At 41.8% G+C, this 51,325-nt stretch overlaps 1 protein-coding gene and 1 pseudogene across 4 annotated transcripts; both read right to left on the reverse strand.

The window, feature by feature from the left end:
* Positions 1-14,749: 14,749 nt before the first annotated feature.
* Positions 14,750-30,856, reverse strand: CCNL1 (cyclin L1). 4 transcript variants are annotated; one of them, XM_019023914.4, is made up of 11 exons: positions 28,025-30,856; positions 27,638-27,712; positions 27,099-27,208; positions 21,260-21,380; positions 20,401-20,465; positions 18,502-18,601; positions 18,285-18,389; positions 18,055-18,196; positions 17,706-17,817; positions 17,508-17,606; positions 14,750-14,855 (listed from the first exon to the last, which is right to left on the reverse strand). In XM_019023914.4, exons 1-11 carry the CDS (start codon positions 28,325-28,327, stop codon positions 14,801-14,803), a joined length of 1,287 nt encoding a protein of 428 aa, XP_018879459.1. In that variant the 5' UTR covers positions 28,328-30,856; the 3' UTR covers positions 14,750-14,800. The 4 variants fall into 4 exon arrangements, with proteins under 4 accessions (XP_018879459.1, XP_004037947.1, XP_055237869.1 ...); XM_004037899.5 differs by lacking the exon at positions 14,750-14,855 and adding an exon at positions 16,037-16,829; XM_055381894.2 differs by lacking the exons at positions 14,750-14,855; positions 17,508-17,606 and adding an exon at positions 16,037-16,829.
* Positions 30,857-30,907: 51 nt separating this feature from the next.
* Positions 30,908-31,560, reverse strand: LOC101141721 (keratin, type I cytoskeletal 18-like; annotated as a pseudogene).
* Positions 31,561-51,325: the final 19,765 nt, after the last annotated feature.

The following is a 51,325-nucleotide window of genomic DNA, read 5'->3' on the forward strand; positions in this document are numbered from 1 at the left end:
GAGATGGGGTTTCACCATGTTGCCCAGGTTGGGGTCGAACTCCTGAGCTCAATGAATCTGCCTGCTTTGCCCTCCCAAAGTGCTGGGATTACAGGTGTAAGCCACCATGCCTGGCTCCCCTTACTTCTTTTACTATGTGAAGGGCTTGGAGTTGAATACTGGGTGAACCCCAGCCCTGCAGAATGAGAACAGTCTATATGGAGAGGAGGAAATGCTGCAAAAAATGTACCAAGACTTTTCCTTCCATACCTGTGGAATAAATCTAGTCAACAGTCATCCTCTAGTCATGATGAATAATCTCCTGGAAACTCATGCCTTTGACCTGGATAAGTGCTTTCCTTTTCCCTTCTCCTCTGGCAGAGATTCCTTCAGAATATTCACCTTTCCAGATGTCTTCTTTACTTTCCTGATAGCCTATGCCCAGGTTTCTGAGGAGTTTCCTTTCAGACGTGGCTTCCTGGTGTTGTAACTGGCATGTAGTCTTGCCCTCTGTGTCCCTCCAGCCGCATGTCCTCCCTCTTTTCCTGAGAAGGCAGGGTCATGGACATCTAGAGACCCACTGCAGAAGTGAGAATTTTGTCGACTTAGTGCCAAGTATTGTCCTGCTTTGATGAAACCAATGAGCACGACACTGAAGAGCTTGTGAGGGTCTGACAGTGGAGGAAGGCGCAGGTGGACAGGCACAGAAGCCTAGAGCACCCCAGAAGACAGTTGGACACCCCCTCTAAAATGCTGCTGGTTGCAGTACCAGGCATCCACAGAAGGGTTTCCAACACTCACAGTGCAGTGAAGTGACACACAGGCTCACTTTCTTACCAATGAGGACCTGAGCCAGAGTGCAGAAAGCCTTCTTGCAGATCTTCCATGTCTGGGGTACACTAAGTGAGATCGTATTTGGGTTCTTACACTGTCTAGGAAAGCTCATAGTTCATAAACATCTCTTGTGTACCAGTCTCTGGCATTTTTTAATACATCATCTCATAAACATCAGGAAAACCCTCTGAGGTAAGGATTATTTGCCCTGTTTTGCATATTAGTAAATTGAGGTTCAGAGAGGATAATAGACTTGCCCAAGATCACAAAGCTAATTAGGAGATTCAGGGCATGATGTGAGCTCCAGAAAATGTTACACCCTTGAAACTATGGTTTGCCTGACCAAGGACACCTCTGGCCACTTTTCTGCTTTGGGGTGGGAGTCCCTTGCATCACATTAGATGAGTGCATATGATCTTTCCATTGATTGCATTTATACATTGAGTGATCAGGTAACTTGGTTACACATGGATATGCCTGCACCCAGAATTGGCCATTGTGCCGGTTTCCTGCTCCCTTCTTCCACCACACACAAAGGCCAAGTCATGATTGTGTCAGTCCCTGTGGCCTCATTCGTCTGTCTGCCACAGATGTCTGAGCAGCTGTAGGGCAACTGACCAAGAACAGAGAGAATGTGGGCTTTGGAGCCAGGCAGGCTTGGATTTAAATTCTAACTCTGCCATATTTTCAGGAAAAACTACCCAGAGTCTAAGATGGGGATGGGGACAAGGAAAGGTGGAGAGGAAGTTAGGGTCAGAATCATGGGACCTCATCCTAGTTCTGAGAAGAGGAGGGGGCAGGTGCCAGGGCCACTGCCCTATGCCACCAGCCCTCTCCAGAACAGTTGGGGCCCACTGCTGGTCACTGGCAACCCTCTGCTCAGAGGACACAATTTCAGGGGTCCAAAGAAGACTCCGGTGGTCTCCCAAATTCTCTCTTACACACTGATTTAAAACTCTTTTAAGGCCCTGGCCATAAGCTAAATGTAAACATCCCTGGAAAGTTTACAATGTGAGAGAAGCAGCATGGAGTTTGGGGGAGCACTTGCTGTGGAGCATGGTGGAATCCAATCTTTATACATGAGCAATAAGCCTCTGTCTTCTCATCTCTGACATATAATAGCTAATACTACAATAAGAATGGTTAACATTTCCCTCTAGCTATTCTAAATGCTTTTTATACATAAGTTAACTTCTTTAATGCTCACAATAGCCCAATTCCCATTTTGCTGGTGCAGTGGGCACATAGGTCCAATCCTCTGCCCAGGGTCACACAGCTGGACTTTGAAGTGAGGCAGTCAGGCAGCAGTGTCCCTGCGTGTCACCTCCACACCATTCTGGTACTTAGGAGAATAATGAGGCCTTCCTCTTAGGTATGAAGGCAGGATTAAGTGAGACATGAATCTAAAGCTTCTGGCACAAAGCAAGGACTCAATTAATGCTCCTTTCTTTCCCTGGCTTTTTTCATTTGTGAGGAGACAGCTCCAGCCCACCTCTCTCAGCAAAGGTCTGCCTTTCATATATAAGTGCTCAGTCAATGTCTGAAGAATGGACGAAAGGGCAAACTTTGATAAGGTGAGTGGCAGGAGGTGAGGGGAGCATGAGAATAAGAGGTGTTGATAGGAGGCTGTCGGAGGGCTGTGGCTAAGTGCGGTGGTTTTCCTGGTGCCATTGTGCTGCCTGGGGGCTTTCGGTCCATTATATGGGCTTTGGTGCCTTCCTGCCCCTTATAACATGGTGTAAACCTCAGAGCTCACCCAAAGGCCTGGAGTCCCAGGTGAAGACCAGCGCCAAACTCAGCAGAGTGGTTCATGGCATGTGTGTGTGTGTGTGTGTGTATTTGTGTGTCATGAGAAACAGCACGGAGGTGACAGAAGCATTACCCTGACAGCCCCCTCTAGTGCAGAGAAAGGTTTGAGGCTACTCCTTGGTGGCAGTGGTGTGGGGGTGGAGGGTGGGATGTAGGGGCTTAGTGTGGGGAAATAGGGCTGTTCTGTTCCGGGCCTAAGATAGCCCAGAGCCACAACCAAGTAGTGGCTGTCCCACCCCTACGCTGGCCTGTGTCAACCACTGGCAAATGGAAAGTGTCTCTTAGAATCCAGAAAGAGGTCTCTGTAGGGCCGGATATAGCCCAGGCCTCTGACGGAAGGTCTCCAAGCCATACTGGCCCAATTCAGCCATAATCTGGCTTCACCAACACAGGCTGTACAGGCAACGATTACTGAGGTGCATTCGTTTCTGTTTATCAAGACTCCATGGGCCAAGGCCAGGTGTACCCGGGCCAAAACAAGCAGACCTTGACCGGGCAACAAAGCAGTGCATTGGTTTCACCATGTTCTCTCTGAATGTCCCTCAGCTCAACTGATGCAGCATGATAGGGATGGTCTAGGGTGACAAACACGGACTGCCACACCCTGCTTATGCTTTAACTATTTCTGTTTATATGCACAGCCTTCATATCCAATGCAAAGTGAAACAAGGTGGTTTTTGCCCACAGAGTGGAGTTGCTGAATGTCAGTTGCTTGTATGTCTGGGGAGTGGTTATTTAAAAATCCTACCCACTGCTTCAGTTTGCTCTGCTCTTTGTAAGTACAGTCACAACCCAAGACTCCAGGAGAGATTAATCTGGTGTCCTTGTTCTGTTTCATTCCATGTGAACAGCTGAACTGGGCCTTTCTTGTTCGAGATTTGCAAAGGATAGTCAAGATCCTACTTCAATCACTGGCATTTCAAAAGGGTTCTTGAAATGACAAAATGGTTCCTTTGCACTGTCGACATTTTCATCATCAATGAATATTTATGAAGTGCCCACATGGAGGTTGCTTGCCAGTTCCGAACCCAGATAAGAGGGAAGGTTCTTTATTCTGTTGCAGAGGGGCGTTTAGTCAGTAAACTGCACTTCTTTTAACTTCTGAAAGCCTTCCTTTTTTCTGGGGAAAAAAAAATGTCATTTTGCTTTTGCAATTGAGAGAGTAAAGCTTTTGGCTATTGCGTAGTATTTCTTCAATTATTATTTGGGTTTCCAGACAGCACTTGTTTTCTGAAACCCTCAAATCGCCTTATATCTTTGTGCTAAAAATACTTGTCAGTCAAACATTGGTTGAACTCATGACGTGTGGCACTCATGAATTCAAAAGATGGTTTCATTTTTTCCAACCCATTCTCTCCTTTTCATCCACTCCATCCCAGAACAAATCATTCCGATAATGTATTGCTAGAATGACTCACAAGGGGAATCCATCACTGACCGGGTTTGTCCAAGGTCTTGCACTGACCTCTCATGGTGAGGAGAACAGCAAGCTGTCCCCCACACTTGCAGGCTGTTATCTTGATGGGAATGAGAGCTGTTGGGCTGCTCTTCAGGAGCAGGAGGTAAGAACAGCCTGTGGGGTCCTGAATGGCCCCAGCGTCCTTGGGTACTAAATGCAATGCTACGTACTCCCCAGTGTAAAAAGCTTCCTGGTTGCATACTTGGCTTTTGCCTTCTGTTTGAGACACAGTGAGCCAGATTACTTCAACAAAGTCATTCCCTGGGAATTAGATGCTCAGAAAAGTACATTAACTTTTCATGTCTTGGCAAAGCTTTTAGCCACAGCAGGAGCTCCCTGAGTGAGGGGCTGGGTTTCTTTTACCTCAGTATTCTTGGAATCTGGCCCACTGCCTGACACATAGTAAACACTCCATAAATACTTGTTAACTGACTTCAGTTAATAATTGTCATCGACAGTCATTGAGAGCACCTACCGTTTTGGGTCCCTGATTAAGACTAAGGATACAATGAAGTATAACAAACAGTTCTGGCTCTGACTGGAGTCTAGTTGGCAAATCAGGCCAAACACGATAAATGACACTTGCCAGCATAGAGTGATGTGTTTTAATTGCTCAAGGAATAACACAGGCCATAAGGGGCACTAATGTTTAGGAAAAAGGAGAGATCCACCTAGGACAAGATACCAGGGTCAGCCTTTCTGCTTGCTAGGAATTGGGCTATGCCTTTAAGGAAGAGATAATAGCAAGATGTATCAAGTACCTCCTACTCTGTGCTAATGTCTCTTTATATACATCACTGAATCTCACAACAATCACACAAGGGAAATGTTTATCATTGTCAACCCACAGATGAAGAAACTCAGGCTCAGAGAGGTTAAGCAATTCTGTCCAAGGCCACATGGCGACTGAGTAGGAGGACTAGACTTCTAATGCAGGCCAGTTGAACTCCAGAACCCATGCCTCTTTCACCACCTTGGCCAAGGAGGAAAGACTTCAAACTTTATCAGCTACCTTGGGGCTTAATTTGAAGCAGCTTCCAGAGCAAGCTGACACTGCTTCTAGGAAACAATAGCAAAGCAAGAAAAAGCTGACACCCTCAGGTTCTCTCACCACCACACTGAATGGGGTGGCAGGTGGAGCCACAGGGTTACTGGAGTTGATCTCTGGACCTGGACAGCTTGCAACCACAGGGAATGGGCTGGGTGCAGGTGTGGGTATGTGCATGACTCTGCTGGACAATTTCCCAGTAGCACACACCTGGCAAGCAGCATCTACTGCTGAGCTCTAAAAGACTTTTGATGAGTTCAAACCTCATTATGTGGATGCTTTGTAATGAGACCAGTCAGCCCGGGCTTGGTAGAGTGGTTAAGTATACAGACTCTGCAACAAACTAAATCCTGGCTCAACCACTTACTAGCTGGGTGAAATCACCAACTCGTGGGTTCCTCTCCCACCACACGGTTTTAGAAAGAGGTCAAATGAGTTAATATATGTGAAGCAGAATGGCATCTGGCACATAGTGCTTATATAAATAAGGGTTGCTATCTATTCTTCTGCCAGCAGAATCTAGCAAAGGTATGTACCTTTAGAGTTATTACCAAAGGTTCAAGTCTGGATTAAAGGCCTAAATGAGGCTTAAATGGATGTAGCTAAAGACATTAGTGTTCCTTTGTAAACAGACAAGCCTTTATTGTGTTCAGAATAAGGCTTGCCAGTCAGCTGAAGTAAAACTTAGAGCAAGATCTTGTATCACAGACAGCCAAAGAGTGACCTCTAGTGGCATAGGTTCTTAAAACTGACTATGCAAACTGAAAGGCGTTGAAGGAACCACAGATTGTAGGACTATGGAAACCGATCGTGCATGGGTGTCTTTGTCCGTTTGTGTAACTATAAAGGAATACATGAAGCTGGGTAATTTTTATTTTGTTTTATTTTTGAGACCGAGTCTTGCTCTGTCACCCAAGCTGGAGTGCAGTGGCGCGATCTCAGCTCACTGCAAGCTCCGCCTCCTGGGTTCACACCATTCTCCTGCCTCAGCCTCTCGACTAGCTGAGACTACAGGCGCCTGCCACCACGCCCAGCTAATTTTTTTGTATTTTTAGTAGAGACGGGGTTTCCCTGTGTTAGCCAGGATGGTCTCCATCTCCTAACTTCGTGAACCGCCAGCCTTGGCCTCCCAGAGTGCTGGGATTACGGGCGTGAGCCACCACACCCGGCCCCAAAGCTAGGTAATTTATAAAGAAAAAGAGGTTTATTTGGTTCACGGTTCTTCAGGCTGTACAAGAAGCATGGTACCCATCATCTGCTTCTGATGAGGGCCTCAGGAATCTTCCACTCATGGCAGAAGGCAAAGGGGAATCAGTGTGTACAGAGATCACATGGCAAGAGCAAAAGCAAGAAGAGAGGAGGAGGTGCCAGTCTCTTTTTAACAAGTAGCTCTCACAGGAACTAATAGAGCGAGAACTCACTTACTACCTTGAGCATGGCACCAAGCCATGAGGGATCCACCCCATGGCCCAAACACCTTCCACCAGGCCCTGCCACCAACATGTTGGGTATCAAATGTTAACATGAGACTTGGCAGGGCCAAACAAACCATATCCAAACCACAGCAATGGGGAAGATTGTCCTGGACCAAAAGAAAAGTTGTTCTGGAAACTGCAGCCATGAGAAGCCCTATACATTGGCAAGGTAGTTATCCTGATCTTTGAAAGTTATTTCATCCCCTCTGACGCCAGTGCTGATATTCTCAAGAACTCATGTTCCCAAGAGCTTCTGGTTATACAGGTCTAGAGAAAGCACAAATGGTGTGAACCTTCTTGAAAGGTACACATGTGGGAAAAAGTCTTTAAAATATTCATCTTAAAGGTCACAGGAGGCCGAGTGTGGTGGCTCATGCCTGTAATCCCAGCACTTTGGGAGTCCGAGGCGGGAAAATCACGAGATCAAGATATTGAGACCATCCTGGCCAACATGGTGAAACCCCGTCTCTACTAAAAATACAAAAATTAGCTGGGCGTGGTGGTGCACACCTGTAGTCCCAGCTGCTCGGGAGGCCGAGGCAGGAGAATCACTTGAATCCAGGAGGTGGAGGTTGCAGTGAGCCAAGATTGCGCCACTGCACTCCAGCCTGGTGACAGAGCAAGACTCCATCTAAATAAATAAATAAATAATAAAGGACACAGCAACTATCTTAAAGGGGTTTCCATTGGCCACATCAGAATTTGAGTAATGAAATAATGATAGTAATGGATTATAACTTCGTAGAATGAGTCCATACCAAAACATATAAACAAATGAATAAATGAAGGAGAAAAGAAAGCTCTTTCTTACAGTGGCATTCCAACTAATAAATGTCGAGCGAATCCTGAAATTTAAAAATCATTTTCAATTGTTATTTCAGGTAAAAATCATCAATGGATGCTAGAATTAGTAGGCAGAAGTTAATTAAGAAGCACTATTGATATTATCTAGGCTGAGTGTGGTGGCTCATGCCTATAATCCCAGCACTCTGGGAGGCCAAGGTGGGTGGATCACCTGAGTTCAGGAGTTTGAGGCCAGCCTGGCCAACATGGCGAAATCCCATCTCCACTAAAAATACAAAAAAAAAAAAAAAAAAAAAAAAAAAAAGCTGGGTGTGGTGGCAGGCGTGTGTAATCCCAGCTACTTGGGAGGCTGAGGCAGGAGAATCACTTGAACCCAGGAGGTAGAGGTTGCAGTGAGCCCAGATCACGCTACTGCACTCCAGCCTGGGAGATGGAGCAAGACTCTGTCTCAAAAAAATAAATAAAAAACAAAAGAAACAATATTTATATGATCTAAAGTATCTCCCCCAAAAGCTACTTGTTAATTACAAAGTGTAAAATAGTAACTTTTTAATAGAGAACACTGGCAGACAGCACCTTATCCAATGATCATAGTTAACACCATTGGTTACTGGGGCAAATTAACACTGTGCCTCCTAATGAGGCACTGAGGACACGACCTGGCTTCTGTTGTATTTCTCCTGCCAAAAACACAAAACCCAAATCTAATCACAAAAAAAAAAAAAATAGGGCAAACTCAAATTAAAAAATATTCGACAAAACCATCAGTTTACAACAGGGGTGTCCAATCTTCTGGCTTCCCTGGGCCACATTGGAAGGATTGTCTTGGGCCACACATAAAATACACTAACACTAACAATAGCTGATGAGCAAAAAAAAGAAAAGAAAAATCGCAAAAAAGTATCATGTTTTAAGAAAGTTTACGAATTTGTGTTGGGCCACATTCAAAGCCATCCTGGGCTGCATGAGACCCATGGGCCGTGGATTGGGCAAGTTTGGTTTTCACTCTTTAAAAATGTCAAGGTTATGAAAGCAAAGACAGATTGAGGAACAATTACAATGAAAAGAGACTAAAAAGATTACAACTAAAGACAATGTATGATTCTAGGTTGGATTCTGGACCAGAAAATAGGGCACTAGTAGGAAAATTGGCAATATTTGATCAATAGATCAATATTTGCAATATTGGCAATGTCTGGTCGATAGATTACAGTATTGGTCAAAATGTTAAATTCTCTGACTTTGGTAATTATATTGTGGATATGTAAGATAATGTCCTTGTTTTTAAGTAATATATACTGAAGTACTTACAGGTAAAGAAACAATGACTGCAACTTACTCTCAAGCAGAGCAGAAAAGACACCACAAAGCGTGAAAAAGCAAGTGTGGTGAAATGTTAACATTTGGTGAATCTGGGTGAAGGATATATAAAATTTCTTCACACAATTTTTGCAACTTTTTTGTAAATCTGAAATTATTTCAAAATGAAAATTTCTTTAAAAGTCCAATTCAGGTTCTTTATTATTTTTCTTATGTCACTGAAAAGGGTTGACTAGTGTCTCCCCAAAATTCATGTCCACCTAGAACCTCAGAATGTAATCTTATTTGGAAATAGGGTCTTTGCAGATGTACTTTGTTAAGATGAGGACATACTGGCTTAGGGCAGGCCCTGGTATCCTTAGAAGACATACACATACAGAGAAAAAGGCCATGTGAAGATGGAGGCAGAGACAAGTGATGCAGCTACAGGCCAAAGAAAACCAAGGATTGCCGGGAACCACCAGAAACTACAAAGAAACAAGGGTGGACTTAGAGAAAGCATGGCCCTGCTGTCATCTGGATTTCAGACTTCTAGATTCCAGAAATGTGAAGGAGTAATTATTTGTTGTTTTAAGCTACCAAGTTTGTGGTAATTTGTGACAGCAGCCCTAGGAAACCCTAGGAATTACAGTCACCCACTTTTAAAACAATGGCGCTCTGGTCTACAAGACACCGTAGTCTGGCATCCTCAAGTGTCTGAAGATGCTAATAATGATAACGTTTATTGGACATTTACACACCTAACACTGTGTTAAGTGCATTATATACATTATTTCCTTTAACCTTCATATCTGAATACACTAGGCTTAATTACTAACTCATTACAGAAGGGAACATGGAAGCTTAGAGTGGTTAAGTAAGATGTGTAAGATTGCACAGCTAATAGAGGGTGTCAGCATTGAACACCATCTCTTGGGCCTCTTCCTCTTTGTCTTTTTTTTTTTCTTTTACCCTGAAACAGGGTCTTGCTGCTGTTGCCCAGGTTGGAATGCAGTGGAACAATCATAGCATACTACAGTCTCGAACTCCCGGGCTCAAGCGATCCTCCTGCATCAGCCTCCCAAGTAGTTGGGTCTACAGGTGCACCACTATGCCAGGCTTCCTCTTTGTTCTTTAAAACCTTCTCCCATCCAAAGTGCAGCCCACATTCCCTGTCCTCTAAAAATTTTCCAGGGCCTTCTAGGCCACAGTGGTCCATCTTTCTTCTTTAAACTTGGCACTCATTGTACTGTTGCTTGGCTCTAAAATATACTGAGGATTATTCTGGATGTCATTTGGCTTTTTAAAACATTGTCTTTGCCTCCAACTGAATATTAATTACATGCAGGTATGTGCCATGTATCTAAGCATTGAGACTTCACCTACCCTTATTTCTCTAGGTAGAAACCTATCATTATAGCCCTCATCAGATTATATGAAAGTAGACGCTTGACATTTGCAATTTGACTGTTTTCAAATAAGTTGGAAGTTTATCTGAGACTCTTGATTTCAATTGCATGTGTAAAAGAAGTCAGCTAGGGGCTGAGAGCCCGGCTAATCAATTTAAATGTGGCTTTATTTGTTCATTGTTGGTCTATGTTGTATTAATTTTTGTTAAATGACTAAAATTTGGTTTGAAAGGTCCATGAAAATAACACATCTGGGGCAGAAAATCATTTTGGGCAAGAAATTAAGTTTTGTAATTTAGGGTGGAAAACTGAGCCTCACAGTGAGATTTATGTGCCGTGCCTTCTGTACAAAGATATGATGTGTCATGTGCTCTGTTAAGTGCTCCAGCAGTGTAAAAGTCACTGAAGTGAGAAATTCATTTGAAAAGGTTTAGCTATATGGTGGTTCACTACTGATTTGGGGCACAGAAAACAATCTGATTTAACTGACCCAGGAGCCTAGTCAAACAATGCCACATTCACAGATTTGGTGATTCACATTGTCTTGGAATATTCCGTGAGATATCAGGTGTCAAGAGCCAAGTAAGTAACATCAATGAGCAAAAGGGCAGAATTCAAGAAAATAGCATCAGCACACTGATACCTGCCAACTGACACCTGCACCTGGCTTCAGTGTTACACAATTAACAGGGGGTGGAGGGAATCGTCATGCACTGCAGCATGCAGCCTCACCTGGATGGCTACTGGATGCTAGTTAACTGTGGCCTGGAGTATTGTGGATCTCATGTTTTTTGTTTTTTTTTTTTTGTTGTTGTTGTTGTTGTTTTGAGATGTCTCGCTCTGTAGCCCAAGTTGAAGTGCAATGGCACGATCTTGGCTCTATGCAACCTCCGCCTCCTGGGTTCAAGTGATTCTCCTGACTCAGCCTCCCCAGTAGCTGGGATTACAGGCATGTGCCACCACGCCCGGCTTTTTTTTTTTTCGACAGTCTTGCTCTGTCACCCAGACTGGAGTGCAGTGGCACAATCTCGGCTTACTGCAACCTCCACCTCCTGGGTTCAAGCAATTCTCCTGCCTCAGCCTCCTGAGTAGCTGGGATTATAGGCACCCGCCACCATGCCTGGCTAATTTTTTGGTATTTTTAGTAGAGATGAGGTTTCACCATGTTGACCAGGCTAGTTTGGAACTCCTGACCTCAAGTGATCCGCCCACCTCAGCCTCCCAAAGTGTTAGGATTATAGGCATAAGCCACAGTGCCCAGCTGTATTTTTATTTTTTAAGAGCAGCTAGAAGTCTAGGTTTTTAATGTAAATATTTCCAACTAAAAAATATTATCAGCCAGTTCATTTATAACAAACATTGTACAACTCAAACAAAATACATGTGCAGGCCAGGATTTGGCTCAGGGCCCACCAGTTTGCTACCCCTAGGATGTTGTTTACATCTATGAACTCCAGGAACCTAGTCCTCTCTTTGTAACAGGTACAGATATTCATGGAAGGGTGACTGGACATGCCCATATGGAAGACAAGAAAGTGTGAATGATGATGAAGGCTTTAAAAAGAGTCACTCAGAGAATTGGTAGTATGTTAAATTCATTCATTCCTCAAGTAATATTTATTACATACCCTAATATGGGCCAGACACTCATAGGATTAGGTGAGGGGCAAACAATAATGAATAAACTACAGAGCTGCCCCTCCCTTACGAGCTTACATTCTAATGAGGAAGAGATTAAATGATAAAGTAAATTTCAGTTAGTGGTAAGCATTATGAAAAAATTAGTGCTGGCTAAGGGATAGAACATGATAGAGGTGTTTAGAGAGGCTTACTTAGATGGGGTGGTGAAAGCAGCCCCTCTGGAGAGGACTGCAGAGTGGGACCTGAATAAAGACTATCTCTGAGACAGAAACATCCCCACATGAGGATGGCAATAAAGGCTCAGGAAGAGATGTGCATATACAAGAACAGAAAAAGCGAGGTTGATGGGAGAGGCTGGCAAGGGGCATTTTACAGAGTGATATGGGAAACCACTGGAGGCTTTATATATTAGAGCAATGTGATTAACACTTTAAATAGATCATTTTACCTACTGTTCAAAGAAAGGATTGTGGCAAAGGCATGACAGACAGAAATCAAACTACACCTACCAGAAAAGTGATAGCTGATAAAGGGAAATTTGATGAGCTATAAAAGCAGGGAGGGTAGGAATTTTCTCCATACTTAGAACTGGGTTAGAATTATATTGAACATAGATGGCAAAAGCAGAAGGGAGAAGAGGACACCTGGAATCAAAGAGCCCAAGCAGTTTTGCATGCCTTAATTATGAAAATCTTGTACTGTTCAAGATTTTCTATAAGGTACATACATTATTGAAGATATTGTATTAGTATTAGTTAAGGAGCATTCTCAAACAGCTATCTTTTGAACTGTGTTTGAGAGTGGTAGAATTCAAACTTTTCTGAATATTTGAGTGCGTTCCAATATGAAGTTTGGATTGCAATGGTAAAAATAAATCCTATTTGCCCAACACGTACACTACACAAAATGTTGTAAGGGCCAGTAGACAAGAGGTAAAATAACTTGTCAAGTCACTGCGGAGGAATGATTTAAAATGCAGAGCTGACATGGAAGTCCATGTTCCTTCCATGTAATGGAATGTTCAAATGATTACAAAGCCAGGCTTTGAACAAATGTTAAGTGTTCAAATGGTTAGAACATCAGGCTGTGGCTTCCAGCCTTAGAGTGAAAGGGATGAGGGGCTCAAGGCCCACACAATGAACGCTGCTCCATTCCTATTTCCACATAGGGAAGTGATGCTCCCCTTATCAAACCTCATGCACATTCTGTCTCTCCAAACCCTTCAGTATGCCCATGCATAAGACCCTCAATATGTCCATGCTTTTAACTTCATTTTAAAAAATCTGGTATGTAAATTTTGAAACTTATCTTCATAATCTATTACAGTTCATGATGAGTTAAGAAATGGCTCTTAGAACAAATGATTGTTATGAAATTATTTTTGAAAACTCTCATGAAAACTAAATGTTTTAAGCTTTTGATGCAGACTGTGGTGTTAATAATGGGGTTATAAGTGGCAATACTTAAAAGCTAGTGGCAATACTTAAAAGCTATTAAAGCAAAACCTAGAACTTCAGTTCTAAGAATTAGTCATTTTTATGTTCGCTTTGCTTTAAAATGGGAACATGGTTAAGAATTTCACCGGTCTTTAAAGATACCAGCTGCAAAGGACAAATGTTCTATAACATGAAAGGACTTGTACTAAAAATCAGGATTTTGCCGGGCGTGGTGGCTCATGCCTGTAATCCCAGCCCTTTGGGAGGCAAGGCAGGTGGATCACAAGGTAAGGAGATCGAGACCATCCTGGCTAACACAGGTGAAACCCCATCTCTACTAAGAACACAAAAAAATTAGCCAGGCGTGGTGGCAGGCGCCTGTATTCCCAGCTACTCAGGAGGCTGAGGCAGGAGAATGGCATGAACCTGGGAGCAGGAGCTTGCAGTAAGCCGAGATCGTGCCACTGCACTCCAGCCTGGGAGACAGAGCGAGACTTCATCTCAAAAAAAAAAACAAAACCAAAACAGGATTTAATTTGTGGGTCATTTAAAGAAAAAAAGTATCAGGATCATTAGGACAAATAACATTTTCATTGCTGTAATGGGCCAACCAAAACATGAGACAGAGAACAGAGGGAAAAACAGATACAAAAGCCAGTGAGGTACAAGCACCAATGGATAAGAACTGAGAACCCAGTAAAATACCTGGTGGATGAGGCAGCAACCTAGTTTTCAGTTCTAAAATAACAGTCTGGGTGTCCAGGCTTCTAATTCCAGACAAGTAAAAAAATTAAACCTAAATCTGATCAAGCCTCAAGATCTACCAGTTTACCACACAGTGGACAGAAAAATGTGTTCAGTGACAGCACAGAGTTACAATGAACAAACCCAGGAGACGAAAAATTCTTCAGGACATGACCCAATTTCTTCAAGTAAGAAATATGGAGAAGCCTGTGGTTAAAGCCGATGCAACATATTTGGACTTTGAACAAATCAGTTAAAACAAATTAGAGATGAGGGCTCTCTGGATACTGACAGGGGTAGTATGGCATTACTTTTAACTCTTACAATAAAGCTATTTGGTTATGTTTTAAAAATCCTCAACCTTGTGGACTGAAACACTTGGGAACAAACTTTACTTGTATGGGATTTTCTTCCCAATAGCAAGGGTGGGAGGTGGAGTGGTGAACTGGTGGGGTACAGATTAAGTTTTGCTATTTTGGAGTTAATAAACAGGTATCATTGGTATTGCACAACTTTGTTTCTCAAAATAAGTTTGAAAATGAGTATTACTTCTAGAGAAAGTTTTTAAATAGCCATAGAGCGGCATGAGGTTAACATCCTGACAACTTAGAAAACGGATTCAGTAACAGACAATAAGATAAAAATCAAGACCCTGAAAAAGATCTTTGCCTAGCCCACAAAGCCACCTCTAAAAACACCTTTAACATACAAACCTCATTCCACATGCAGGTGTATCCTCCACAACTCCCCATCTTCACAAACAACCCTCACCCACAGCACTCCTATTTCCAAGCAAAGATTAGGGACATAAGTAATTTCAACACTATTAAGAATTTAATACTTGGGAGGCTGAGGTGGGAGGATCACTTGAGGCCAGGAGTTCGTGACCGACCTGGGCAATGTAGCAAGACCTCGTCTCTAAAAAAAAAAAAAAGTTAAAAAAAAAATCAACATTAATTTGCTAACAGGGCCTTTGCTGACATTTGCCTTTGCCTTTCTTCAATGTCTATCTTGTAGGGGAAGCAAACTGTTCAGCATTTAGAAGCAGTTAGCTTTTCAGAAATATCAATTTATAATTCAGCAATGTGTATTACAAATCAGGCAGAAAGAAGTCTTAATGAACTATCTACCCTCTTTCAAGCATGAAGTGGCTAACTTATGCTGGGTCTTGTTAGTTTCTGGTTAGTCTTTATAGTTAGAACTATAACTGATTTAAGTAGCACACCCAACACTTTTATATCCTAATGAATCTTAATCTCCTTCAAAGGAGTTGCCTTGTGAAGCTATTTTTTCCAGCCTCCACCACCTGCCATTGGTGAACACATTTTAAGTCTTTGGAATCCTCTTCAGAAGCTGTAACTTTATTTTTAAAAATATCCTTAGCAGTAATACATCTTCCTCTTTGTGGGTGTATTTTATTTCTTGAAACAGCAACAAATCACTTGGAGCCAAGTCTAGTGGACAATTAAAGTAGGTAAAATAAATGTAATGGAGACCTTAGTGTAATTATAAAGTGATGCAACATTTTGACTATGTAAACTGATTTCCAAAATGTTGAAAAAAATAGTAAATGTGAGTAACTTGAAAACATTCATCTGGATAGAAATTCCGGCTTTTTCATCAAAACTTCACTTCTTTGTGATCAGCATGTATTCTATCAACCACTCAAGTTCAGGGGCCTCACATTTTCTCCTAGCCTATGTAAAAATCATAACATTAAATGCCTAAATTATACAGAACTGTTAAAGCTCAACAGTTACTAAGTTTTGGTTCATTCAATAGGGTACCTCATTTCAGAAATAGTACTTAAATCTGACTCAAAATTACCTTATGACACCATTCAAAAGCAAATCAGGTTTTTTGGTTTAGTGCTACAATATAACATTTAATGTCACATTGTTGGGCGACTCCCATTTACTTTTTCCATATATACAGTGAAGACTTACAATAGCTCACAATGCAGTTAAGAATTGCATTTTAATAATCTCAAACTACCATCTAATGGAGGAAAGAATAAGTTTGTCAGAAAACCAGTACAGCCATTTTGCTATTAAAATTTTCCTTTTTAATAATTTATTTAAATAAGGTATTTGAAGCAGTTTAGAAAAAACAAGATTTGTATTTTATTTCCTTGTAAAAATCTTTACACATGCAGACAAACCAGTGTTAAGAAAGTATTCACCATCATTTAAACAAATAACCACTTAAATAGAACAGTGTCTGCAATTTTATCTGTATAAAAATAAGATACATTTTTACAGAATTCACGCTCCAGTTCTTATAGCAATAAACAATACACAACTATAATAAAGTACAATTGAACCTGACCATGGTTTTTAATTAGATACTGCTAGGGCATTTTAATGTGCAAAAAAATTAACATAGTTCTTTTCAAAAGAAACTGTCCTCAGTGTTCTAGAGACCTAGAGGGTTTCAAGAAATCAAATCCTAATCAGTTTGCGTTTAATGTTTTGATTGAGTCCATACATCACACTGTAGATAGGCAAAACCAAGAACTGATGCAGGCTCAAAGGAAGAGAAAGTCAGCGCCTGTGCCTGCCATGTCCTGAGCGACTGCCACCATGGTGCTTGCTTTTATGGGACCTCTCAAAGGAGCGAGATCGTTCACGCCTGTCCCTATGATGTCCCCTTTCATGCCTGTGTTTCTTGGCTGCATCTGAGTGATCCCGAGACTTGCTCTGAGATCGAGAACGAGATTTTTTCCTTTTATGACCATGTCTGTTTGAACTTTTTAAATCATCTCTGGTATGCTTGGCCTTAAGGTGAGGAGAACCATGATTATGATGTCTTCGAGGGCTTTCACTGTGACTGCGGGACCTGCTTCTTGATCTCGAGCTGTATGTTCCAGATCGACTCCGCCTATTATTATAGCTAATAAAAATTTGAAGTTTAGGTTCAGTTTCTGTGGGGAACAGATTATTCTGGTGGTTGCTCATAACAGGTGCAAAACAAAACTACCAGCTACATAAATGACAAACCAGAACTTTTCAAAATCTCCCCACCCCTCACTGCTGTATGCCCAAGCCTATATATAACATATTAAATCTTAAGCTAATGTTCTTATGTCTCTATTCCAAGGGGAGTAATTAGCAATTTTTATAGTGTCCTAGAGCTATGCTTTTTATTAAGTATCTCCCACATGTTCAAAAGACATTGAAGAGCCACGAGGAGCTAACAATCTAATTACAGGCCTAACTAAGGAAGATTCATTGACTGGTTAATTTGATTATTGGTTATTAATAAGGGGTTAATGAAACACATTTTCTAACTGAAATTAAAAAAAAAAAAAGAAGTTTTCACAATGGCCCTCAAGCACTTTGTGGGTAGCTCCTACACTTCTCCAAAAAACATGGGAGAAAATATAACAGAATGCCATTAAGATACTGAATGTCCAGAACATCTCCAAACTCATTTCTCATAATTTGCCTCATACTAAAAGCCTAATTCTAACCTAACTTTGAAAATAATCTATGTTCAATTTTTAAAGAAAAAGCAATAACCTTTAAAAACTCCAAATAAGACTGCTTCCCTAAGAAAACGTTTACTTACTGTCTTCTTGGAGTATGTGATCTAGAACGTGATCGTGTTCTTGACCTTGATCGACTTGCACTTCTGCTATTTCTACTTCTCTTGCTGTCTTTTCTTACACTTCAAAAAATCATGACATATTAGTTACAAACTTAGTGTGTTAAAAAGTAAACACATAAAAGATTCCTCAAGCCAGTTTTCCAGCCCAAGTATACTCACCCATTGTAAGGGCTTTTGGAAGCCTGTTGTCTATCCTCAGGTTCTTTTTTGACTGTCTTCACATTAATGGAGATTGGTGATTTCTCTTCAGCTTTTACTTCTCTTGGTGATGCTTTCAAAAGACATAATAACATGTTAACTACTGGATTTAACAGAGGGCCAAAAGTTGTTTCTAAATGTAACTCAAAGTACCATGCTTCCGCTTCCATGTTAGTTGACTGCCATGAGAGAACATAGTAGCAGTTTCCTAACATCATTTTTTCTCTATGCAACTTTCAAATGTAAAAGCTCTCTAATAAAGACACACTTTCAGTGCCCCCAAGTCATTTTAATTCTAAATACATCTTACATGGCTTGGAGGCTGGAGAAAATCCACCCAGGGTTGAAAGGGCTGGAGTTCCATCCGGATTCAATCCCTTTGCTTTTAATTTGGCTTCTTGTAAGGCTACTTTTCTTTTTTCTACTTCTTTTTCCAGTAATTCATAGTTTGGCTGTTGGAGGAAAAAAAAAGTTAGTATTTCTTCCTTAGAGTAGCTTGGACTCTTAGCATGTTGGCACAAACGAGTAAATAGAGAATACCTTTTTTCTGGTATAAAGCCTAAGTGTTTCTATGCAGATTTCCTGGATTTCCTCTTCTGTAGTACCAAAAAGAAGAAACCAATGGGGACGAGTTGGCAATGGAATCTAAACCATAAGAACAGAATGTTTTAAATTAAATTTCTGCTAAATCTGTATTGGAACCACCGAAAATTTGTGTGATTTATCCTACAGAACAAAATGGTAAGTATACACCTACCTGAAGTGCTCTAGCTGCAAGGTAGATGCAAGCACATGCTATAGTCTCTGGTTGAAATCGAACAAACACATTGGTTCGAAGACTGTCATTCATGTAATTCCTGAAAAATATTTCAACTATAAGCTTGCATGTAAACAAACCAGTTCTTCTGAAGCTTACATAAAATTGGAGACTCAATCTACTTTATTCTTTTTTCTTCTCTTATTTATATTCACATCCTCATATTCTAGCATATAACAACTCTTAACTCAAAAAAAACAGTAAGCAATAAGAATTTAATACTAGGACCATATGCGATTTTCCTATATATGAGCGAAGCCCTTTTAAATTATTTCGTATTACAATCCAAACTAGAAATTACTCCTAAAAAGTTAATATATTTCTGTAAAAAGCAATGCTTTTCAAAGTCAATTCTGACACGATTAGTTTCAGAAATGATAAACCACTCCAATAATACTTCAAGCCATTAATTACTGACCATCTCTCCTTTATCCACAATAAAAGCAGTGTCAACCAAGTTCTTTTCAAAAGCTCAAAATACCGTTAACAGGGGTAAAAAGGCATTTTCAGTAAGTACCAAGTTAAACTTATATTAAGAAAGCTAAGATACTTAGAAAATCTAGATAGGGAAATAAAGAGCAATAAACACATATAATGGCCTTGTTTACATACCTTTTTTGTGACTAGGTAAAAGAGATAAACTATTTCAGTTAAAAAATTGCTGAACTTTTATTAATGAACCCTCCCCCACAACATTCCTAAACTATCAAAGAAATTTTACAGATCATTTAAAAGGTTAAGTTGAAATTAAATGGACTATTTCTTAAAAATCCTAAACCATGAGAACTGCTATAATCCATTTTATGCAACACATACTTAAAATGTCATGCATTTTATAAAAATAATGAGACTTTTCTAACATTACAAATATTTACTGAGTCCAAAAGAAGCATGGCAGTCATAAAAAGGACATCTTGCTGGGAAGCCCAGAATATAAAAATTACTTCACTAAGTCCTTCACATCAATAGTCTTAGGAAACGGTAGTTGTGGCTGAACCACAAACTCCTTGGCTTGACCTTTAAATAAGCCAGCACTCCAAATCACACATCTGCATCTCAAGAAGTCCAAGTGCTAAAGCATTTAAGCAATATTATAGTAACATCTCTTTTAAAAATGAAGTGCTTCTTGCTTCTAATATTATTACCCGCAATACAGCCAAGCAGTTATATAAATTAAGCCAGTGTGGGAACTGGTGCCCATTTTAAGCTGCAAGTTTGTCGTCTCCTTTGGTAGTATTCATGCTATACACACTAAAAATAAAAATTTAGTCAAACTCCTAATAAGAAACCATTTAATTCATAATGGCTGCACAACAAATCTATCAAAAATGAACTATTCATTTTGATAGTTACAAGTATACATTAAATACATAGGCATGTCAAATAGTTACTTCTAGAAGCAAATATACAAATCCTTTTGACACCCCGACAGAACTAGAAGATGCTGCCAGATGGATATGGACCACTTCAGTGAATCTCGGATGAGAGCTTGCACTGGATTGGCTGGAGAGCAGGGTAGCCAATCAGGCCATCCTGAGGTCATGGGCTGAAGTGCAGAGGGCAGAGTTCTATGACTTACCATCATGGACTACCCTTTAATTAAAGAGTAGAAAAAAGAACAAAGTTAAATTGAGTTCTCCATTAAAAGTAATTAGTCAAGCCAAGAAAACAGGAAGCAGAAATAAGCATTATTTACCTTTTGGTTAAAAAAACAAAACAAAAAAACAACGAAAAGCCCCAAACAAACTTATCTCATTATTTTGGAAAGGGAAAACGAAACTTACTTTATTTCTGCTTCTGTTTTCCTGGCTAGGAAAGAAATCTAAAAAAGTGACTTACCAGGCAGTTTGAACCAGGGTTTGATTACGTTCACATTCTAAGACTTGTAAATACATAACAATGATCTGAAGGACAAGGGAAAAAAACTCAATTTAGTATACTGGTAGTTCTTTTGGAGTAGAGTTCAATGAAAAAAGTAATTGAAAATGTTAGACTCAAGTTCTAATTGTGCCTCGATAATACAGACCAATTTAAATGTACATAAGATTCTAATGTGAACTGTTACATGACTAGATTTTATATAAATTATGTTTAGAAGCATATTTCAAAATTGTACAGGAAAAAAGGCAATTAAAAGAATATTTTTCATTGGCACTTTACTATGTGATGGGCACCATGCTAGATTATTTCACCTAATTTCCCAAGGTACATTTCTAACCCAGGTAGTCCTGACCCGGGTAACTCACTCTATGGCTTATATTGATAATGAAAGCTAAGAGATGTTGGGAGAAACAAATTTCCAATAATGGTAACAGTGAGCAGCCAACACACTTAGAACATTCTACTATGATGATAAGTGTGCCAGATACTTTTGTAGCTACACATTTATTCCTTGGAATGAGGAACTTTACATCTCTGTTTTCTAGGTGGAAAAACTGGGACTTTAACCACAGAAACAAAAATAACTTCTCTATGAGCACACAATTAAGATTTAAGATTTGAACCTACATTTTTGACTGTCATTTTACTGATAAATCTCAACATCCAAAAGAATGTTTTTCGACGAAGCCTGAACCTTTAAAAGAATGCTTTTTAAAACCAAGATTAACACTCAGATAGAAACATAAATTCATATAAAATAAAATTTTTAGAAAAGTCCTAATACTTACGAACCCAATTTCTGTACTCTACAACTCACCTTATGAGGATGCTTGACATGAACACAAAATCCCAACTCCTTTAGCACCCTCCTCTCTGCTTTGATAACTTGATTTTTGGTGTTAATGTAGTTCTGATCAAGGATCAGGGGGCTTGGAGTCCTATAGTTTGTAAGAAATAAAATCAAAACTGTTTTGCACATCCAAAAAATTTTATTTGTGGCATCTCCATTTTCCCTTCCAACCAACTATTGGCAACAGAAACCAGCTTTTTAAACTCCTGCAAACAAGTTAAAGCATTAATCTTGTGCTGTCCAAGTTATGCTAATTAAATATATACATCTACGAGACTAAGTTCCTAAAGGAACTAACAATTCTGTAATGAAAAAAATTCACTCTAATGTTCTTGAATTCATCCCTGCCAACTTTTCCATTCTGCTTATATTCTAGGTGTGTATATATATGTATTTAACTTTAGCGATAGCATGATTTGTCATCACAAACCTCAAAGTCTCTCCAAGAGACTTTCCACTGGCCAAAGTAATGTGCTCCAGGCTGGTCCGATGGTAGTGGGTTATCAGAACTTACTAATATCAGTGTCACTAAAGTTGGTATACAATCCCCCACTGCTATTTGACTGGCAAAACAAACAAACAAACAAAACAACTAAAGTGCTCCCAAGATTTACAGTACTATAAAGTCCTCATAAGATCATACTGATTTTTCATGCATTCTATATGGCCAAAATTTTTCAAAAGTGGGGGGGGGGGGGGGGGGGGGGGGAACAGTGGGTAGTTAATCCAGATTCCCCTCCAATGGGGTATTATGTTTTTAATAATTTGTTCTAAGAGCCTACCTGTTTAAAAAAGTAATCTGAAAACTAAAGATTCAGCTCAATTACCCAAGTAAATTAAAAATCGTATTTAAAACTCCATGTGACCCATGAGATCCAGGCCCAAATTTGGTCAGGGTTGTAGTTATTAGGCAATATGCTTTACTATTAACACAGAAGAGAATGAAGGGCCATAGTGAGGGAACCAGAACATATTCAAGGGCTCTGTACCAGACTAAATTTTGGTAACTCAGAAGTTTCTATAATACAGAAGGCTTATGTCAGTGGTTTAATGCTTTAAAAGTAGCACATTCAACTGATGTTATCCCCAAATGTTTTATTACATAGTTTAAAAACTTATAATAAAAGACAATCTTATTTATGTCATACAATTCAAAACTGGTTTCTTCCTGAGAAGTTTCAGTCAGGAAAGGTTAAGGAATTGAGCTTTTGTTTTTTGTTGTTGGTCATGTCTGAAATTTACCCAAGTCCAACACATTCTTAGATTCAACCAACAAAAACTACTATTTTATCAAGACACTGATTATACGGTAAGTTTACAAGTAGAATACTTCAATATTTTTGTCCATACTCAGTTCATTTTCAGCCAAAAGACTTAAGAGTCTTTGCTCTAGGCAGAATACACGATCTATTTTTAAGACAGTCATCCTCTCTACCCCAATGCACACCAGATCCAGAAAAATGTAATCTCATATTTTTAAAACAAAAATCTATTTCAATACATGCACCGAAGGTTAGAAAACAATCTGCGATGAACTTCATTACCCCTATGGTAACATCAGAGTAAAAAGTCAGTTATCATACATTTTCCTTACTTTCTTCCATTTAAAATTATTACAGAAACTGGAATGCTTACTAAACAAAAACTGGCAGCGCTGACAAGATAAAAGACAGCTGTTACTTAAAATGGCCTTCCCTCAGTTCCATTCCTCACACCTATGAGGAATGAGGCCACCAGCTGGCCTCATTGAGCTGCTTTCTAATATTAACGTGTAATGATGAATCCATTTTATCAGGACAGTAGGCTACAAATTGCCCTTTGGAAAATAAGTCAAACTTAATTCTCATGAAAACAACCTATCTCTCTCTCCATATATATATACACACACACATACATACATACATACATACATACATATAAACATATTCCAAAGATCTTAAGGTCTATGATCAGGTTTTATCATCACAGGAAATTTGGAAAAAAGTTAAACCAACCTCAGACTCTTTTTAACTTATGGCTGTGTTATCTAATGGCTCTCCTTAACTGTCATTAAGAGATAAAATAGCTCCAGTGTTACAGCTGCACACACCATTTTAACTCTTAACCCCTTGCAATCCAGACAGAAGACGGTATCATCAAAATCCCTAGTAAAATGTAATTTTATGAAAACGTAGTTGTCTCATTTTTCTCCATTTGTTAATAAAAATTATCTATACCTCCTAAGATAACCTGCTTTAAGAACTGCCTTCAAATGGTGATATAATTCATTTGTTCTTGCAATTACACTAAAGAAGCTAAATATGTTTGAGTTATAGCTACTATTTAGTCCCAAATCAGACTTAATGATGCCATTTTCTTTGTTTTTGTGTCAAAATCCCAATGACATCAAAATAGATTTAAGAAAACCAAACCCATTATTTACTATAAATCAATATATACTTAACTTCTTGCTTAATCCTGCTATTTATTATCTGCAATTTTCAAAGTTAACTTTGTGGGTATATAACCTAAAACCAGATACCTTTATTTTGTTCAGAATTAGTTCTACCTCACAAATCAAGGGTGCACACGTAATTTACAACTACCTGGTAGAGATTACTTTGTATCATAAATTTAAAAAATATATCTCCATCAATCAGCAGTAAACAAAGTCTCAAAGTATACACTAGTACTTTCTGTTGCAACAAGCACATTAAATTAAGGCCTGCTAGAATTTCTTCCTCCCCAATCAGGTAAACTTTCCTTGCCGATAAAGTTTGAGGAGGTGGCATTTGAAAATCTCTTTAAAAAAGAAGTCTTCATCTATTCAGAGAAAACTCAAAAATAATTTTCATTATCAACACACAAACTAACTCAATCTCTAAGTTTCTATTGTCCAATTTTTCTGATTTATACGAGAATTATTTTCAGCTTTAGAAAATCCTGGTCTTTGGTCATTAGAAGTTTATTATTACGGTTTGTTAGAGGAGCTATTTTCCTTTAGCATGATTATGTAATTGACATATAACTCAACAACAACAAAAATTACAAAGTCCAAACATGGTTAGTTTCATTTATGTGTTACAAAGACTGAGAAATATTGGAACCAAGTCTTCAAGAGACTATAACAGATTGGTAGTTTACAAAGAGGCATACTGCCAAGCAATATACAAAAATTTGTAATGCCTACTTAAAAGTAGAAACATCCTTTATAGGTATTTAAACAAACTGAAGGCCACCTTGTAGAGCCACAGAATTATACTGTAGAAAGGTGGTAGACTAAATGACATCACTTAACACCCTTCCAATTCTTACCTATCCAACTTTTATTATCTATGGATACACTGAAAATACATTGTATTTACTAATGAGAATGGTTAAACCAGTCTTTGAAAATTTTAATACGCTGCATCTCAAAAGTAAATATTTGGAAACTAGAACAATGAAAAAGCAATCCCTCCTCTAAATTTAGCTGTTTATTGTGAACTTAAAAGATAATTATCGAACCACAAAAAACTGAAGGAGGAATAGGCCAAACAATCCAGGTTGGGGACTAAGCACTGGTACTTTTTAAAAAGCTCCTCTGCTAATTCTCAATGTGTAGCCAGGCTGAAGAGACCAATGACCTACAAGCAACATGAATAATGTATCTCCACTGTAATTGTCAGTCACACTACAATTTAAAGTTATGAATAAACTAGATTAAAACAAATAGCATCATTAAGACAAGTGATATGCTTTACCTAACTAATGTATAATACTGATAGTACTTTCTAATGACATTAACCTATGCAAAAATAAATACAAAGCTATAGTTCTAATAACTTGGACAGCAAAGACAAAAGCTTATAACAAGAAACAGGAGTTTTTCTAAATGGTTCACCAGTGGCCAACCTGTTAGTCCCCGATTCCAGTGACCTATTCTCAGAGCACTGGCTTCTCCTTGGGGATTTTCGATACTTCACTCACTGTTGCCATGACGACAGCTTCATCTCTATGTACCACTCCACATCACCCAGGCTTTGGTAAATGTAGCTGGTCGCTGTATAGTCGGTTGCAAGGGAAAAAAGAGTTGAAGTTAATAACATATACAAGTTACGTGCTTGAGTAAACTTGTAATATGCATAGAAACACTTTTACATCCTGCTTTAAAAAAAGGCTTCCATGCAATTAACAACTCCTTTTAAATTTTGCTATAATCAGACTTCTAAGATTGAAACAAAATCAGTTTCTCTGTAATAATGACCCAAAAAACAAAGTTACATCAGACACAACAATCAGGTGAGATTATATTATTTTAAATTCCATGGTTTTTACAGTTAAGACCTATTCTAACATCAACGAAGTAAACTCTTTAGTCTCACAGGAAAATTCCACAAAAGATAATCATGTGATTACATAATAGTTGGCTCAATGGTTCAAAGAATACTAGAAAACCATTTCCTTTAAGCAAAGAGAAACCTTTGACTAAAGATAGAGCCTTGTATTAGTGTCATTACTTTAAACATCCTGAAGAATCAGCCAGGTATCTAAATACAGATTTAACCTCAGACCATACCAAAGACCAATTTGAAATCTTCCCAATTCCCAGGGACTCATCAACAAACTAAAAGATATTTTAGAATTTAAAAATTACTCTATCCCTGGACACAGTTAAGGTGAATGAGAAAAGATGGGGGAGAAAAAGTATGTAGGAAAACTGTTTCAGACTTTTTGACTAGGATACTCTTTTTTAAAAAAGAACTGTCTGTAGACTCACAGAATAGACTAGTCATCTTAAAGTTGCTTTAATATTTGCTTGTCTGAATAGTTCCATTACTGCCAACTTACAGATTCAGCCAATAAGGACTACTCATATAGAATACTAACAGCACTAACCAACATACCCAACCCCCAGAACAACTTATAATCCTTTTAATAACTTCCTTTCAAACTCAGTACAATTTGTCTAACATCACTACAATTCCTTAAAGAGTGAATGCAAAAACTACTCTACACCAAATATATCATTCTGCAGCATGTACTGGAAGTCACCTGTAGATGCAGGAAGTCCTGCAACAAACTTTTTGGTACTGCCTCACAGGAACACATAGGTCCACATAAAATTATGTTACCACAACACCTAGGAGATACTATTTCAGTCTCTGTATTTTCTTACAACATCAAATAAATGGCCCTATCTAAATGCAACCCAATCAATCTTACTTGTTAATTTTCTAACCCACTCACTGAGACTGTATCTAACCAAAACAAAATACCTGTTTAATCCCTTTGACTTCAAACTTCAAACTTTATCATCCTGCAGTCCTTTCAGATCCGGTATTATTCGATTTATCGTAGTTCAATGTTGAGAAGTACTCTAACAAAAGCCAACCTCAATTGATAAAGAATTAACTGGGACTTCGAGTAGAAAAACATAATCTACACAGAACTTTGCCACAATATTAACTTAAACTACAGTGTTTAAACTTCCAGCCTTCAGTCTTCCAGAGAGGGGAGAGGAAAAATAACTTACAGAATACACTCACACTTGAGCCAAATGTACTCCCTTTCTTGTTTAATCTTAAGCCACAGGCCTGGCTTCACAGCACTGTTAGGATTGTCCATAAATGCAACTGCCTCTACAAACTTTAGATAACCGGTTAATTATGTTTCTTTTTTCAAATTATTTTAAATATCAGTGTTCCTATATGAACTTTAACACCTAAATTAAAGTCCGTTTACTTTTGCATCCGTGTTCACTTGAGAGGAAAGATGTTTTGATTTGATGACTGGTGCACGGTACAGCAGTAGCAAGAGATACTATGTTCAATAATGCCAATCTTACCTTTTTCCTCTTAACTGGCGGAGGTGGTGGAATACATTAATCACATCTCTTATTCTTCTAGGTGCTTCTTCGATTTTTGATGCAAGATTAATACAAGCCATAGCAACAATCTGAAAGAACCCATGAGCCACAAAAGCCATTGTTAGATTAAACGCACTTTGAAGAATAAACTTTAGAACACAATTGGGATAACCTTTAGTAAAATTAGAGCAGACATCTCTATGCCGTAAGTCTACCAGCTATGCTAGTATTATACTTTTTGTTGTTTCACTCATCTTAATTTTGGTTCCAGAGTCAAGCTCAATCTTACAGGAGTTCTGCATTTGGTTGAAAACTGTACTTCTCGTTAAGAGGGCACTTAGGCTCGTGATCGATTTTGAACCACATTCTAAAGGTTTCCACTTCCTAGCGAGTGAGAAGTAGGTACAAAGGCCTAAACTAAACCACTCCCTTTCTGGAAAAGCTGGCTGCTGACACTACCCCTCCTCTGCCCATTTCCGGATGAAGAAATCCCTTTTACCCGCCTCCGCTGTGCTTACCTCGAAACTGTGTTTGACGAAAGATTTGGAGTAGAAAAAACGATGAAACAACACCTGCCCCGTTGCCATCGCCACCTGCAGACAAGAGAGGAGAACGGAAGCGCAGGGGTCAGGCGGGCCCGCTCCAGGCGCCGCCGCCATTTTGTGCCGCCGATCGCTTCCCTTTCCCCTCCCGCCGCCGCCGCCGCTGCGAACAACCCGCTGCCAAGTCCTCCCTCCGCCTCCGCAGCCCCCCGCCCCGGCACGCCCCGGCCGCGGCTGGGCCCCGAACGGGAAAGCCTGAAAGAACCGTCCCCACCCTCCCGGGGCACGGTGATACTGGGATGCGGCGTAGGGCACGGAGGGGAGGAGAGGAGCGCCCGGCCGGCCCGGGGCGGGGGCACTGACCTGCGGCAGCCGGAGGAGAATGCCGGCGGCCTGGATGAGCTCGCAGCCCAGGATGCGTAAGTCCGTCTCACTGGGCAGGTCGAGCCCATCCTGCATGGATGGGGTGGGCGAGAGCCTCTCCTCCGGAATCAGAGAGTGGTCGATGGTAAGTGAAACTTCCGAGTACAGGCGATCGCCGATCAGGATCCCTCCCGTCGTGGTCGTCGTCGTGGTCGTCGTCCCGGAGCTGGAGCCGCCCGCGCTTGGGGCGGCCGATGAGGCGGCGGCGGCAGCAGTAGCTGTCGAATGAGGCCCGGACGCCATAGTCTTAGCGAGCCGCACGCAAGCCCAACGCAGCCGGAACCCGAAACAAGACTAACCAGCGTTCTCGGCGCGACGGATATTCCCGTGACCGCCGGGTTCTGGGCCGCTTCACGCCGCGTGCGCTTCCGCCCTGACGTCACCACGCCGGGCAGCCGCGCGCCAACTAGTCCCTCCAGGCCGCGCCTCCGCCCTCGGCGTCTGGGCCTGCGAGGGGAGTGTTCGGTGCTGCGACAGACCTTGGGATCCTCAGGGGCTAAGGAGGCCTTCTCTAGCCAAGGCCGGTCGAAACCACCTTGTTTGTGATACTTAGCCACACGAATAACGGAGCTTTACAAGATCCCTTATACCCAAAATAGAGGTGGCAGCATTGGCTAGCATCTCTGCGCCCTTTCGCCCTGCATTCCGGCCTCTTCCTTTAGCCTCGGCGCGGCTTGCGTTCCGCGTGTACCAAGGGAAGTGGCGGCCGACCTGAGCGCGCTTTGGCGGGTGGAAGTGGTGATTTTGTTGTCGTGTGTGGACGAATGTGTAATATAAAGTGACCCTCAAGGAATCTGGAGAGGGCTGCTTTACAGTATTTGAAGAACACAGGGCTGTGGACCCTATCGGTTCCCAAATGAAAGCTCCCCGGGGAGCGTGTTTTTGCCAGTATGGGGAAGTAGGGCGGAGGCATAGGAATGACCGCGAGGGTGGCTGCTTTCATAGCTCCGCTTGCGAAACTCCTGCCCGGCCTTTGACACCGCCACGGCTTTCAGTAATCTGGAAAATCCCTAGTTTCCAAAAATAGTCTTAGGGCGAGGACTTGACAGAGGTAATTTGATTATGCCTGGGAGTCTCTGTTCATACATGGTTACCTACCGCGGGTAGGGTGAAGTCAACCTCGTGTTTTTTGTTTTTTGTTTTTTTCCTGTGATATTAGCTAGCAATTTCCAGCGTTTCCTGAACCTTGAAGTAAAAACAATGATACTGATCTAAACTACTAGAATCTAGGTTGGAAGGAAAGGAATGCATCACGTTTTACTTTTGACGCTCAGAAAGCGATACCCCAAAGACAGAGGCTTTAGAAGCTGCCTCATAATGCAGGTCCCCCAACCTTGACTTGTTGCTCCCACTTTTCCCAAGTGCAGGGAGGTACTCTCTGAAATTTCCTTCCCTGACTAGAGAAGCCTCTTTGTAGAAGAATCAATCGCATTCCTCCCCTCACTGAAATCTCGTAACCTATTTCAGAAAGACTCAGAAATGCAGCCGTGCCTGGAGGGACTTTTTCACAAGATTACTCAAAAGAAAATTATTTACTAATTTCTGTCCATTCATTGTTCCTAATAATCATTTGCTGCTCCTCAAAATAAATGTCTACATTTCTAATCTACCCTTTCCCCTATGAAAAAAGGATATAAAATCTTCTGTACTCCATTAAGCTACTGGGTAATCATCCTCCTGCTTTTACCCCAGTGTTATGTATCCCTTTTCTCCTGTTAATCGCCTGTTATCAGTTGATTTTTTTTTCTTTTTTTTTAGATAGAGTCTCACTCTGTCGCCCAAGCTGAAGTGCAGTGGCGCGATCTCGGCTCACTGCAGCCTCCGCCTCCGGGGTTCAAGCGATTCTCCCACCTCAGCCTCCCCAGTAGCTGGGATTACAGGCACATACCACCACGTCCAGCTAATTTTTGTATTTTTGTAGAGACGGGGTTTTGCCATGTTGGCTAGGCTGGTCTTGAACTCCTGACCTCAGGTGATCCGCCCGCCTTGGCCTCCCAAAATGCTGGGATTACAGGCATCCAAAGCGCTGGAATTACAGGCATGAGCCACCGCACCCGGCCTTATCAGTTGATTAAGTGAACCTTCAGTGGGCAAAGTTGTTTTAAAACGTACTGATACTTGAGCCTTGCCTGCAGAGGTTGATGTCACTGATTTAAGGTGGGCCCAGCCAGTGGTTCAGTTTTGCCTGTTTTCCAGTGATTGGAATGTACAGCCAAGAGAGTGTAATTATGGTGCTGGCAGAAGTATTAACCTATCTGGATGTCACTGTCTTCACTTTCTGACTAGGCTGCTTCCAGGGAATCTTTCCACCTCAATATTTATGAGATATCTATAATTTTATAACAAACTTTTAAAGGAGCTTCGGTTTCCTTAAACACAATTGATGACACCAGTTTTCTGGTTTTCTTCCATTTTTGTTTTTAGAGCCAGGGTCTCACTGTGTTGCCCAGGCTGGCCTTGAACTCCTGAACTCAAGGGATCTTCCCACCTCAGCCACCTGAGTAGCTGGGACTATAAGTGGCACACCACTGTGCCTGGTCAGTTTTCTGGTTTTGATAATCTATGGTTGTGTGAGATATTATCATTGGGGAAAGTTGGAGGAATATATAGGAGTAGTCTATTTTTGCAACTTCCATGTCTTATTTCCAAATAAAAAGTAAAAACCCTCATTGATTATGTACTTCATTAAAACACTGGACTTCAATGAAATCATCACCTGTATTTGTAATGACTTGAGAGTAATATAATTTAACTTTTTTTTTTTTGACTTCTGAACTTTTTATTGGCCTCCTGCTCCCCAAAGGGTACCCTGCTTTTGCTGGCTTAATGTCTCAGAACTTTGGTGCTGTTGGTCTCAGATACCACTTTGCCATCCACTATCCAGCAGATAGTGGTCTTTTGGATGGTTTGCATGGAGTTGCTGCTGCCCAGGGCATCACCAAGATTGAAGTCCTTGCCATCTTCCAGCAGGCGGCGGTAGGTGGCGATCTCAGCCTCTAGCTTGACCCTTATGTTCAGCAGGGCCTCGTACTCCTGGGCCTGGCACTGTCCCTCTGCCCGGGCCTGTGCCAGCTCTGACTCCAGGTGCAGCAGGATCCCGTTGAGCTGCTCCATCTGCAGGGCATAACGGGCCTCCACCTCCCTCAGGCTGTTCTCCAAGCTGGCCTTCAGATTTCTCATGGAGTCCAGGTTGATCTCCAAGGACTGGACTGTATGTCTCAGCTCCATGAGCGTCATAGCAGCTCCAACCTCGACGGACTGCGTGGTGACCCCTGTGTTGCTCTCCTCAATCTGTGAAGACCAGTACTTGTCCAGCTCCTACTGGTTCTTCATGCCAGCTCATCATATTGGGCCCGGATGTCTGCCATTATCTTGGTGAGGTCCTGAGATTTGGGGACATCTACCTCCACGGTCAACCCAGAGCTGGCAGTCTGGGCTTGTAGGCCTTTTACTTCCTCTTCGTGGTTCTTCTTCATGAAGAGCAGCTCCTCCTTGAGAGCCTCAATCTGTCTCTAGCTGCAGCCGAGTGACATTAGTGTCATGGATTTCGTTCCCATGGATGTTGTTCTTCAGAGACTGGTGCGTGGCCAGCTCTGTCTCATACTTGACTCTAAAGTCATCAGCAGCAAGATGGGCATTGTCAATCTGCAGAACGCATTGTCCACAATATTTGTGAAGATCTGAGCCCTCAGGTCCTCAATGGTCTTGAAATAATGGCTCCAGTCTCTGACCTGGGGTCCTTGCTTCTCCAGGTGCTCCCGGATTTTGCTCTCTAGCCTCCGGTTCTCGGTCTCCAGGCTCCTCACTCTGTCCAGGTAGGAGACCAGGTGGTCGTCAGGTTTTGCATGGTCTCCTCAGTCTGGATGCCTCCCATTCCTGCCAGAACCCCGGCCATCCCCGCAGTCAGGCCCCCGGACCTCATGCTGCCCCAGAAGCTGGTGGAGCGGGACATGGAGATTCGGCAGCCAGAGCTCCCGGCGCCTGCACAGACGCTGGCCATGCTGCTCACCAGCCAGGAGTCGTAGCTGGGTGCCTGGACAGAGCCCAGGGACCGGTAATTGGTGTAGAAGGCGGAGTGAGTGGTGAAGCTCATGCTGTCCAGGGAGGAGGGTGAGAGGACAGAACTCAGGCTTTGCCGACCAATTTAACTTATTTTTAAGACATATGTTAATAGAAGATTTTCTCCTCTTTAGAGTCTTCCACCATGCCTCTGCAATAAGCTGGCTTGGTGATGTCTTGATATACTTTATATTTTTACCCACTACGTTCATGGTTAATCCAGTAAAGGTTCACAAGCATAGGAGGGAGAAGTCTGGGGGATGAGGGTGGGAGGAGGGTCCCTTGCTCTCTAGCAGTGCTCCTCTCTACTTCTGAGATCTGTTCCCAGTGGACCTCTACTCTCTGCTTCCTGTATCTGGCAGTCGTTTCCAGGAGAGCAGAGCCATCCAGGGCAGTTCCATAATTTTGTGCCCATTTCCCACTCATTTCTGACAGAACCTTTCATTTTATTGAAAACACGATTGTTTTTACTGTTCCTCCCTCCCAGCTTCAACAAAGGTGGAGGGGGTGGGTCAATATTTTATATAGGTATTTACTTAGCATTAACTCTTCAAACTGTCATTTTAAACTTTAGTTTCATTTTTTAAAAATCTATGACATACCCTAATTGGAGGTGACAAAAAAAAAAATCATGGATAATCCAGAGGATGGAAGGCATTGGGGCTAGTGGCTTTACTCCACAAGGTTTTGTAAGGATGGAGGTTTTAAAAAAAATGAGTCTATATCTGTGGATGGAAGGAAAAAATAATTTTAAAAAATGATAACTCTGTCCTATTCTTTCAGGGTCAAATTCCAGAAAAATCATACTTTGGAAATTCTTTTCTTTCTCTTTTCCTCCCCCCGCTGCCCCACCCCCAACACACACACACCTTTTTTTGAGACAGGGTTTCACTCTGTTACTCAGGCTGGAATGCAGTGGCATGATCACAGCTCACTGTTGCCTCGACTTATCTGGGCTCAGGTGATCCTCCCACCTCAGCCTCCCAAGTAGCTGGCACTACAGATGTGCACCACCACTAATTTTTGTATTGTTTTGTAGAGACAGGGGTCTCATTATGCAGCCCTAGTTGCTCTGGAACTTCTGGGCTCAAGAGACCCGTCCACCTAGGCCTCCCAAAGTGTTGGGATTATAGGAGTAAGCCACAGGGCTTGTCTGTGTTAACCTTGTTTCTGTTACTTTGAGGAAGGTTGCTTTTCCAAATGTACCTACTTACAAAACATCGACATTAAAATGCAGATTGGGAAAGACTGCTGGGTGCAGTGGCTCACACCTGTAATCCCAGCACTTTAGGAGGACAGGGTGGGAGGATCGCTTGAGCCCAGAAGTTTGAGCCAAGTCTGGGCAACAAAGTAAGACCATCCCCCCTTTAAAAAAAAAAAAAAAAGAAAAGGAAAGAAAAAGAAAACAAAAGTGGAAAGAGTAAGACCTAGTCACAATTATAAAGGATTCAAAGTTAGGAAGAGTGAAGCTCATGTTTTTTTGTTTTTATTTTATTTATTTATTTACTGAGACAGGACCTCACTCTGTTGCCCAGGCTAGAGTGCAGTGACATGATCAAAGCTTACTACAGCTTTGACCTCCTAGGCTCAAGTGACTCTCCCACCTCAGCCTCCCCAATAGCTGGGACTACAGGCACACGCCACCAAGCCCAGCTAATTTTTAAAAATTTATTTTTTATACAGACAGAATTTCACTACATTGCCCAGGCTGGTCTTGAACTCCTGGGCTCAAATGATCCTGCCGCTTCCACGTCCCAAAGTGCTGGGATTACAAATTGTGAGACACTGCACCTGGCCAAGCGCCCCCCCGGCTTTTTTTTTTTTTTTTTTTTTTTGAGATGGAGTCTTGCTCTGTCGCTCAGGCTGGAGTGCAGTGGCATAATCTCAGCTCACTGCAACCTCCGCCTCCCGGGTCCAAGCAATTCTCCTGCCTCAGCCTCCCCAGTAGCTGGGACTACAGGCACATGCCACCATGTCTGGCTAATTTTTGTATATTTAGTAGAGATGGGGTTTCACCATGCTGGCCAGACTGGTCTTGAACTCCTGACCTTATGATCCACCTGCCTTGGCCTCCCAAAGTGCGTCAGCCACTGCACCCAGCAACCAAGCCCATGTTTCAATTGTATATGTTGGTGCAATAGTAATTACGGTTTTGCCATTTTAATAGCAAAAAACGCAATTACTTTTGCACCAACCTAATATAAATGCATTATTAGAAATGAATCCAGGTAAGTAAGATGAGACTACTGGAAAGTAAATGATTGAATTCCTTGTCACTCTAAGAAAAAATGTAATAGTAAGTCTGTAATTGTACACACACAGCAGAGGTCTGAATAGTAGACCCTGAGTTCACCCATGTCTAAAAGGAAATCCAATGATAAGTAAACATATCATTACATATTACTGTTTCAACACAGGCAGGCTTCCAGTGACAACTGAAGAGACAAGTGGAATTATCAGTGGCCTACCTGAGGCTACTGAAGAATGATACACCTGATGTTTAAGTTAGTTCTCATTTTACTAGACTCTGTATCCTCTCTGGGGAGCATGGTTTTCATTATTTAAATTTCAGGTTCTTTAATCTTAAAATCACAATTGGCATCATTCCATTAATTTCTTCAGCAATCACCAGTAGACCACAGGAATTTAATACCTTGCCACCAAAACTTAGGCAAATTAAGTCCCCAGCTAGAAGGAGCTACACTCAATACACAGGAAGACAAATGTTAAGGTGACCAGCAAGTGTAAAAAGCAGGCAGAGAAGGGATAAGTCGTCATGCTTGTTGCCATTATGGAGAGGGTATAACCTTAAGAAGTTGCTAATCACATTTCTATTGATGGCAGGGAGGAGCACCTGACTTTATGCGTGAGCTGTTCATGTAGTTAAATGACTGTTATAAAACATGACCTCTCTGTTATATGAGTACACACACTCTGAACTGGTTGTTCTCTTCATTAGAAATAGAGTCACTCTGTAAATGATTTGTAATGAACACTTAGGCATACGCTGGCTGTACATCTCCTGATAGCCCTGGCCTGGAAATTCTGCTGCTGACTCTGTTGAGAATTAGTCCTGAGACTTTGGGCAAACATAGTTTTCTCATCTTTAAAGTGAGGGAGTCTGACCCTTGCAGGTCTAAAATTATTTGTCTCTGGTCATAAACATATCTCGAACTTCAGACTCATTTTTGGCTCTTATTTCTTCTTTTTGTGTTAATCACCAAGTTCTGTTGGTCCTTCCTTCTAGGAAGGAAATTGTTTTTGAATCTCCCTGTTCTGTCTATTCTCACAGCTACACATCTGCTGTTACATCATGGTTGGACCATTATAGTAGCCTCCCAAATGGTCTCCTTGTCTCTATTTTCTCCCATCCTTATTTGTCCGGGGAAATCTCTCAGTCTTTTTGAAATACCAATTTCCCTACCTCACTTTTTTGAATAAAAACTTTGGAGATAAAAAATAGAGATTGTGACTTCTCGGTCTTTTGACTAAGATCAAGTGTAAAGGATAGAGATTAAACATCTTTTGGCAGTTGAGGCTTTCCACAATCTAAATTTACCTTGTCTTCTGTTTCCTTGTGACATTACCACCTCACCTTATTCCCCAGTGTGTTTCTGCCTGAACCAAGACCAACTGGACCTGTCTGCTCACTAACAAACATGTTATTTACTTTCCCTCCTTCTATTTCTCAACCCTGCAACATTCTTACTACTCCTCCTTGTTAATCAAATCCTAGCAACTTTTTTGAGACTTGGGATGTTCTACGTTTTGCCGAAAGCCTTCCCCCACCTAATCTAACTTATGCTAATTTTCTCCTTTCTCAGAGCCTCTCCTAGCATTTATGACCTCTGGTATGTATTTTGACATGATTCCTTACTATTAAACGTTATTACTGATCTTATCATGGGTGTATGTCTGGACAAAAATAAGACCATTTTACATTTATTTTGCATCCTCTGCAGCACCTGGTAGACACTGTGTGTATGTTAAGCACATAATCAGCACCCGTGGACTGAATTTGCCCACTTGTTTCCTAGTGCCTTTCAAAGACAACCTGGTTTTGCCTTTTCCTTTCCATTCAGGAGCTAATTCTATCCTCACGTGTCTGTCCTACCAGTACAGCCCTCTCTCCCTAATAGAGGGTCCAGGGCCCCCATTTATCCTGTTCTCTTTGCAGCACTTTGTAGCAGATCAGCTGTGTTTCCACATTTGCTCTTTGTTTTCTTACAGTGGGCTACTTAAATAGTCCATAACTTCTGCTCCATACAGTCACGGGCTGCAGAACAAGAGGCCTGTTGGAATTGCCATAACCAAAGAGATTGTGTATATTGTAGGGGCTGGGGAGTGGGTGGAAACTCACAGAAAGCAGTATGGTGAAGGGTTTTGGTGTCTGGTATACACGCAGGCTCTGGGACAGTTTTGGAGATAGGTCTGGAAATTGGGTATATGTGACTGAGATGTATGGCCAAAGGCAATTTCATAAACAACTATAAAGTCAACAAACCCACAAATTTGCTTTTAGAGCTAAAGTTAATATTATGCAGTTCAGTCTCTCTTTTTTACACACAAGAAAACTAGGGTCCAAAGAGGTACTTGCAAATAGTAGATAATAAATATTAGCTGATTGCAAATAATCTAATCAAGTCGGTCTTTAGACAGATTCATTCTTTATGGTATTTAATGTCAGAACGAACTAGTCTTGGTTTTAGTCAGCAATTCAAGACTAAATCATACTTGTCAGCATGATAACTAAACAGGACCCATCAAGGGAATCTGGCTTTGCTGACACCTTGATTTCAGACCAGTGAACCTGACTTAGGACATCTGACCTCCAGAACTATAAGAAAATAAATGTGTGTTGTTTTAAGCCATCAAGCTTCCTGTAACTTGTTACAGCAGCCCTAGAAAATATAAAGTGACCTTAGAGATTCTTCAAGTAAAGGTAAACTTCAGTAATATCTTTATCTCAATAGCACTGGAAAATCAGATAAGCCATATTAATTATGTTTTTTAATGTTATCAGATGTGGGCCACCAGCCTTAAGCCAGGGGGAGCTTTGTAAGACAGGAACATATAAAATGATAAAAGCTTCTTTACGTACAGTTTTCCTGACTCTGATTCTGAGTGGGACAACCAGTGACAATTGCAGGTGCAGAGAAGAAATGCGTATTTATTCCTCCACTGGGAAAAAAAATACCATCCAAAGCTACGTGACTTGAGGTAAATTAATTTGCTTATTTAGGCAATTATTTAAGCTCAGTTTACTCACCAATAAAATGATAACACCTACCACAAAAAATTGTTAGCACATAAAATGATTATAGATTAATTCGTGTATTTTCCAGTCCTTGGAAATGCAGATTCCCTATGTGGTGTTGGTCAATGGTTAATGCCTGTTGTTCTGGCCAGGGATTTTTGATCTGCCAGCTGTGAACAGTTTGTCTTCATTCATTCATCTTTCAATTCTTACTTATTAATTGACAACTAAGTACCAGGTTCTATTCTAGGCATTGGGAATGTTTCTTTAAAAGTTTCTAAAAAAAAAATAAAAGGTTGGATCTCTGAGATATATTATTAAGTGAACCAAAGGAAGTTCCAACACAACATGCATAGTGTGATACCTTTTGTATAACATTATGTATATATCATATAGAGTTATGTATATATCTGGCCAGGCATGGTGGTATGTGCCTATAATCTTAACTACTTGGGAGGCTGAGGCTGAAGGATCTTTTGAGGTCACAGGTTTAGGCCAGCCTGGACAATATTGTGAGACCTCATTTCAAAATTTAACAAAAAAAAGAAAAAAGGAAGCAATATGTATATATTTGGAAGGCTAGATATGATGCTGCTGCCTTTGGGGAAGGTAACAAAATCATTTTGGTGAAAATTGGGGAATACAGGTAGGTGGGATGGAGGCTTTCATATTTTACTTTCTGAAGTTCTCTGTTGCAATGCTTCTCAATCTATAGTGAAGAAACACATCTGGGAAACTAGTGTGGAATGATACTTCTGTAAAAATCCAATAAAGATATTAGTAAAATGATTTTTAGTTTTTTCTTTTTTTGAGACAGGGTCTTGCTTTGTCACCCAGGCTGGAGTGCCATGGCATGATCATGGCTCACAGCAGCCTTGACCTCCCGGGCTCAAGTGATCCTCCCACCTTAGCTTCCGAAGTAGCTGGGACTACAGGGTTTGCACCACTATGCCTGGGTAATTTTTAATTTATTTTGTAGAGATGGGGTCTCACTGTGTTGCCCAGACTAGTCTCAAACTCCTGAGCCTCCCAAATTGATGAGATTACAGGCCTGAGTCACCTCATCCAGCTGAAATTTTTAAGGACATTGAAAATACAAGCCTGCATTGTTTATCATTAGATTCAACAGACATCAAATTATTCTGTCAACATGCCATAAAAGTTTCTAAACGTTTACTCTCAATTCTTCACTTACCTCGTTGAAGATGGGTAATAAGTTCAGAGTCAGGTGCCAGTCCTTGGGCCACAGGCCACTTTTTGAATGGCATTAAATATATATAAATTAATATTATGTAAATTAATATATATGTATAAAAATATATTAATTTATGTCCCTGCAGACATGCCCTATATTCTACCCCTAGGATTTTCAGTTACATGAATACATAACTCCTTTTTATTTATTTAATCTTAAATCCATCTTAATGGAAAGACTGATAAAAGGAATATTGTGGTACGCTAGAATGTGGAGTCTATAGATACACACACACATATTACACTGAACATATATGACTTATAGAATTGCAATGACTTGAAAAAGAATTTTGACTCAGTCTGGTAATAATAGAAACAGATACACTGCACAGAAGGGGTTCAGAGGATGGAGGAATTTTTTTTGACAAGGTAACAAAAAGGAGGTAATATGTGGTCTAGGTTTTAAAGACTACATTCATAAACATTGGTCAGAAGGATAAGTGTGGAAGACCATTTTAGGCAGAGGGAAAACAGGTGCCAAGATGGGGAGGTATGAGATTGCTGGGTGCATTGAGAAATACAGTGAACATCTGTGTTTCAGCCTGCCCAGTGCCCAGTCTCCCTTCCTCAGTTCTCCCTTGAGGACCTGCAACTTCTCCATTCTCAGCAAAAGTGGTTTGGGTAGGACTAACCTCTTTCCTACTTTGTGAACTAATCTGAGTCTCCCATCGCCCTTCCCTCCCACACAGCGATTGGTTCTGAATGTCTGTCACGTCCAGAACTCTTGCTGGAACACTTGCAAGGGGAGGAGAGAGAAGTGCTTGTTCTTGCTGGGATAACTGAGAGGAGGATTTAAGCACAGAGCTACTGAGTGCCATCTTGACACAAAAGAGAACCAGCTGGAGAATGGAACCAGCAGAGAAAAGAGCAGAGACCAGAGCTAGAAACAGAATCCAATCACTTAGTTTATTTCCCTGCAGCCATGCCCTGTATTCTACTGCTGGGATTTTCAGTTACACGAACACTTAACTCCTTTTTACTTATTTAATCTTAAACTCATCTTAATGGAAAGACTGACACAAGGAATACTGTGGTGTGCTAGAATGTGGTGCATACGTGTGTATACTAGGGACTAATGTGGCTGAAGAGGTGGGCGAGGGCAGGCATGTCAGGCATGTGAAGGGCTGAGGAACAGAACCTCATTTTAGGGGACTCTCAGAAACTCTGGAGGGTTTAAAGCAGTGTTTACCTCAACAAGAAAATCAAGAGCTATAAATCAGAAACTGTAATATTAAGAACATTTAGTTTTTCAAGCTTTTCTAGTAGTTCATTTCTTTTTATTGTTTGTCTCTAATAATTATAAAACTTGAAAACAGGAGAAGGAGGGCTACAGAAGTAGCTGGGGCTGGAGCAGTGACTTCAGGGACTGGAGATAGCCCTGTACAATTAAAAATAGAAAGGACCTAGCAAGTCCCTGGAAATGACATTTTTAAAATGATTCCATTTTCCTGTTAAGGATTAAGTTGTAATTTTATTTTGAGCAATGAAGTGGCTGACCCCTTTTAGTAATGTTTTCTATTTCATAATAAACATTCAACAGAAATAGAATTTCAAGAGGAAACTTTTATAAATAATGAGAATCAGCTATTCCAAAGCTCCCTACACATTTTAATTAGTTTTCTCCCAGGAACACATTCATTAACTATTTTGAACACTATAAAACAAAAGTAAACCAGCACCACATCAAGTTCCCTGCGTATAGCTGTCATGTCTGTTTAAATTCTATAGCAGTTTGTGTGTGTGTGTGTGTGTGTCTTGTGATATTTTTCACAATTCCAGGCCAACTACTTTGAAGCATGCTCCTAAATTTGGATGTGTCTGATTATTTCCTCATGATTAGATTCAGGTTAAAGATTTTTCAAGGAATACTCCATAGGTAATGTTGTATCTACTCCATGCTTCGCATCTAGGGGCACACGATGCCCAATTTTTTGTTCAATTATTGGCTAATTTTTATCATTTGTTAAGGTGGTATCCATCAGATTTCTCCATTGTAAAAGTACCTTAACACCCTTGCAATTAATAAGTAATCCATGGGATTATTCTTCCACAGTAAATAGCATTCTAACAAATATCAGTATCAAAGAAAAATGGCCCATAATGAAATTTTGTACAGTTAGAATGACTCTAACAAATCTCTACTGAGTATTCACTAAACTATGTTATGCTAGGTACTAAGACCAAAGTGGTGAACAAATAGAGTACATGGAATGCTACATGAAAGGGTAGAATGCTACAGGAGCATACAGGAGAGGAACAAAGACCATTACATGTGAAGAAATGGAAGTTCAGAGATGTGAAAGGACTCGACCAAGATTTTAGATCCAGTAGCAGAGGTGAAATTAGAACTGGTTTTTCTGATGCCCAGTCCAGTGTTCTTTCCATGACCACACACAAGGGCTCTACTGTAATGTTCGTTCTCTGGAACAAGTATAGCATTTGTTACCACAGTGAAAACAATGATACCTTAGTACTAAAAGAACAAGCTTTCTCCAGATCCACCACAAGGTGCTTTAGAGGGAATTTCGATTTAAACTGTGTGCATTGTAACATTGAAGTCACTGGAGACCTAGTCTAGTTTTGCCTCAGGGAACTGTTTCTTTATAGTGTCACTGTCACACACACATGCACATACACACGCAGGCACATGCATACAGCACATAACTGGATATTGCTTATCAGCCCCATCTTAAAAATAGCACAGAACAAGATTTGTATTTTCAGCAATCAGGAAATGTTCAGACGTATCTACATCCTAGTCTTGAGAGTAACGACTTACATTTGATACCTAATTTTTATAGTTTTCACAGTATTTTCATATACTATCACTGGACTCTCAAAAACAACCCAGTTAAGGCAGGTGTGGTTGGGCACAGCTGTAGTACCAGGTACTCAGGAGACTAAGGCGAGAGGATAACTTGATCCCAGGAGTTCAAGTCCAGCCTGGGCAACATGAGACCTCATCTCTTAAAAAACACCTGAACTGGCCAGACGCGGTGGCTCACGCCTGTAATCCCAGCGCTTTGGGAGGCCGAGGTGGGTGGATCACCTGAGGTCAGGAGTTGGAGACCAGCGTGACCAACATGGTGAAAACCCCGTTTGCGGTGTTAGCCAGGTGTGGTGCCGCATGCCTCTAATCCCAGCTACTTCAGGAGGCTGAGGCAAGAGACTCACTTGAACCCAGAAGGCAGAGGTTGCAGTGAGCCAAGATCGCGCCATTGCACTCCAGCCTGGGTGACAAGAGCAAAACGCTGCCTCAAAAAAATACAAAAAACACAAAAAAACCCCACGTGAATTATTTCTTAAGGTGGGAAAGAGGGATCAGTGTAAAATGTTGGCTGGATTACTGTCTTGCCTTTAGATATAAAAATATCTATACTTAATTTTCAGAATTACAAAATTAGGGAATGATCAAACGTATATATATATTATTTTTCAAAAGCCTGCGGCACCCAGTGTTTCAAGGTGGTCTCGCATTCAGGGACTAGCTAAGCAGGTCAGACCCTGCTTAGCTTCCAAGATCAGAGAAGACAGGGCAAGTTCAGGGTGGTGTGGCTGTGGACCATGTTTTTATACCTATAATTTATTTATATTCATTCACTCAATCCTGCTGTATGCAGGACGATCTCAGCTTCAAACTCAAAAGCTGGATCTGGTGGTCAGCTCTTTCAGGCACTGTTTTGTCATGGGATTTAAAGATCTCTTGTGCTTAGTTTTGGATCTGTAAACATAAATCCCAACCTGGATTCTTCCCTGGGCTGACGGAGTTCAGGGAGAAAGGTAGCAGTAGATAAGTCATATGCTGGGAAAGCTTGGACTCTACCCTGTCATGAAAACTTTCAGGAACATTTCTTATTTCTTTTTAGAGACAAGGTCTCACTATGTTGCCCAGGCTGGCCTCGAACTCCCGGGCTTCAGCAATCCTCCCGCCTCACCCTCCGATGTAGCTAGGACTACAGGACCGCGACCCGGCGCTGCCTAAGAACTGTTTTTAAACGTGAAAGCGACGACTATCATTTGCTTTTTGCTCTGCTCTTCATCTTCTGGATAAACCTCGTAACACACTGCTTGTTTTGGGGTAAGTGAATTTAAGTATTATTATGGCATTTCCAATTTTCACGGAAGGACTCTGGCGATATCATAATCGTCACAAGCCCTGAAAGGGCCATCAGAGGTCAAGCAGGGAGGTGGGTTTCCTGGAGGGCTTAACTGTGGGGTAAGTGACTGGAGGGGGCTGATCAGTTTCCCCTTTCCCTCTTCCCAGAGCTCAGTGGTAGTCTGCTGCCTACGCCCCGTCAGACAAGTGGCCTGAGTCCCCCGCAACCCCTGCAGGTCCGGCCGCCCGCGCCAAGCCTCAAGGCATCCAAGCCAGGAACGATCGCGGTCAGCTCTGCCACGGAATATGTGCAAGACCCGGCAGCAGGTTCCGGGGGAGGCGAATTGATTTCACAACGGTCGAGAAGGAGGACCCCGCCCACTTCGTCATTTCTCGGAAGCCCAGGGGACTCGCCGGAAGAGCGGCTCAAAAGCCGGAAAACCGGCAAATCCGAGTCTCCCGGCGCATGCGCGGCGCAATCGGCTTCGCGTGGTTGCAGTAGAGAGGATCCCTCCGCCAGCCACTGCATCCGGCGGCCGGATCTAACTTACCCGCTAGCGTTTTACCCTTGCGCGGCCGTGGCGTAGGCGGTCTTTTCCCTTGGTCCCCGGCGGCGCCGCCTGTTGTGACGTAAGCCGCAGAATCCGCTGGCTTAGTTCGGCTCTGTTTCCGCGAGCCTGACTCTTCCTGGGTCTGAGGAAAAGTAAAAGTAATTTTGTCATTTCCTGAAACTTCAAGTTAAACCTTTAAGCTGTTCATTTCCTAAAAGGGTGAAAACGTGGGCACCCCTCGAGCTAGTTCATCGCCTTTTAACCTGTGAGTTCTGTTAAAAGGAAGTAACTGCAAAATGTGTTCGCTGTTAGGTTTCTTTGGAAGTTTTGGGTTGTGTTCATGCGTTCTCTCGGCGTGTGGACTGGGAGAAAGTGGAGTGCCAGCCATATGAAATGACAACTGTATATGGAGGCTGGGAGGTATAATGCCCATTCTGGCTTGATGAAATTAATGAAATTTTAATTAAGTTTAATTTTCATTTGAATTACCCAGGAATAGCATCTTGAAAGGCGGGGCATAAAAAGCAGTTAAAGAGCTTCGAGAAACGGTTACTCGTTTTGTAAACTAAAGACCAAATGAAAATCCAACTGCACTAGAAAAGAAAGAAACTTATAAGGGCCGAAGGTTTTGTCTGCAATTTACAGCTAATTAGTCTCAAAGATTTCTGTGATTTGCCCAAGAGAGGTGGAGTCGGGGCCACTGCTTTCCCCAGGACACCGCCGCGGCCCGCTTGAATACTGCCGCCGTTAGGACCCGCCGTACCTGGCCGTCCAGGGCCTCTTTTCTTGTCTTCCACTCTCACTTGTCTTTTCTCCCCTTTCCATGTTTTTGGTTCCTTTCCTGAGTTTCCCTTGTCTTCACTCCCCTCCCCCTTTGCTTCCTCTATCTCTTTAACTTCTGTTTTCTTGATGGTGGAGCCAACTTTAGTTTCCCTTAAAAGGCCATAAAAGGAAATAGAATAATTTTAAAAATGTCTTTTCATAAGGCTTGTTTTCTTGTCTTAAGCCTGTTTTTTGGTGGGGGGTGAAAAAGTTCATATGCAGATAGACATAAAACTTCTTTTGGTAAAAGCTGCCCTCTATTTTCTTCCATAGCTGTCCTGTGAAAGTAGGAGTGTGTGTGAATGGTGAAGCAAAGAGAGGGAGACATGGGGTCAGTAAAAGAGGGAGCACAGCGTGTGTAAGGAGTTAATTAGAACCAGAGGGCCTGGGTCTGTGGCTCATGCCTGTAATTCCAGCACTTTGGGAGGCTGAGGCGGAGGACCCTTTGCACCACTGCACTCCAGCCTGAGCAACAGAGTGAGACCCAGTCTCAAAACAAAAAAACAGAAACAGGAGAAAAACCATCCATATAAGCAGAGAGGTACTTAAAATGTTGCAAAACTAAATTCCAAATAACGTCTGTGGATTCTACAAAATCTAGGAAATACACATTTCCAATAAATCTTTGTACATTCATCTGTAATGCATTTCCTTAGGTGATTTGGGTCCTTTAGGAGTAAATCTGTATCTTTAGCTGTCCCAGAAGTAATCACAGGCGTTCATTGTCTATTCAATGACAAAGTATTGTGAACTATTCTATGAAATAATAAAATATCAGTGTTTTCAGAGTACATGGCCTTTTCAGTAGCCTTTTCAGTGTGGTGGCACCTGTTCCCAGTTCTGCCAGTGGATGTTGTTATCTTTGATCTACAATTGGGAAGCTAAAACCCAGAAAGTTACTTGTCTAAGACTATACACCTCCAAGAAGGCAGAACTGTGGCTGCTATTTCCAACTTTCTAGTCTCTGAACATGTAATAAAGAACTGATTTCCAATTTACAATGAATAATAGAATTTACTAAAATATAACAACTGACCAAAGTGTGCTGTTTTATTACCAATTTCTCTCTCTCTCTCTCTCTCTTTTGTGACAGAGTCTTGCTCTGTTGCCCAAGCTGGGGTGCAGTGGTGAGGTCTCGGCTGACTGCAACGTCCGCCTCCCAGGTTCAAGCGATTCTAACTGCGTCAGACTCCCCAGTAGCTGTGACTACAGGCAGGCGCCACTACACCTGGCTAATTTTTGTATTTTTAGTAGAGATGGGGGCTCACCATGTTGGTCAGGCTGGTCCCAAATTCCTTGCCTCAAGTGATTTGCCCGCCTCGGCCTCCCAAAGTGTTGGGATTACAGGTGTGAGCCACTGTGCCCACCCCAATTTGCTTCTTTGATGTTTGTAATTCTGCTTGGTCAACAGTAACTTGCAGAAATTGATTGGAACATGTATTTTGATAAAGTATTTGAAGGTATTCCTGAAGTTTGATTTATGTTTCAGCTGCCTATACTGAAAGAAAATAAACTGCTGTGTATTCCATAATTTAAAAATAATTGTTCATTTTAGTGACATTTTGTAGTTGGATAGTGGAGACAAAAGATGATACTCTCTGTGATCTTCAATCTAAACATTTATTTTAGGACAAATTATTCCCATATCTGTATAATGCTATATTTCTGCCCTGACCTCTGCAAATCACAGAAGCACTGTTATTCGATCTTGTTCTCTTTTTCAAAAAATTCTACCTTCCAAGGTGGTGGTTCTTTAAGTTTGTAAGTGAACCATAAAGTAGTTGGAAACCTGGATCCCAGGATGGTAGAAACATGAAGCTTGTTTATTCCAAGGACAGTTTTATATATGTATAGGACTTTATTATCCTTACTGTATACAGCATTTTAATGGGGAGGGGGAACCAGGAGCATTGTTGGGGGTTAATTTAATTTTTGTAGTTTTAAAATACAAATGAATGATTGCATCAGTCTTTTTTTTTGTATTTATTGATTATTCTTGGGTGTTTCTCAGAGAGGGGGATGTGGCAGGGTCATAGGATAATAGTGGAGAGAAGGTCAGCAGAGAAACACGTGAACAAAGGTCTCTGGTTTTCCTAGGCAGAGGTCCTTGTGGCCTTCCACAGTGTTTGTGTCCCTGGGTACTTGAGATTAGGGAGTGGTGATGACTCTTAACGAGCATGCTGCCTTCAAGCATCTGTTTAACAAAGCACATCTTGCACCGCCCTTAATCCATTTAACCCTGAGTTGACACAGCACATGTTTCAGAGAGCACGGGGTTGGGGGTAAGGTTATAGATTAACAGCATCCCAAGGCAGAAGAATTTTTCTTAGTACTGAACAAAATGGAGTCACCTATGTCTACTTCTTTCTACACAGACACAGTAAAAATCTCATCTCTCTTTCTTTTCCCCACATTTCCCCCTTTTCTTTTCGACAAAACCGCCATTGTCATCATGGCCCGTTCTTGATGGTCGCTGTCTCTTTGGAGCTGTTGGGTACACCTCCCAGACGGGGCGGCCAGGCAAAGGCGCTCCTCACTTCCCAGACGGGGCGGCCGGGCAGAGGCGCTCCTCACATCCCATACGGGGCGGCCGGGCAGAGACGCTCCTCACTTCCCAGACGGGGCGGCCGGGCAGAGGCGCTCCTCACTTCCCAGACGGGGCGGCCGGGCAGAGGCGCTCCTCACTTCCCAGACGGGGCGGCCGGGCAGAGGCGCTCCTCACTTCCCAGACGGGGCGGCCGGGCAGAGGCGCTCCTCACTTCCCAGAAGGGGCGGCCGGGCAGAGGCGCTCCTCACTTCCCAGACGGGGCGGCCGGGCAGAGGCGCTCCTCACTTCCCAGACGGGGCGGCCGGGCAGAGGCGCTCCTCACTTCCCAGACGGGGCGGCTGGGCAGAGGCGCTCCTCACTTCCCAGACGGGGCGGCCGGGCAGAGGCGCTCCTCACTTCCCAGATGATGGGCGGCCGGGCAGAGGTGCTCCTTACCTCCCAGACGGGGCAGCCGGGCAGAGGCGCTCCTCACCTCACAGATGGGGCGGCCGGGCAGAGGTGCTCGCTTCCTAGATGGGGCGGCTGGGCAGAGGCGCTCCTCACCTCCCAGAAGAAGGGCGGCTGGGCAGAGGCGCTCCTCACATCCCAGATGATGTGTGGCCGGGCAGAGGCGCTCCTCACCTCCCAGACGGGGCGGCCGGGCAGAGGTGCTCCTCACATCCCAGACGATGGGCAGCCGGGCAGAGGCGCTCCTCACTTCCCAGATGGGGCGGTCGGGCAGAGGTGCTCCTCATATCCCAGACGATGGGCGGCCGGGCAGAGGCGCTCCTCACCTCCCAGACGAAGGGCGGCTGGGCAGAGGTGCTCGCTTCCTAGACGGGGCGGCCGGGCAGAGGTGCTCCTCACCTCCCAGATGGGGAGGCCGGGCAGAGGCATTCCTCACATCCCAGACGATGGGCGGCCGGGCAGAGGCGCTCCTCACTTCCCAGACGGGGCAGCCGGGCAGAAGCGCTCCTCATTTCCCAGATGGGGCAGCCGGGCAGAAGCGCTCCTCACTTCCCAGACGGGGTGTATCAGTCTTTAAAATCAGCAATAGTGTTACACTGCTAGAACTTTAGAACATACAGACATGAAATAATATCCTCACCAGAAAAGTACTAACCAACTCTGTTACTGAGAGGCTTGAGAAAACATTTTAACAACATCTGCACTCAGGGATAAAATTTGAAATGAGAGTTCAAAGGACAAGATTTATTAACCTTATCTTTCTGTCTTACAATGAAGACAGAAGCTGTCATAATTAAGCAATTTGAACAGAAAGATTAGCAAGGGATTGGTCTTTGTATGTTTAATTACTCTGAAGTTATAATGGAAAACCTCTCATGGGACAACATGTATTTGCATGTTTACAAATAATGCTTTACTTTAGATCATGTAGAAAATATTTTATTCCAGAGTATTGTGAACTTTCAAACATCTATTCTGTAGATGATTGAAATATTTTGGATAATTAATCTCTTAATATCTTTGACTCTCATACTCTGTTGCAGTTACTATTGCTACATAGCAAATTGGCCCAAATTAAGCATCTTGAAACAACCATTTCTTATGTTCATGAATTTTGGGGAAATTCACATCAGACACGACAGGAATAATCCCTGCTTCTTGTGGTGTCAGGTCTCATCTCTTAAGCCGGGCTGGCTTAAAGACTAGAATTGCTGATGGGAACACTCACACCTGGCTGCCTTATGTGATTTGGTTTCCTTACAGCTAGTGATCTCAGGGTAGTCAGACTTTTTACCAGGTGGTTCAGGGTTCCAAGCATGAGTGTTCTAGTGCACAAGGCTGCATTGCCAAGCTTCATTATCATGTCCACAGTGGTCTGTTGGTTGAAACAGTCACAAGCCTGCCCATAGTCAAGAGGTGTGGCCATAGACACTTCCTCCTCCACCTCTCCCTGAAGAGTATAAAAAAAGTTAGGACCCTGTTTAAAAACTGCTACTTACTTTATCCAGCCCTCTCATAGTCATATTCAACTCTGAAGAATTTTTCTTTAGATATTTTCCCAAAGGGACTACATGTTCATAAACCCCCTACATGTGGGTGAAGGCCAATTAAACTGCCATGGGATGATTTTTCTTTCTCATGGGAAGCAGATAGAATTAACAGACTGTGGCTGCTGTTTTTAAACAAGGTATGCCTGTATCTGTATCCCTTCTGAGATGGGTTGTGTTTCTTCAGTGAGGGAGAACATGTAATTAATCCCTGTTGAAAGCCCTTTTATTTAGAAATCATGCTTGCTTTTACTCTTTATTATTTGGATATATATCTATGTCTGGAAATAGACTGAGAGGAAACTTGCCTGTTGATATCTTAATAAAAGTAATTAAAACATTCCCAGGGCTGGGACTAGGATGAGGTGAGTGAGGCACTTGCTTCAGCTGTAAAATTTAAGGCTACACCAAAAAACTCAGTAATCCAAATAAATATTTTCATGTGTTATTAAAGAAAATTAAATCTAATGCCAAGCAATCTATAATCAAATATCAAAGTTTTAGATAAAGACAGTACATTATTTTCCAAGGGCTGCTGTAACAAAGTACCAAAAACTGGGTGGCTTAAAAGAACATACATTTCTGTCAGTTCTGGAGGCCAGGGGCTCTCAGGAGGAAACCTCATGCCTCTCTGCTAGCTTCGGGTCATTGCCAGCAATCCTTGGTGTTTGTTGGCTTGTCTCCACTCATCTTCGCCTTCATCGTCATGAGTTCTTCCCTATGTGTCTCTGTGTCCTCTCCTTTTGAGGACACCAGTCACTGGACTTAGGGCCCATTCTAATCCAATATGACCTCATTTTAAATAATTATATTTGCAAAGACCCTGTTTCCAAATAAGATCACATTCTGAGGCTCTGGGTGGACATGAATGTTTTGGAGGCACTATTGAACAATACAGACAGGATCAGTGTCACTGATTTTTTTTTTTTTTGCCATAAGATCCAATATGGCTGAGCATGGTAACCTCCAATCTGCCTCAATGTCCAAAAACTTGCTCACACCTATTACAGGAGTAGATATTAAATGTGTTTTGGGCCAGGCACGGTGGCTCATGCCTGTAATTCCAGCACTTTGGGAGGCCGAAGCAGGTGGATCACCTGAGGTTGAGAGTTTGAGACCAGCCTGACCAACATGAAGAAACCCTGTCTCTACTAAAATTACAACAAAATTAGACGGGTGTGGTGGTGCATGCCTGTAATCCCAGCTACTTGGGAGTCTGAGGCAGGAGAATCTCTTGAACCCAGGAGGCGGAGGTTGCCTTGAGCCGAGATCACGCCATTGCGCTCCAGCCTGGGCAACAAGAGCAAAACTCTGTCTCAAAAAAAAAAAATAATAAAATAAATGTATTTTGACTCAAAATAGACAACACATTATGAGATTATTTTTTAGTAGTTAGCATGGGCTGGCTACTGCCAGGTGAGCTGCTGTTCCATCACCTCTGGAACCAAAGACTGAGAAGTTTCACCCACTCATCTATTTCAGCTTCCACATGCCTATATGATGACTTCTAAATCTGTCTCTCCTGCCTCACTACTGTATGAATTCTAGATTCCTTTTTCCAACGGCTCCTGGACAGCCCAACTTGTTAGCCTAAAGGCATCTCAAATGTAACTTGTATTTCAATGAAGCATTTATGTTTTCTTGTCCTCTTCCCCATCTCCTTCATTGGCATATTCATCCTCCCCATCCCCTAAAACAAACCTTGAGAGTCTCTCTACTCTGGTCTCTCCCTCTTTTCCAGCATCTTGTCTGGTTCCACCTCAGAGACAATTCTGGATCACCTTCCTCTGCCATGATTCTCAACCTTTTATCAGCAGGTATCATCTTGGGTATGGAGATGTTCCTATAGAATATAATGTTTATCATAATCTGCTTGGAAAATAAGAGTTGTGACTGTGTTACAGGTTTAGATACTAAATATGTTTTGCCTCAGAAAATACAGTGAATTATACACAATTTTGTTAGCATGACTTTGACATTATATATGATTATATATATACAGTAGACATATACTCTATATTATATATATAAACTATATATTTTATATATTCATAAACCCTATATATTTATACACACACACATATATATATAAAGAGAGTGAGAGAGAGCAAGCATGAGCCTGGGCTTACATGATTCTGCCCTCAGCCTCAGAAAGGGATTATGGGCATGCACTACCACCCTCATACTGGATGTTATGTTTTGATGCTTTAGTATTGCTAAACCTGGTCATCCAAAGCAAATTCCTTCTAGTCTTCTTTTTGGTGTAATAGAAACTCTGCTCGTCCTGAGGATGCTGCTCCCTTGTGGCCCTCTCTAGTGTGGCTGTTCACAGGCCTCCTACCCCTCGCTCTGAAGCAAAGTGGAAGTCCTCCCTTCTCCTTCTGGTCACTTCTGGACCATTTTTCCCCCCTCCACCCTACCTGCCCCAGTTTTTAGTCTCACGTTAGCAGATTGGCATGCTCTGTTAATGAACCTCCTGAGTTCTTCTCCTGGTTTTTTGAAGATTTTTACCTTCAGGTTCACTGCCATTCTCTGAAATGACACCTGATTTCAGCATCCAAGTAGATGATCTTCCAGTAGCCACGTTTCACGGTTTCTTGACTTCTCCTTTTCCAACAATTTTGTTCTCTCTCTGTAGCAGCCACTCTACTCCATGGACC

Source organism: Gorilla gorilla, chromosome 2, assembly GCF_029281585.2.
Source record: "Gorilla gorilla gorilla isolate KB3781 chromosome 2, NHGRI_mGorGor1-v2.1_pri, whole genome shotgun sequence".
Lineage (NCBI taxonomy): Eukaryota > Metazoa > Chordata > Mammalia > Primates > Hominidae > Gorilla > Gorilla gorilla.

Coding starts and splice junctions, on each gene's coding strand:
- CCNL1 (XM_004037899.5), bottom strand. CDS start 28,327: ATGGCGTCCGGGCCTCATTCGACAGCTACTGCTGCCGCCGCCGCCTCA. Junction 27,713..28,024: donor TTCTCCTCCGGCTGCCGCAG/GTCAGTGCCCCC, acceptor TCTTGTCTGCAG/GTGGCGATGGCAACGGGGCA. Junction 20,466..21,259: donor ATGTCAAGCATCCTCATAAG/GTGAGTTGTAGA, acceptor CTTGTCCTTCAG/ATCATTGTTATGTATTTACA.